Source organism: Triticum urartu, chromosome 2A (genome assembly GCF_056163025.1).
Source record: "Triticum urartu cultivar PI428250 chromosome 2A, HENAU_Tu73, whole genome shotgun sequence".
In the NCBI taxonomy this organism is placed as follows: Eukaryota; Viridiplantae; Streptophyta; class Magnoliopsida; order Poales; family Poaceae; genus Triticum; species Triticum urartu.
This window is the reverse complement of record NC_141874.1, coordinates 717,568,664-717,640,752: the sequence shown is the minus strand read 5'-3', so window position 1 is coordinate 717,640,752 and position 72,089 is coordinate 717,568,664. Positions and strand designations below refer to the sequence as shown.

General features: G+C 44.6%; 3 protein-coding genes and 1 long non-coding RNA gene across 4 annotated transcripts; 2 read left to right on the top strand and 2 right to left on the bottom strand.

Moving 5' to 3' along the window:
- Positions 1–13,381: 13,381 nt before the first annotated feature.
- LOC125540022 (putative isoaspartyl peptidase/L-asparaginase 2) lies at positions 13,382–16,055 on the top strand. The gene is made up of 2 exons (XM_048703592.2): positions 13,382–13,779; positions 15,238–16,055. Exons 1-2 carry the CDS (start codon positions 13,384–13,386, stop codon positions 15,841–15,843), a joined length of 1,002 nt encoding a protein of 333 aa, XP_048559549.1. The 5' UTR covers positions 13,382–13,383; the 3' UTR covers positions 15,844–16,055.
- Positions 16,056–24,339: 8,284 nt separating this feature from the next.
- Positions 24,340–28,163, bottom strand: LOC125540021 (uncharacterized). Its single transcript, XR_007297138.2, has 3 exons — positions 27,735–28,163; positions 24,904–24,999; positions 24,340–24,825 (listed from the first exon to the last, which is right to left on the bottom strand). It is a non-coding gene; the product is annotated as an uncharacterized LOC125540021 (long non-coding RNA).
- On the top strand, positions 24,570–33,564 carry LOC125540020 (uncharacterized). The gene is made up of 7 exons (XM_087545109.1): positions 24,570–24,686; positions 25,261–26,611; positions 26,707–26,950; positions 30,452–30,920; positions 31,300–31,313; positions 31,416–31,747; positions 31,841–33,564. The coding sequence occupies exons 1-7, from the start codon at positions 24,639–24,641 to the stop codon at positions 32,401–32,403; spliced, it is 3,021 nt and encodes a 1,006-aa protein (XP_087401235.1). The 5' UTR covers positions 24,570–24,638; the 3' UTR covers positions 32,404–33,564.
- Positions 33,565–35,542: 1,978 nt separating this feature from the next.
- Positions 35,543–47,596, bottom strand: LOC125540018 (wall-associated receptor kinase-like 8). The gene is made up of 3 exons (XM_087545118.1): positions 46,438–47,596; positions 38,962–39,093; positions 35,543–36,736 (listed from the first exon to the last, which is right to left on the bottom strand). The coding sequence occupies exons 1-3, from the start codon at positions 47,495–47,497 to the stop codon at positions 35,640–35,642; spliced, it is 2,289 nt and encodes a 762-aa protein (XP_087401244.1). The 5' UTR covers positions 47,498–47,596; the 3' UTR covers positions 35,543–35,639.
- Positions 47,597–72,089: the final 24,493 nt, after the last annotated feature.

Genomic DNA, 72,089 nt, shown 5'->3' with positions numbered 1-72,089 from the left:
AGTAAGGGTAGTAACCAAGCATTGGTCCACCCACATATCAAATTATAAAAATACCAAACGCGAATCATATGAACGTGATGAAAACTAGCTTGACGATATTCCCATGTGTCCTCGGGAGCGCTTTACTTCATATAAGAGTTTGTCCAGACTTGTCCTTTGCTACAAAAATGATTGGGCCATCTTGCTGCACCTTATTTACCTTTATTACTTGCTACCCGTTACAAATTACCTTATCACAAAACTATTTGTTACCGATAATTTTAGTGCTCGTAGAGAATACCTTGCTGAAAACCGCTTATCATTTCCTTCTGCTCCTCGTTGGGTTTGACACTCTTACTTATCGAAATGGCTACGATAAATTCCCTACACTTGTGGGTTATCAACGTCAGCGCCTTCTTTGGCTTGGGCGCGGCGGCAGTCTTGCGTGGGGCACGAGGCTTGCCTTTACCGGAGGGGGCGGTCATCTTGCCGGACGAGGCGAGGGAGGCGAGGCCGGCGGCGACGTCAAGGTCGAGATCGTCGTCCATAGCGGGTGTGGGACGGGAGCGCGCGCGCCGGCGGGAGGGGTTTTAGTGAGAAATGAGGGGAAATGGTGATGCCTCTCATCGACCGACGGACCGGGGAAAAGAGTAGGCGCGCACGCGTTCATCTTATCTTATGTTCGCGTCAACGCAAATCCGCCTCAAAATTAAGCCAGAAATGAGTCGTCATGCAGACGCCAAACAGACGTGTGTTTGTTTAGATCGACGCGTTGAGCCGCCTTTTTTATCTGCGCTGACCCAACGAACACCAATGGATGAAATGAGTTACCCCAATAAAGTTGCTCTGATAGCTCAGCGTCGATCGTCGAGGTTTCCCTGCTGTTCTCCACTGCCGCGCTTATGGGATGAGCTTTATTATTCCGGGGCCGGCCTGGATTAGCCGGGAAATTATTACGGCTCACCCACGTCCATTCACAGGTGCAACAAATATCGTATGCTCTCCAGGACAGGACGAGCGGCTGAGAGCCAAACATGAACGTACAGTACAAAGAAGCACCAGCGCCCAGCCACTTCTCTTGACGTTTTGATTGGGAATATGATACGATGCCTTTCACGGTGCACAATGGGTCACACCTCATACGGAATCTTAGCATGTCACTGTGCGAGATAACCCATCTATGTGAGAAACGACACAGAACTTTTAAATTTTTTACTGTTCGCCATGTTGATTTTTGATAAAGGATGAATTTTATTGACTCAAAATGAAGCATCAAAAGAATACAAACATAATGAACACACATCCGGCCTTTGCATAGCTAGAGTGCACATAGCCAACACTAACTCACACACACAAAACACGCCGACAAATAGCAAAGTCATGTAAGACCAAAGCTAAACGTAGGTGATAAAAAAAATCCAAAGTAACAGACACGCGATCGACAAACTACAACAATGATCATATCAGCACCAATCATCTCATGACACCACACTGACAATGGCGGAGCGTAGTGGGGACAATACCGGGCTTTGGCCACCCCTTGCTAGAATTTTTTTTACACAATAGGCTTATATTTCAACTAATCGCTCTACTAATTCTCCGGCATATCTGATCACCCTAGCTTTTTCTATGTCATACACTCGTTTTGGCCCCTCCTAACACTTGGTTCACGCTCCGCCACTGCACACGGACGAGGTTCTTCAACAGCAATGCCTTCAGAAAGGAAGCGACACCTCAAGCATCGCCGTCGCTGGATCTAACCACCCATGATCAAAATCTAAATTTTCACCCTGAATAATCGGTCTGGGCATATTCGAGCAATGCCTTCAACAAGGTAACGACATAACAACGTCATCATTGCTAGGTTTAGCAACATGTGTCAGACCTAGGCTTTCACCCCGGAACTCAAGACCAGGTGCTCGAGTAGCACCATCATCAACATCACTTATGTGTTGCCGCCACCACTTTTCCTCGATCCCAGCAGGTACATGCGTTGTGCACCGCCGCTACTGCACCACCATCTCTGTGCGTCATTCATCATCCAAAGTTTGCATCTCTCTTCGAAGTGAGCCATCGGGTGTGGAGAAAAGAGCCCTCACGAAGACCTTTCCGTGACCACCGTAATTCGCTGTCGTAGGCCGGATTAGTCGCCGTAAGGACCAAACACCGCTGGCGGAAAACACCACCGATCCGCTACCACCTCGCTGGAGAGAGTTCTGTCCAGAGCTGACATGGCCGGAGTGCCGGAGCTAGAGCGCGACCAGTAGATCAGAAGCGTACGGTCGCCGTCAGACTTAGCCTGGACGGAGCAGATCCACCTCCAAAGCCGCCGTCACAATGTCGGAACTGGGCCGGAGCAGATCACCGCGGCGAACATGTCCACCGTCACCACGTGCCAGATCTGGCTACCACACCCAAGATGGATGAATACTGAGCCTGTAGGTAGCACAAAGCCATCCATGAAGAGCACAACATCTACTACACCCAAGGCCAACCCGCTCTTCTGCCTGCCTGCATGTATTGCCGTCGCTTCAGATCAAGAAAAACGTCACGCTAGGCTGTAGCACCGCCCCCCCCCCCCCCCCCCCCCCCCCCCCCCGCCGTGGCGGCAGCGAGGAGGATGTGACGGGAGGTGGCGCCGGTTCTGGCGAACGAGGGATCGCCGCCCGAGTCGCCGTGGACGATGTGGGGGCAGCCATGTTGATGCCTCCCCGCCATAGAATTTGTGGACACCGCTTGCGCTTAATATTCTTTTGACAAAATTACCCAATCTTTGCCACATGTAAAACACACGTGGATGTCTGTCTCGTCTGTATAGATCTATTTATCTGGGTAAATTATTGATAAACACACTGCAATCATAGATGCTCACAATACGCATATGCACTCATCTCTATGAACTCACAATACGGATATGCACTCATCTTTATGAACGAACGCACAGACACCCTACTCCTTTGAGCACCTCTGAACCGGCACAACTTTTTGACATTGAGGAAGTCACCACACACACGTCTCTTAGTTGACTTGAATGTCTCCTCCCACTGAACGAACATTTGCGAAAAGTCTTAAATAAATCTGAAAAATGCGAGCACCAATGCTAAGTTTAGAACTTGAATCTTGGTGGGGCGATTCCACCACACGAAACCTAACCATCTGGCTACGCACTTGGAAAACCATACAAGTTAGAGGACAAAAACATAACAAAAGTGCTCAAAAAAGTAGATATGTTTGTTACATATCAATGTCCCATTTATATTGGTAAATTTATTTTGGTCCACTATACACACTTGCTGATAAAACCAGCCATGTAGCCTATCACTTCAGTACATGGTGAACAACCAAGTAGCCCGCTTAGTAAGCTACCAACAAAAAATGGAATCAATGTAAAAAGGGCATGCTGACAAGAGCGGTAGAACTACTCTAACTTTAAGCGGTGCCAAGAAAAAGTATCAGAGAACACAGGCAATTTAACAACCAAGAAAATCATATGGAATATGGAAACAAAAAAAATCATCATAGATATATGATATGTATCTACTTGCCATGAATTTAAAACCGAAAATATTGTTTCTATGAATTGTAGTCTACTTTACCATCCCCACCGAATTTCGAATCATGTACGCTGCACAATTGGATACCTTCTCATTTTTTTCTCTATGTGGATTGGATTTATATATCAAAACGTGTGGCATGGTTTATAGTTTATATATATTATTGATTCAAAATATTGTATAACCATCTGTGATTTTTTAGTCGAATTGTGCGACAGGAGCACAGTGGCATGTAAATGAATGCTACCATCAAAACATTGCTATCTATCATGGAGAACCTTACTGGATGCCATCCAAATAGACACGCTTTTCTGTCCACGAGTACATAGAAATAGAATCTACACAAGACTAACTAGTATGAATGACTCATAAACTAAGTGGATGAAGTGCTACATGATAGAAAGAAAGCGCTCTGATGACATGATCACCTAATCTCTACTCCTTCCTTTAGTAATTCGTAAATGTGTACGTGCAATGCACGTTGATATTAGGTAGTATAATTATTGTCGCATATATTAGATAGGATACTATTTACTAATTAATTATGTGATTACTGTTGAGTTAGATTTTTGGTATGATACTAATTGCACTCATTAGGTAGGATATTCTTTATAAATTAATTATATGATTACCACTAATGCTGATATTTGGTGTGATATTAGTTGCACATTAAACATGTTGAGCGCACACCATGAGTGACATGGTTTAATGGTCGAGATTAGTTGGATCTGCCCCTCTAGTATTTTTATATTGGTATAGATATAGATGTTGATGGTGACGGCGCATAGCTCGTTCTAGATGGTTTAACAATTTCATATGTCGATCGCATGAGCATGTGACAACTTAATGGGAATTAACAATTAAGGTATCTCCCCACAAGATGGTTTACTGTTATGTTTCATGAAACTTCATTCAGACATATGAAAGGGGCTCTATCGTGGTTGCCTTTGACATATAATTAGTTACTTCTTACATGGCAATGTAAAATGATAAGGATTTTTCACACAGAAAGGTGTAAAATGATCGCAATCAAAACTGGGTGAGACATGTTAACGTAAAATCTTAGCACCGTTTAGACAAATGAAAAAGCCTTCGAAAGCAACGGCTATCAAAGTGAACCCATCCTTCATGCACCTAACATTGACGTGAATTCTCTAAAAAAAACACTGATGTGAATGTGTGGCTATTTTAGCACACTCTTGATCTCCAGTTTCAAATGGGTCTTGATGACTTACTCCTCGACAATACTCTTTGCGTATTTCTAAGAAACTGCATATGCTGCAAATAAAAGGGAATATTCAAAGAATGTTTGAATTGTACTAAGTGCCATTGATTCTAAAAGATTCACTTGCTAAAAAGTATCATGCATGACATCAATCGTGGAAAGAAATGGGCATCAGCGTGCACCTCCCTGCTTTCGCCTTTGTTTCGCTGAAGGTGTGCGCATGCAATTTCGCCTCCGTGACTAACCTTGACTAGAACAGTATTCTATCTGCAAAGAAGAATTAAAACGTAGTAGAAATTAACATGGAGGATCAGCAAACACTAGCATATTGGATTCCATCGTGGCCTAACACTTGTTGGTTTTCTAGTGAGTAGTAGTACAGGCGGTAGGAAGCCCTCATTTGCTGGGTTAACTTTTGTTTGAGCCGATGCCGGGTTAACTTTGTTTGGCAGGTGCGTGCATCATCTCCTCTTTGCTCCGAGGAGTTGGGGAAAGCATGCATGCGCAGTTTGTGGTTCGTGACCGTGTCCGTCCGCGTCACCTCCTTGGTTGGGTCGAAAGTGATGCAAGTGCTTCACAGATTCCTCTGGTCTGATATTATCTCGGCTTCGGGTGACGAGTGGTAAAACCAGCGCCCAGGTGTCGAGTGATGACGGTGAAGGCACTCGATCGATCGGTACTCCAGGCCAAGCCGTCGGTAGTCTCTGCCCTGTGGATTGTAGCTGAGAGTGGCAGAAACAGCGATGTTTCCGCAAAAAAAAATGTACCGGCACATGAAATGCCTAACCTTTCTGTCCTCGTCACGGCAAAATAAGAACAAACGATCAATAATGCTACACGTACAGGCATATTCTACACGTTTTTACAGGCTGAGGACTATGCACTCTTCTAATTCCCCCTCCCCCCCCCCCTATATTTCCACCGGTGGGCCCATGCATCTTAATCAATCCTCGGCCAATCAATGTTAAGCAACCTGTAAATCCCCCGTAAAACTCCGTACGTCTAGCAAAGTCCAAATAATAAAGTTAAAAGTTACAAACACCAGAGAAAGTTTCGCAGTTTAGACCGATCAGCCTTTGCAATGTGGTCTATAAGGTTATCTCAAAAATGATTGCCACAAGACTAAAATTATTTTTGTCTGATATAATAAGTCCAACCCAAAGTGTCTTTGTCCCAGGGAGGTTAATTACGGACAATGTTCTTATTGCATATGAAAGCTTACATACAATTAAGCAGAAGAAAATAGGCAAGGAAGGGTGGTGTGCGGTTAAGTTTGGTATGCATAAAGCCTATGACCGGGTCGAGTGGGTGTTCCTGGAAGCTATTCTCCTCAAGCTTGGTTTTCATGCAAACTGGGTGAATATGGTTATGTTATGTGTATCTCCCGTTGAATATAGAGTCAGGTACAACTCGACAGAGACTGAAGCGTTCAAACCATCGAGAGGGCTTCGTCAGGGGGATCCTCTGCCGCCACATCTTTTTCTTCTCTGCACGGAGGGACTAACTGCCCTACTGTACACACTTTCTGATAAAACCATCCATGTAGATACGTTTGTTACATATCAATGTCTCATTTATATTGGTAAATTTAGTTTGGTCCACTGTACACACTTGCTGATAAAACCATCCATGTAGCATGCCACTTCAGTACATGGTGAACAACCAAGTGGCCTGCTTAGTAAGGCAGGTTTAGGTGGTGCCAACACAGTTTAACAACCAAGAATATCATGCTGAATATGGAAGCAAAATTTTTGTATCATAGATATATGATATGTATCTACTTGCCATGAATTTAAAATCAAAGTTGATCTTCACCTTTAAAACCAAAAATATTGTTTCTATGAATAGTAGTCTACTTTAACATTCCCACCGAATTTTGAATCGTGTAAACTACACAATTGGATATCTTTTCATTTTTTCCCTATGTGGTTTGGATTTACATATCAAAACGTGTGGCATGGTTTATAGTTCATATATACATACATACATACATACATACATACATACATACATATATATATATATATATATATATATATATAATTGTAAATATTGTATAATCATCTGTGATTTTAAGTTGAATTGTGCGACAGTGGCACGGTGGCATGTAAATGAAGGATACCATCAGATTATTCTTTTCTTACACATTTACCACACGATGTATCTTTTCAAAGCAGTATGAGTTCTACGTTCAAACTTGAAAACTCATCGAAAAACTTACGTTATGATTGGTGAATAGTACCTTTTCTATCTTTGTTTTAAGTTTTCAACTGAAAATTTGCAAAAGAATAATCATGATGTGTGCATTAGGGTAACGTAGCAAGTCGGATTATTATGATTGGAAATATGGAGGCAAGTTTTACCCAGGTTCAGGTCATCACGGTTGAGGCAAAAACTCTACTTCCTACTCCTTGTTTATTGATGATGGGGTGCACCTCAACATGGATGTCCGTAGATGTATCGAGGGGGTGAAACTATGCGATGTAAGGTACCTACGACTATCCAGATCTCAACTTATAAAGGAGGACCATGCCTACGATTATAGACATTCTAGTTCGCTACGGTGGTTTGAAGAGTCCTCTGAGATTTCTGGTGATTCCTTTATCTTTGGAGGGTCGTAGGCAGGACAATAGACCTGGGCCATTGCATGACTTGGTGGGCCCATACTTGTCCTGGTGGGCAGACTTACGGTAGCCTCGTATCTTTTTCTAACCCAAGTTTTAAGTAATTTCTGTTAGAAGTATAGTAGAATCTTATCACTAGCATTTGGCTCATCGAAATATGTGAGGTTAATCCAATTTGTGGTCTTATGCAATGTTTTTACTTGAGACATGATGGAAAGTCGAGATGTAAAGCTATAGATGATGTCTTTGAAGAACATTAATGCAAGTTTTAGTTTTATCACAAATATTTACCGTTGATTCCTATTTCAGCTTATTACATATATTGTGTTCAATAATAAACAAACGTTGGATCATTTCAGCAAAGAAACATTGTTATCTATCATGGAGAACCTTACTGGATGCCATCCAAATAGACACGCTTTTCTGTCCACGGGTACATAGAACTAGAATCTACACAAGACTAACTAATATGAATGACTCATGAACTAGGTAAAGGAAGTGCTACATGATAGATAGCAAGCGCTCTCATGACACGATCACCTAATCCCTACTCCTTCCTACAACTTCCTTTTAAAGTAACTACTAAATGTGTACGCGCAATAGACGTTGATATTAGGTAGTATATTAATTGTCGCATATATTAGGTATGATACTATTTACGTGTTAATTATGTGATTACTGTTGACTTAGATTCTTGGCATGATACTAATTTCACACATGGGGTTAGAGCTAGTTTGGGTTAGTTGGAGGCTCAAATAACCCAAAAGTATCCAAACAGGGAGGGTTAGAATGGGTTAGTTTCATCTAACACAACTATCCCGGTGAAGAGGTGCTTATTTGGGTTAGAGTGTGTTAGAAAATAACTCTAACTCTAACTGTGTTAGAGTATCCAAACAAGGCCTATGTAGGATATTCTTTATGAATTAATTACATGATTACCGCAAGTCTGATATTTGGTATGATATTAGTTGCACGTTAAATATGTTTAGCACACACCATGTGTGAACTGGTTTAATGATTTAGATTAGTTGGATCTACCCCTTGGGCATTTTTACATTGGTATATAGATACAGATGTTGATGATGACGGCCGACCATACCTCGTTCCAGCTGCATTATGTGTCGACCGCATGAGCATGCGACATTTTGATGGGAAATAAAAATTAAGTTACCTCCGCTGAAGATGGTTTAGTGTTATGTTTCTTGAAACTTCATCCGGACAGATGAAGGGGGGCTACAGTGGTAGTCTTTGACATATAATAATTAGTTATTTCTTCTTACATGGTGATGTAAAATGATAAGGATTTTTCACACAAAAATGTAAAATGATACTAGCAATCAAGTTTTGGGTGAGACATAATAATGTAAAATCTTAGCAACTTCTTTACACAAATGGAAAGCCTTCAAAAGCATGAACCCCTCCTGCATGTGTCTAACATTGATGTGAATATGCAGAGTGGCGATGTAGCGGACGGGCTCGCATGCTCCTGTTATGTGTACCAATGGGACAAGGTCACGTGGGGCTGCAGTTATTGCTGATGGAGGATACTGGCTGGTATACACGGACCGATCAGTGCACATACGGTCATGAGTCCGTAGAATCTGTGTGATGGAGTTAAGGAGAGCTCTGACGGCGTTTGTCAATTAGACGGAGAGCCCCCGGTTGGGATGGATTGGGACAGGTTCAAAATCTTTGGGTGCGTCGTCTGGTTTGGGACAGGTTCAAAATCTGTTGGATACAGTACTACTCAGTACAGGACGACTCCAACATTGCTTGACCTGAATGGCGTTTGCGAGGCCTGAGCCTGTCGACGGTGGACTGGGAACAGTCAACGGGCAAAGACGACCCTCACGCATCGGGATGGACAAAGAGTTAATTGGCTTCGTACTAGTGATGCGCTTGCGCCGATCTTGACGAGACTCCCAGTATTTTAATGGATTTGTAATTAATGGACTCCGATTTTGACAGTCAATTTTACTATCACACGGATTCAAAATTGGTCAAGAACGCTACACTTTTATTGCGTGCTGATTTAACTGACAAACAAGTGAACATACATATTTTTCAAGAAATCTGCAGGGGCACGCAGATCCCAAACCCTGCTCAGTCGTTCGATTGCCCCATGATCTGTGATGTAGTTGGATCCTACACGAGGGGACAATAAGTTTTTAAATTTTAATCATTGAAACTTACAATTTTGCATCTGAAATTTTTTATTTTCTCGGTCACGAGTATCAGATTGCAGAGTTGGAACTTGAAGTTACTTTTTTGGCCAGTCGCAGGTGCTAAAGTCACGATTTTATCGGTCACTCGTACTAAGTTTCAAGAATTAAAAATTAATATGTTTTTTCAAAATTCCTCAAGACTTACTTAAAATGGATCTTACTTGAAAGCCCCCATCACAAAAAACATGAATATGAAAACAAAACTTAATTTGAACTTTTTATTCAAGAGATATAAAAAGTTTAACAATTGAAAACAAAAGAAAAAACACGTGTGAGGGACTCGGTGCCCTCGCACCTGCGTGTCCCAAATCCTCTCACATTTTTTTTAGCAAGCTAACATATGCAATATTTTTTTAAATGCAATTGTTTAGAAGTTCCTTTTTCTTGCAAATAACTAAATGGAAGTTGCACCAGAATCACGTTCCTTCTGTTATAAGTTAGCAATTTTGGTTATGCAGAGCTAAAGTGAACACTACAACCCAAGCAATAATATAACATATTTACGGCTTAGCCACTTCTTGAAATAGGCCCGCACCCCACTTTATATATAAATCATAAATCACAATACACTTTCCATCATGTCTTCAAGAACTTTGTCGACACTCATGTTTGCAACTACCATCAACTTTCATGTACCCTCAAATTCTAGACATGTGGTTTAACAACAAAGGTGATCAGCTTGATAATACAACATCACTATAACTATATATGTCATTATTATTAATTTGGAAATCTATGGAACATTAGAACTTGCCCATCACCAATCACAACAATGCTAGGTGAGTTGGTGGATTAGCGCAAATGAATATCTCTCTGTTATGTTCGTCTCTGAACACCCCAAATGCCCCTGCCTCATTATTTTGGCTTTCGAATTTGAAACTTTTATATGTTTTAACAAAAATTTAATTTAAGTTTCATTTTCAGATTCATATTGCTTGTGACAAGGGCTTTCAAATAAGATCCATTATATATATATATATATATATATATATATATATATATATATATATATGTTTTGATGACTTTTTGTAAAAAAAATGTTAATTTTCAATTATTGAAACTTAGTGCGAGTGAACGATAAAATCGCAAGCTTAAAAACCGCGAACATTGAAATCTGAATGTTAGTGCGAGCGAACAATAAAATTGACTTTTCAGAAACTTTGAACGTCATAACTGTAAGTTTTAGATACTTAGAACTTTTTTGAGTTGAGATACTTGAAAATTCGTGTGCCAAAACTTGGGGTCCATAAAATCGCCAGCGTGGCCGTCTTGTGGTGTCAAAAAAAGCGTGACCATCTTGCTAAAAAAAATCAATGTGTGTGGTGGACGTCCGACCGACCACCATACCGACGAGGGGGTGCTGCCGTGCATGCGTCCAGCATTATGCACATGTGGGTACAGCTCGTAGACGCCTTCTCTGCTACGTAGATGTCCGTCGTTTCTTACGTCCGTTATTTGCATTAAACAAGCCACAGTACACGTCCTGAAATACACATGCGGCCTAACATCCGGAAGCGAAGGAACGACTCACGATTCCGTGAGTAGGCGAGCCCGTCCTCGCCCATGAATTTTCGGTGAATATGTAGCTATTTTAGCACGCACTTGATCCCCTGTTTTGAATGGATCTTGCGTATTGCAGAGAAACTGCATATCCTGCAGATAAAGGGAATATTCAAGCACACTTGACTTGCAGTATGTACGTTTGATTTCGAGAGATTCAATCGCCAATAAGTGTATCATGTATGATGCATGACATCACTCGCGGAAAGAAATGAACATCATCGTGGAGCTCCCTTTCGCCTTTGTTTCTCTAAAGGGCTGCGCATGCAATTTCGCCTCCCTAACTCGCCGTGACTACAACAGTATTCTATCTGCAAAAAGTACTTAATTAACATGGAGGATCAGCAAGCACTGGAGTAACTTGGATTCCATCGTGGCCTACAACTTGTTGGTTTTCTAGCGAGTAGTACTGCCATGGGAAGCCCTCACTGGTTGAGGTAACTTTTGTTTCTAGCCGAGGCAATGTTAACTTTGTATGGCAGTCGGCAGGTGCATGCATGCATCATCTCATGTGATTGCTCCGGGGAGCTGGGGAGTGCTGTTTGTGGTTTGTGACCATGTCTGTGCGCGTCGCCTTCCTCGGTTGGATCGAAAGTGATGCAAGTGCGTCACAGATTCTTCTGGTCTGAAATTATCTCGGCCTCGGGTGACGAATGGTAAACCGGCGCCCAGGTGTCGAGTGATGACGGCGAAGGTACTCTATCGAACGGTGCTCCCAAGCCAAGCCGTCGGTAATATATGCCCTGTGGCTGATGGTGGCCCCCGGAACAACGATGTTTGGCACAAAAAATGTACCGGCGCATGGAATGCCAAACCTTCCTTTCCTCGTCACGTCAAAATAAGAAAGGTGCAATGGAGCTGGTAATTTAGAAATGGCAACTGAAACTGACTCCACATATACAGTGCAATACACGTGAATTTGTAAAAAATATCCCGGTCCGACGACTGGTTTGGCACTGCACTTGATTTGAGGGCTGACGATCTTGCATAATTCGGCAATTCCTGCACATCTGATTTGTTGTGATCTCGACAGCAATTTCACCCGGGAAATGAATCGGGCTATCGAAGTTGGTTTACGGGATCGTCAATAATAGGAAAGTTAATCCTGGGTGTTAAAAAGGGTAGTAAGTAAGTAGAATCTTCACGGCGCCCCCACAAGATTAGGTGATAATTTCGGCGCAAAGATTCCATCGCCATCGTCGCGTGACCTGTGCGCATCTCGTGGTGGATTCTCCTGCAGTTTGTGCGCTCTAGCTTGTCTGGATTACAAAGGGGAATCGACCCACCGGGATCTTCTGCGCCGGCAGCCATCACAGCAGCAACGTAACGCTTGCTCGGTGGTTGGTCGCAGCCGGCGGCCGGCGGCCGAACTAACAGCTGCTTGGTCGATCTTTAGCATTGACCCGATGTTTGTTCTAGGACTAGTAGTACATGAATGCATATTTTGTGGGGCTTATTGGAGTAAATTCACCGGAACGACATATAGGTAGATAAATCGATCTGAGGTACTGAATCTTCCTCTTGACTTGTATTCACTTTTACCATGAACTTGCCTTGCTCGTTTTGTCCTAGGAGCAAACTCTGGTGCTAGGTAAGGTAATTGACCTGCACCAGTAGAAACCAACGAAATGCCCTGCCAATGCCGTACAAAGATTTCGCAGCCTCTGGCATTAAGCTGCCGAATCCATTTATTTACTGCTTCCATTTGCTGGCGAAACTCATTTGGTAGCTTTACAGGTGCACCTTTTCCACACGCATCTATTTCCTCCGTTCGGAATTACTTGTTTCCGATATAGATGTATCTAGAACTAAAATACGTTATAAATGTATGTAAAAACTAAAATACGTCTAGATATATGTATTTCTGCGACAAATAATTCTGAACGGAGGGAGTACGAGGAGCGACGGTCATCAAATCCCGCCCTGCATGCAGTACCGGATACCGTTCCGTTTCGGAGCCAAGAATGAATCCCGCTCCTTACCGGACCCAAGATTCTTTAAACGTCCGGAAGAGCCTCCCCTCCCACCCTCGCTCCCCCTATAAATACCCCGCCCTCCCACCTCCCATCCTTCATCTCCAACACACCCGAGCCAACAGAGGAACAAGAAAGAGCAGAGCATCACGTGGCCGTAGCGAGAGAGAGAGAGAGAGATCCAAGTGCCTACAAGGCTAGCACCTAGCACACCACCGCAGGTCCGCAGCACCAACAGCACGCATGGCGCGCTGGGCCATTGCCATCCACGGCGGCGCGGGCGTGGACCCCAACCTGCCGGAGCACAGGCAGGAGGAAGCCAAGCGGGTGCTGGCGCGGTGCCTGCAGGTCGGCGTCGACCTGCTGCGCGCCGGCGCCGCGGCGCTGGACGTCGTGGAGGCCGTGGTGCGCGAGCTGGAGACGGACCCCTGCTTCAACTCGGGCCGGGGTTCCGCGCTCACCCGCGCCGGCACCGTCGAGATGGAGGCCAGCATCATGGACGGCCACGGCCGCCGCTGCGGCGCCGTCTCGGGGGTCTCGACGGTCCGCAACCCCGTCTCCCTCGCCCGGCGCGTCATGGACAAGTCGCCCCACTCCTACCTCGCCTTCGACGGCGCCGAGGATTTCGCACGCGAGCAGGTAATTAATCCTAAGATTACCCTCGGTTAATTCTGGTTCCTACCAAAAAAATGCACCCCACTCAAGAAGGAATGCATAAACTGCCTGCATGGCGATCTAATCAACATATATCAGGACGGTAATTAACATTTTTAAATTGAAAGTTCACGTGACGGAACGGACGGAGTAGTATGGCATGCAGCCGCACTTTCTCGAGACACGTGTCGATGACGTGTGGGGCACTGTGGTGCGGTACACCATGAGTGCACATCTGCATGCAGCTAGCTTGCACGGGAAAGACCGTTCCTTCCAGACACGGATTTTCATTTGGGTAAACATGGCATACATACATGTAGCTTATCTGAGCTAGCTTTTCGTGCATGTATGTATGTATGTATGGGGCACTGGGGTTAAGATACAGCTTGCTCAGCACAGCAAGTTAAGAAAATGCACGTGCGTGTATCCCTTTCGTCCCCTGCTCTGTGGAGAAATGTGTGGACCAAGTAGCACTGCGAGTTGATTTCACATCCAGCTCAAAGCAACACCAACGTAACCTGTCTGTCTACGGCTTGCTATTGGTAGTCATGTGCACTTCCATTCCAAATTACTTGTCGCAATTATGCATGTATCTAGATGTATTTTACTTTTATATACATCCATTTCTGCGACGAGTAATTTGGAACGTAGGGGCTACTATAGAGGAAGTACATGATATCATGATGCAAATAGATGAACTTTTCATTTTGAGTAAGAATCAAAGGGATAAGAAAACATGTGAAAAGCGAAGGGAAAAAACATGGGTCTCGTGGTGGCACCAGCCGCCTCGCACCTACCAAAACCATGCATCTACGCACCTTCACGATATCTCCATGCCTCTCCAACTTAAATGTGTCCTCTGCTATTAAAATTCTACTAAGCCTTAAAGTTTTCAGTCAAGATCGTGCATAGCAGCCGCACAAAGGAATCCATCTTGTCGCATGCAGGAAAGAAAATGGGCCGATGCATGTGCATGATTTTCTTTGTCGTGGCCGGCACATTTTTTAGTTAAATTATTCAAAACGAACAGTTAGCTAATCAAATCAAGCAGTGGCGGCCAATAGGAATCTCGTGACAGATCCATGAACCTAGGATGGCTACTGTAAGCCTCTGTTTCTGCCGCCAAAACTTGTGCACGGCATCGCCTACTCCCTGTGCACCACTCGTGCCGTGTGGTGGGCAGCCGTGGCATGGATTCCTTGCCGGATCTCGTGCCGACCCGCCGGGACCAGGCCACTTGCTCCCCGTCCGACGAATCCGTCGTCCGTACATGGTCCACCACCCCCGACCATCATGTGACAGCAACTGGATCTGATTCCGTGATTCTCGTGGCCCCAATTTAAACGAATCTGCGATCTTTATATGCATCCAGAGTTAATCGGGATTAAACACAGATTAATTGTTGAATGCGAAAAAATTGATCTGATTTTGATGTGTTTGCAGGGCCTAGAGGTTGTGGACAACAGCTACTTCATCACGGAGGAGAACGTGGGCATGCTCAAGCTCGCCAAGGACGCCAACACCATCCTCTTCGACTACCGCATCCCGCTCGCCGGCGCCGACACGTGCAGCGCGCTGGCGGCGGCGTCGGAGAACCGCAATAACAACGGCATGGTGATGAACGGGCTGCCCATCAGCATCTACGCGCCGGAGACGGTGGGCTGCGCGGTGGTGGACTCCAACGGCTTCACGGCGGCCGCCACCTCCACGGGAGGGCTGATGAACAAGATGACGGGCCGCATCGGCGACTCGCCGCTCATCGGCGCCGGCACCTACGCGTGTGGGCACTGCGCCGTGTCGTGCACCGGCGAGGGCGAGGCCATCATCCGCTCCACGCTGGCGCGGGACGTGGCCGCCGTCATGGAGTACAAGGGGCTGCCTCTGCAGGAGGCCGTAGACTTCTGCGTCAAGGAGCGGCTCGATGAGGGGTTTGCGGGGCTCATCGCCGTGTCCGGCACCGGCGAGGTCGCCTACGGGTTCAACTGTACCGGCATGTTCCGGGGCTGCGCCACCGAGGACGGCTTCATGGAGGTCGGCATCTGGGAGTGAGCAAGCAAGTGCGTGGAGTCGCGGTGGCCGCTCTGAACGTTCGTGTGTCTGCATCTGGCCATCCTGCGATTGCCATGTGGTTCTAGTCTGGGATCCTGATTTAGTAGCAGTAGTAGTGGATCGAGGATTGGGGATTGGAGGAATAATGATGATGATGACGATTGTGGCAGCCGTGGAAAATAAAAATGTGAAAAGTTCTATGGCTTCTGAAATTACCTGTCTTGTTCAGCTCTCACTCTTCCTGAATCCTTCTTCAGTCTAGAACGTGTGTTACACGCAGTCTGGAGTAGTGGCATGATATTCTTCTTTTGCTCTGTAGCAAACGAACGAGAGTGAGACTACTTCTTTTCAGTGAGAGCTTGGCCGAACTTTATGTGCTAGCAAATTAACTTTCCGGCCTGTGTAGTCCCGCAAAAAAAAAAACTTTCCGGCCTGAGTACTACTCTTCATATGAAGAAACAAGGCTTAGTAGGCCCACCGTTTGCCCATCACCCAAGAAAATGATACTCCCTCGGTATCATAATGTAGTGTATATATTATTTATTTTTGCGGATGTGGTGTATATAGATTTTTTTTTAAATTCAAACTTAGCGAACTTTAGCCAAGTTTATGAAAAAATTTATCTATATCTGCAATATTAAACATATACAGTATGAACATTCAACTCACGATATCTGGTGATATGCATTTGGTTTTGTAGGTGTAAATATTTTTCTCTCTAAACCTGGTCAAAATTTGACTTTAAGAAAGAAAAAAACTATAAGCACTACATTATGAAACGGAGGGGTAAGACATCGGTTTCCTCTCTATTTTTTGGCGATAAAAGATTATGGTTTTCTCGTTTTAAAAAAAGTGCAACAAAAACTGTCCATGTATTTTATTTTATGGATTAATTAAACAAAACATCAATCTTGATGCAGGAACAATACAAGGATTAACTTTGGATGGGTACTTAAAACCCTTCAATGACAAGCTTAGTGTCCATCGATGACTAAACGTTAGTGAGATGGGAAAAAATACACCGACAGACAACATGTGCATTAGTGATAGTGGCATCTAACAGGAAAAACAGTATCGACCATACCGGCATCAATGTGGGATCTTGCCGAACATGATGTTAGTCGTCGGAGACAAATGATGACAACACTACCCATAGTGAGCTAGACCATTCCGGGGGTTTTCCCATATGTTTATCGTTCTTTTGTTATTTCTTCCGTGTTTTTTTTTTCTCATTTTCGTTTTTTTGGGTATTCTCTTTCCTTTTATGTTTACTTTTTTCTTTCTGTTTTATTTTTCAAATACAAAAAAATCATGAAAGAAATTTTGAATTCAAGCACATTTTGAAAATCGCAAAACATTTCAAATTTGTGAACAATTCAAAAAAGTTATGATCATTTCCCGAAATTCCTAAACATTATTTTTAAACTCGTGAGCATTGTTTCGAATGTCATGGACATTTTTTAAACTGGTGAACTTTTTTTTTGAAGTCATGATTTTTTTCCAGCTCAGGGACATTTTTTTATAATTAGTAAAACCTTTCGAAACTCGTGAACAATATTTGAACTCATGAAGATTTATAAGTTCATGAACATTTTTTCTATTCACGAACCTTTGTGGAAATTCATGAAAATTTAATGAGGTCACGGGATTTTTGAATCAACAAATATTTTTTGAATGGACGAATATGTTTTGAATTTATGAACTTTTTTAAGATCATATATATTTTTAAACCATGCACGTTTTTCAATTTGAAACATTTTTTGAATTCATGAATATATTTAGAATTCGCGGGATTTTTTTAAATTAGTGATAGATTTTGAATTTTTCGACCTTTTCTGAATGGATGATCTTTTTTTGAATTTGTAATCACTTTTCAAAAATTTGAACATTATTTGAAATTCATGAACCTTTTTATTTAATTCTTGAACATTCTATGAATTTAATTTGAAAAGAAAAGGAACAGTAGACAAAAAAAGAATACGTGCAGTGCTAGCTCCTGCATTGGCGGGCCCACTTAGCTGCAGCGCTGGCGTGTGCGGTTGCTTCATTTCCACCGCATAGGTCGCCAAATAGGAGGTCCCCAACTTTTTAGGTATTCAATCACCCTATAAAAACAGCCTAACTGAACAATGATCCGGTGCTTCCTATACCCATTAAGTGTCAAAATACTGGAGATTCACATGGAGGAAGCGAAGCAAGGTGCTCGATTGGCCGGCCCATTTTAGTTAGTGCATGCACTTATGTTTCCGGTTTTAAGAATAATTATTTACTGCTTTTTACCGGTATTGGAAAGCTTCCAGATGGTTATGGCATGCTTTAAATTTTTTGTTTGTATTTTACTGGTTTTTTTGTTTTGTTCAGTATTTAAAAAATCTAAAAAATATTCAGTTTTTCTAAAAAAATATATGCTTTTTTAGGCTTGTAAAAAAATCATGTTTTTATACGAACTTGTGAATTTAAAAAAATGTTTGGAATTCCAAAACATTCATGCTTATGTACACATTTCATAAAAATGTTTGGCTTTTCAAAGAATGTTGACAATTATAAAAAATGTTCGTGTTTTCAAAATTGCTCATGTTTTTAAAACAATTATAATTTTCAAAATAATATTATCATCTTATGTGATCACAATTTAAAAAAATTATTGCATTTTGAGGAAAAGTTGGAATTTCAAAAAGTGTTCAAAATACAAAAAACCATATTTTCCAAAATTGTTTGAAATTTCAAAAGAAATCATGTTTTCATAGAATATTCATTTTTTTAAAAAGAAGTCCACTTCTTTCAAAAAATGTTATAAAAAATTATTCCTTTTTAAATAAGTTTTTCGTGGTTTTTTCAGTAAAATGGAATGGAAACATAAAGGCGCTAGAACCGTCCTCCCAACAGTAGGCATGCTCGATAGATGGGCCGACTGGGTGAGTTGGGGCACTCTACGCAAAACTGCGCTAATTCGACATAGAGAGCGTCGCATTATAATGCCCACTGATCCAGTCGTAGAAATAACACTTTGCAAGACGAAAACTAATACATGAAGGGATTAACCAAAGTCCACTGCCAACACATGTGTTCATTACTCACTTTATATCATAACTACGTGAAGTTCACTCGTCGAGTGGAAACGAGGTGAGACCGACAGCCCAAACATCGCAGATAAAGAGATGGATTCAGCCTCCAGCGGGGCAAGCCAATATCAATGTTGATGCATCGATATCTCATGGAGTAGGCACAACAACAGTTTGCAGAGACCATCTGGGTGTCTACCTGGGTTCTTCGGCTTTTATCATCAGAGGTATGGTGGATCCGACAAGTTTAGAGGCGATTGCATGTCGTGAGGCATTGTCTTTGGCCGAGGACTTGGGGCTTCAAAATCTCTCTATTACGTCCGACTGTGAGATGATAGTGAAGCACATAAGAGAAGATAGTGAAGCACATAAGAGAATCATCAGGAGGAAACTACGGTAGTGTGATCAAAGAGATTAGCTCTTGGAGAAACATCTTTAATTCTTATACTCCCTCCAGTCCTTTTTTACTTAGCATATAAGAATTATCTGAAGTCAAACTTTGTAAAGTTTGACCATATCTTTCCTACTTATAAAGGTTGGAGTTGGCGATAAGTTCACATGTGGGATCATCAACCTTAAACAAGAAACAAATGCACCAATACCCAGATGTGAGACCAACTACCTTCATCAATAAAGAAAAGCACCTCTACCATGTGTGAGACAGACAACATTTACCAATAAACAAATGCAGTGCTACCCACATGGGGCCAACAACCTTCCAAAACATAAATAAATATACCCTACTCATATGATGGTCCTACCACAAATAAACAACTACATTATTACTTTTATGTGAGATCAACACTTAAAAAAAGAACACATAATAAATGTAGAAATGCAACTTCAACTCAAAATAATGCTTTAGTTTTTAGTTTCTTCCTAACCAATTTCTCTCAGTTCTAGTATATCATAGAATTACGGGAGTGAACAAATTGCAATTCCAAAGTGAAGATAGCCATTGTCCTATGTTTCAACATTCAAAATATTGTGATCACTTAAGATTCGCCAATAGCCGCCATATGAGTTTTCCTAGTATTTTTGTTCTTTTTTAATAAACTGCGTACAAAGGCGACATGAGACAATATTTTGATGACTTCCTAAGCGAGTGACTGAACTTCTCGTATCGTAGCAACCCACGGACATTGTGCTAGTTTATATGAAAATATCAACATCTACACTACTAAAGTTATATAATATGAAAATTAAATTCATGACACATCTAATGATATTGATTTCGTATTGTGAATGTTAATATTTTTTAACAAAGTTGGTCAACATTTGTGAAGTTTGACTTCAGACAAGTCTTATGTGCAGAGTAAAAAGGGTCGGAGGGAGTGTTTTTAATTACGAGTCCACGAGCTCGAACTATGAGTCTCATAACCTAGCTAAGCATGCACTTTATTTGAATCAGGGATGCCATCTTTGGATGGATCATCCACATGATCCCAATGTAATACCTATATCTATTCCACTTGATGAATAAAACTTGGTAGGTTTTCCTAAAAAAAGGAAAAAGAATTTGCACTCTGCATTAAATTTTGATGGGCGTTTAAACACCTCCACCGTCATGTCCATCCGTCGGTGACTAAACCGTAGTGAAGACAAATAACACCACCAAGCATCGTGCTCTTTCGTGATAGCAACATCAAGCAAAGGCGGAGACAAACAATGTCAACACTACCTGTCGTGAGGCGAAACCGCTAGAGTAGCCCCGCAGGCCGACAAGCACAGCAACACCGTCGCACTGAAAGATGCATAGGCAGAGTTTCTCGATGGAGTCGGTAGATGAAGCAGATCAGATGTGTCCCTCAATGGAGAACCAGGCCAGAAGACGTTATTTGTCGCGGTCATAACGAAAATGCGCTTTGGTGGCCGAGCTACCTGGAGGCCGTTATCACATCCGTTGGTACTTGTCGTGATCAGCGTTGAGCGGGTATGCAGCTACCGTATTTTCAGTCGAGTCTGTTGCACAATGCCCGTATTTGCGGGCAAATAAACAGCGCCAGCTCACGTACACAGTCGGCGCAGCAGTGCGGGCACACATGTACTTTCATGATATAGACCCACGCGTACAACTGCGGCGTGTGTCAAAGCAGATGCTTGAGTTGCTGAGCGCGATAACAAGGAAAGGTTTCGCGCCGCTGATGACATGCATGCTGGACTGCTGGTGCTAGTAGCGACGTGATGCTCTTGGACAGCTAGTGTGATGATACGAAGCACACAAACGGGTTTTGGTGCAAATCTCTGAACAACATAACACGGTGCTTCATAAAAACAAAATAAAATAAATTCAATGAGTTAGCTGATGCATGTAATTGATTTATAAAAAGTATATAATTGGATAGCATTCGGTAGGGCAGTATTCCTTATACTAGAGTGCATCTTATTTGCGCTGATTAAGAAACACTCGGTATTAAGTGTGGCTGGCTTTTTTTCTGATAAAGGGTGGTTTTTACTAATTCATAATGCAACATTAAGGGAATACCTGCACAATGGACACGAACACACACACACACACACGCACACGCACACGCGCACGCACACGCACACGCACACGCAATCCTGCTGGCAGATAGCAAAGTTATACAAGACCAAAGCTATGCTTGGGATGAAGAAAAAAAATGAAGCGATCAAAACACAAGGAAGTGTGGCTGGCTTAAGAACTGAAGCGTACTGATAGTCATACGGACTGCAACCTTTGGTAAACAAAAGAGGTAAAAAACATCATTCCGTATGCGTGATTTATCTTGTGTCTCGCTAGTATCCGGTAATTAGTTTTTTTTTTTTTGCTATGATAGTTCCTTGGTGTTTTAATCTTTGGAAAACACCGATTAGTACACTCAAAATGGCATGGTGTTGACATGGGAGGCAGTGATGCTAAAGAACATAACGAGGATGCATGGTTCAATTGCTAAGGGAATTCTTACTAGGGGACGACTATTTTTCAAATAAATCGCTGATATAAAAGTCAAACAATTTGAAGGCATTTTTTAACCGATCAAACAAACAAAAAAGGTGATCCAAAAATAATGGGGGAAAGTGTATACATGATGATTGCGAAAAAAATGAGGGCAAAGGTTATTCATGACGAGAACAATTTGAATTATCCATAATTCAGCTAGTTTTTTTAACCCATCAAACCAAAAAAATGATGATCTGAAGAGGTTCATGAATCTAGTATCTTTTGATCCAGAATATCAAATAGGACGAACGAACGGACCTCCACAAACATATTTGCATCAATGGCATCAAACAACAGTGTGCATGAAGAAAGTTCCATCGATGGTGCAGGTTTGTTTATTCGCCGGAGAGGGGGGGAGGGTAGTAATGATGCCTAGATGCTGTTCGTGTGCCTGGCACGGCACCTTTGAACATGACATGCATGTATAACGCTGTGTACCCGTGGCCCATGTACAATCGCAGCACCGCAGCCCATGGCACCATTGTATTGGAATTGAATACTCGGCGTATATCCACGAGAAAACAAATCAGCACACATCACAACACTATCCTAGATGGCACAGATTTCGGCCTCCAGATAGCTCGGCCACCAAAACGCCACACTCCAGTCATAATCATTATATTGGTTTGTTTATATAGTAAGTACATTGTACATGTTCAGTTACAAGTCACACTTTGATCTTCCAAAATCTTGTTTGAACAGCCGATTGTTTACTGCGCCGAGGTTGGCTAAACTGCAATTTATACCCTCTCTGCAAGCAAGTGCAAGATCTGTGGCTCACCTCCTATTCCAATGTACGTTCACTGTCCGGATTTGGACCAAAATTTGCACTTGGCTTGGCATCCTTGACTCCTCGCCAATGATTTGGCGTCATGAAGACTCAGTTAGAGATTGATGGATTAAGGCGGTTAATGGAGGTGACCGCAGGAAGGCTATCGCCTCCCTGATGTTGCTTGTCTCATGGAAAATTTGAAAGGAGCGCAAAACAAGAATTTTTCAAAAATGTCCTCGCCCGACCTCCATTGTTATCGCAAAAATCAAAGAGGAGGCCCATCTTTGAACTTGGCGGGAGCCATGCAGCTTAGTATTGTTATGTCACGAGAATACTTTTTTTTGCCACCTTGCGGCTTATGTCTAAACCTTTTTCTTAATCAATGAAAATTGTCAAGTCTTTTACCTTGTTTTTTAAAAAAGAACGTGAATAATCAAGAGTGAGGTCTCTCGACCGTCTACATTCTAGCACCAAGCTATAATTGCTAAGCGCTACAACTCATGATGCTAGACAACACTAACTCATCAAAGTTAACTAGCCATGAGCCAATGAAGCCGCTCGCATAATGGTGTCCTCATCGCACGAAGCTGACATGCGCGCCATTGTCGCATACACAAGGGCTGAAATATGGTAGCGGAGTGCTGCGTATCGAGCTGGCGGGGGTGGTGGATGTTGGCAGCGGCAAAGCCATCTTGCCCACCTGGTTACCAATGCGCGAGCAAAGGAAGGGATACGATGCTATGACTTGGGCATGGTGAGCTATAGGCGAAAGCTTTGCACCGAATCTTGATCGATGCCGACGACCACGATGGCCTCGACCGTCGTTCACCTTCTTGGAGGCGTCCTTGCGGAGCCCCTTCACCTCCTCTGCTATTTGAATGTCGAGCTCTGCGGGTGAAAACCTAGGTTCCGGCCAAATAGGACTGGTGATATATTTGTGTGCGTCTATACCTCGCTCTTAGAAGTGTTGGGCCAACATTCGGGTGCGGCCCATTATTAGGTATTTTTATGTTTCTTAAATATATAAAATAAATATTTATCCCACTAGTTTATATATAACTAATTTAATAGTAAAATAAGTATAAAAATTAAGTGTTATTAAACAATATGCTCATATAAAAAGAATAAAATCATGTACTTCTAAGAGAACATTTCCTGTATTTTAAAGTTTTCATGTATTTAAGAAAATATTCATATATTTTAAAAAGTTATTTACAATTTTTTAAATGTTCATAATTTTTTTAAAAGTGTTCACATATTAAAAAATATATCCATGTCGTTAAAGAAGAAGTTATGTGTTTTTTAATTGCCCACTTAATTTTAAAATATTTCATGTACTTTTGTAGAATGTTAAATAATTTTACAAGTATTATTATTTTTAAATGTTCACATAATTTTAAAGTGTTTTCACATTCTAAAAAAATGTGAATATTCATGTTACTTAAAATAGTGTTCTCACATTTAAAAAGTAATTTATAGAAAGGCTTCCACCCATTTAAATATATTCATGCATTTTTCAAAAAATAGTTGTATTTTGGTTAAAAGGAAAATAAAAACAGGATAGTGAAAAAAGATATAGACAAAAAAAGGAAAAAGAAAAAAGAAAAAAAAACAAGGTAATGGACAAAGATACTAAAACCAGGAAAAATCCAACTCCCGGAGTAAAACCATGCAACACCACACACAATATCACGAGTGAAAAAGAAAAACACTAGGGAAACCCAGCCCAGACCCTGCAGACGACCAGGTCTTATATTTCACACGAGGAGATAGAGACATAGCGCATGTTGGTACTATCTAATGTTATGTTTTTGTACGTTTGCAATCATGGGATCGGGACGCTCTTACATAATAAGTAGAAAGTTTGGCATGATAATCTTTATCTAATTCGGCAGCAGTTGTTAAGTAACCCCAACAACCACGGATAGGGCTACCTCATTCATGTTTCGAAAGTTGACCATCAACGATGGCGATCTCTTCTTTCTTCTAGTCCCATCCCATGGCGGCTCAGCTGATTGTGTCATGTTACGGCGTCAACTCTAAAGTGGTATGTTTGGCTCTACCACACCCATCTCTGTCTTGTTTTTTTCCCGAGATATTATCAATTTGGATTTAAACTCTTCACTTTGTTTAGTTGATCCCAACCTTTTTCTTCATGCTCAATCCAAAAAATTGCTTCATTTTCTCTGCAAGGAAGCAATTATGTAGAGTTAGTGAATTACCCAGATATGAAGCTGTTATTCAAAATTCACAGCAAAACTTACAATAAATATTAATTCAGTGTTGCACACCTACGTTGTACTTCCTCTAGCGATGCAGTCCATGAACACAAATGATTCTCTGCAGTGTTGTGAAAACATCTGAAACAGTAAAATAGATAAATAGATTGGTCATCTTCAGCTAGGGCCTCTATAAACAACATCCATATATGTTTCCCAATGGGCATCTGAAATCCCTACTAATTAATTGATGATTAATCCAATGAAATTAAGCACTCTTACGTACTTTATTTATTTGTTTCCTCATTTATATGATGGGTTAAATTTGACGAACACTAGCAGAATTTTTTTCTAGGTCAAACTGTCTTCCAACATTGAATAAGTTCCCTGCTACTTTCAAAGATGGCAGAAAATATAGTAACACAACGCATCCGGGAAGAGCATAGATCGAAATGGACTGCACGTAGCAATCATAATATAAAATATTTTACAGAAGATGAGATACGAAGATTTACCAACAACTATGAAACTGTACTCGGTAAAGGTGGCTTTGGAGAAGTTTATAAAGGAGTCCTTGAGGACAAAAGTATGGTTGCAGTCAAGAAGTTTATCTACAATGCAAAAGAAATTTTTGACAAAGAGTTGATCGTCCACCGTGAGATCAATCACAAGAATGTAGTCAGATTAGTCGGCTACTGTGTTGATGAAAATGCCCTTATGGTGGTCACGGAGTATATTTCCAAAGGAAATCTAAGTGACTTCCTTCACAAGGATAGCATTCCCATCACTTTGGATACACGGCTAAGAATTGCCATTGATTGTGCAGAAGCATTGGCCTATATGCATTCACAAATGTATACTCAGGTCATTCATGGTGATATCAAGCCTGATAATATACTTCTGGATGATGGACTCAGAGCAAAAATATCAGACTTTGGAATATCAAGACTAGTCAACACTGAAAATACTCTATATACTCTAAATAATATAGGAAGTATCGGCTACATGGACCCTCTGTTTGCTCAGAATGGTCGCCTCACAGCAAAGAGTGATGTTTATAGTTTTGGAATTGTACTCCTGGAACTGATCACTAGAAAGAAAGCAAGACCAGAGGATGGGGAGATTGGCTTGGTTGAAAGTTTTAAGTCTCTTTCAAAAGGCTTTAGGATGGTGAGGGGGATATTTGATCCTGAAATCACAACATCAAGTGATATGAAGACTATCGAAGGGATTGCTAAGTTGGCAGGTAAATGCTTGAAGCTGGAGCTTGACAAACGTCCTGAGATGTTAGAAGTTGCAGAGCTTCTTCGCAAACTTAGAAAAGCTCCTCGTCAGGTACAAGGAAGACTAGCTCTGTTTTCTCGGGGAAAGAAAAATAAATTAGCTCCAGCCGAAACACCACCAATTGAAAGCAGCAGCAGTACCCGAAACGTGGGAACTTATATTGATAGGTTGACACTGAGAGGCCAATTGTTCGAGCTGGATGACCTGCTTCGACGATCGGCTGAAGTTCTGGGCGAGGGTACAGTTGGGACAACATACAAAACGACGCTTGATGGTGGTTATGAGATGGTATTCAAGAGGCTGAGGGATGTGGACTTGCCGAAGGTGGAGTTTGAGCAGCATGTGAGGATGATTGGCGCCATCCAGAACAAGCACATTGTGCCACTGCGCTGGTATTACTACAACACGGATGAGAAGATGCTAGTGTATGATATGATCCCCATGGGTAGCCTAGCAAAAGTACTCCATGGTAATGTATATACTTTACAGTGCTATCGTATGTTTGCCTTTACAATTTCCAAAGTGTTTGATGCATCGCTAACTCATGATGTGTGAACCTACTAGGTTATCGAATCCCCGGCACGACTCCGCTGGACTGGGAGCAGCGGTCGGCCATCTCACTCGCTGCTGCACGTGGTGTGGCGGCTATCCACTTAGCTGGACCATCGAGCTGCCATGGCAACATCAAGTCTTCCAATATCCTGCTCACCGGCACCCACAATGCATGTGTGTCGGAGCACGGCCTGATGCCACTTGGCGTGTATTCCAATGTCTCCGGCTACAGCGCGCCTGAGATCTCCGGCAATAGGTCAGTCTCCCAGAAAGCTGACGTGTACAGCTTTGGCATCCTACTGCTGGAGCTTCTCACTCGCAAGGATCCAGCAAAGAGCACACAAAATGAGGAGGGGTTAGATTTGGCACAATGGGCATGGTCTGTTGTACGCGAGGAGTGGACGATGGAGGTCTTCGACGTGAAGCTCCAGCCCCTAGGACGGGAGCAGAAGGCCGGGGAAGAGGAGAGCATGGTGCAACTTCTGCAGCTCGCCATAAACTGTTGCAGTCAATTTGCTGACTCGAGGCCTACGATGTCCGATGTTGTGCAGAAGATTGAGGCAATCCACAAAGTCCTGACTCCTGACCAAGAAACTTGCACATCATAGTGAGTGAAAGTTTTGCATTCACATGTCATATATTTTCGGGACCCCCCTTTCAGCTGGTTCTGGCCGAGAACTGCTATCTTGAAAAAGAATGTTTTCATTGCAAGTTTGTAACGGATCACCCGCCCTACATGTTATTGGAATATAAACTCTGCAAGTCTAAGCTGCAATGTTTAGATATACGATCCCCCCCCCCCCCCCCCCCCCTAAGTTATCGCCAGGGAAGAAACAGTAATGAAGAAGATGCAATCATGTTTGGTTTAGACTCATGTAATATGTTTCAGGAGAAGGGACTGTCCCGTTCCTCTTCATGTTCAATTCTGCAATTACGACGGAAATACGCATCGATTTGTTTCATTCAACAGAAATAAGCATCAATTCTACAGATTACAGATGAATAGAGCACATCAAGCCAAGAATTAGAATGTTCAGTACCTTGCTCGAGCTGTCGAGCAGGAGCAGCGTCAACCGGCCACCTCACCGAACGAAGTCCACGCACTCTCTGCCAGCCCTCTCTCCTCCGCCTCCGTGCCTCGTTATCAGCTCCACCGAGGCCGGCATGGAAGAGGTTGCCAGGCGCTGCCGCGCTGGAGCAGAAGGTGCAGGTGGTGCGGGGACGGAGTCAGGGAGACGCCGCATCGGCGCCAGTCGCTGGAGGTGGGGGAGCTTGCTGGCAAGGTGGGCGCGGCAGGTCCGAAGTGGAGCCGGGAGCAGTCGGAGCTCGGAAGGAGGGATCGGGATTCAGGTATTCAGCGGCGGCGTGCGGCGGCTTCGAGCTCGAGACAGGGCGACCTGGACGACGAGAGAGGCAGACGTGGGCAATGGGCTCGAATGTCTGGGCTTTGTCATGAGTGGGCTTTTGCCAACATATTATATGAAGTACTGCCAACGGAGTTTCCCTAAAAACAAAAAACTCGTCCAACGGAGCTGCAAGTTTGGCCGCAAAACAGCTCGATGAGAAAATCATTAAGCCAACACAATACTGCACCGCCAAAAAAAAAATACAGGTACTAATAAACAATGAACTACCTTCTCGGGCCAAAAACAGAGGCGCGCCACGGTGGCCGGCCGTCGCCGCTGCGTCCCGACGAGCTGCCGACGTGCGCCCGTGTCGTGGTTCCGACTTCAACTGAAAAGCCAAAAGTGCATACTGAACAAACAGAACAGCCCTCGCGCGTCTAAGTTGCTGGTTCAGACATTCTACTGAAACTGAAGAAACAAGGAAGGCAACTAGGCAAGGCACCCTGATTTTTCTGCAGCACCAGCCATGAGCTATCAAGACCTACGTACTTCTCAGCGACAAAAGGGAGTGCTAACATCCCGCCGAGCGCAGCTGCATCTCGATCGATCGAGCACGCAGTCATGGAGGAACGACCAAACTGTACAAGGCCATGGTACTTGGCAGCCGCGTCTCGTAATGCATCTATGCCAGATTGCTATGTCCGTGTGTTGATCTACGTAGAAGCGTCCTTTGCATGATTATGTGTGCAGTGTGGAACTTATGTCTCTGCTTTGGCTGATTGCTTTTCAAAAGAAGATAGGGAGGTCAGCAGGAGCGCACTGTCAGCAAGAGCCAGCGAGATAAAATGATCATCGACAACCCGTCTTACTTGACAACAAGAGCAACAAGGACGTTGATTATAGTCACATATTGTATGAATTTTGATTTGATGCATATAGAACAAGGCATTATGCAATTCCATAGTATGTCATCCAAACAAGATTTGGTATTGAAACCTCACTGGGAGTCCATGGGCCAATTCCATGACATCCAAACAAGTGAAATCGTATGCATGCCCATTACAGTTTTCTCACTGAATTGGTATTGAAACCAATTCAATACGGAGTCCTTCAATACAGACATCCAAACGCAGCTTAAGGCATATCAAGATGTATCTGTGAAATGCAGAAAATAGGGTCTGTCAGGTCACCCCAGCCGGTGTGCCAGACACGTCGGGCGTATAGTGGCTCAAATTAGATGACCACGGTTATAGATGCCCCAAGTATAGTTTTACACAACTTGCTTTTTGCTTGAGCGGAAGCGGGGGATAATAATGTGGAAATCGCGCCTGCGCATGTGACGGCTGGAACGATGTCGGCGCAGCCCGGAAGGAGCTGACAAAGGTCAACATTGGCTTGAGCAGGCGATGGATGAGTACTGCACGAGGCGGGTGGAGACGCGAAGGAGACAGGAACATGGGCGCCCGACGACGAAAGACTGAAATGGGCAACCCGTGGTGACGGCGACGGCGCCCGCGCGAGATGGGAAAAAAGAAGGAGCCGGCCGAGAGAGCGTTGGGCACAGCGTGTCATTTTTCTCACCAACAGAAAGTCACCCGTCTACGATACGGTCGCAGTTTCAGGTATGGCCCAGTGGCAGCCAAAGTATGGACTTAGCTTGAGCAGAGTCGAACAAAACCCAAACCACCAGTCAAAATAAACGGTCCATATGACTCAGATCCGACGGTCAAGATAATCTCAAGAGGGAGTGGCCTGAGAGTGTTCCGTATCCTGCGGGTTGAAGGGTTAGCCATGAGAGAAAAAGTCCATATGAAACTAGGTCCGTCCCATGTGTATATATGACGATCGGTTACTAAAAAAAAGTCCATATGGCGATCGATGATATGCAATAATTTTCAGTGTGAAGCATGAAACTAGCAAGAACTTTCAGCGCACCTTCTTTTTCCGACGTAATTTAAGTGGATCTCAACAGCTGCACATGATTACATGAAGCATGTTGCTGCACCTTGTAACATATCCCCAGCTAACATTGATTCTTTCCACATCATGGAAACGGAGTAAAAGTATGCCACATGTTCTTTCTTCTAGACTAGATCAATTCCATGGCGATCTGGGTGACCACTAACGAAAGAAGGCTCCCTTGATTGCGCATCTCCATGGGTAGCCTAGCAAAAGCACTTCATGGTAAAGGTTCTGGCCCAGCTCCACTGGACTGGGAGCAGCGGTGCTGCGCGCGGTGTGCAGGCTATCCATTTAACTGGACCATCGAGCTGCCATGGCAACATCAAATCTTCCAACATCCTGCGCACCGGAACCCACGATGCATGTGTGTCGGAGCACGGCCTGATAACACTACTTGACAAGTATTCCAATGCCTCGGGCTACCGCGCGCCTGAGGTCACTAGCAATAGGCGGGTTTCTCAGAAAGCCGACGTGTACAGCTTTGGCATCCTACTGCTAGAGCTTCTAACCTGCAAGGCTCCGGTAAATAGCACAAGGGATATGGAGGGAGCTCGTTTGGCACAGTGGGTGCGTTCCATTGTTCATACTGAGTGGACTGCGTTGGTGTTCGACGTGGAGCTCCGAGGACGGGAGAAGGACGGGAAAGAAGAGTGCATGGTGCGACTTCTGTGGCTTGCCTTAAACTGTTGCAGTGAATATCCCAACAAGAGGCCTACAATGCCTAAAGTTGTGCAGCAGATCGAAGAGATCAGAAGAGAAAGTAAACTAGCTCCAGCCAAAACACCATCTCTGGAAAGCAGTAGCAGTTGCCAAAACATGAGAACTGTAGCTCCAGCTGAAAAGATGCCATCACAAGAAAGCAGTGACAGTACCCCCAAAACGGGAATTGTGGCTGCACTCAAAGCGGCACTATCACAGGTAAGCCGTGATAGTCTATACTACTATATAGTGTAGCAGTTTTGAAAGTGTGAATCCAAACAACAGAACGCAATTTTTACCGTTGATTGGACTCATCCAATGGCCAAGGATGCAAGGATTCGCAGCTACAGTAGAAACACCCGACATCACATTTCTCTACATCGTTCTACAAACATCCATGAATTACCAGTAGCACTGTGCCCTTTCCATGCCTAGAAAAGGCACTAGACCCTTCCACACACCCCTTCTTGCCATTAGCCCATGGACACGAATAGCCATGTGTGGCAAACAGTTCGATGGAACCGTGTCCACGGCCAGTGCCGTTGCCTTGCGTGAGGCTGCCATTAATGGATTGGAAGCGAAATGTAGTAGAGAAGAGGAGAGTTTTTGCAGGTTGGCCTAGAATAATTCAACCAAGCGCACATACTACACGGTAAGTCTCACAGTTTACTGTTTACATGTGTGGGAACATGTGAAGCATGTGAAGCTAACTAGTACACAAAATGTGGGAACTTCTATCATTGGGTCGACAATGACACGCCAATTGTTCGACCTGAAAGACCTGCTTGGGGCATCGACTGAAGTTCTGGGCAAGGGTACAGTCAGGACAACATACAGAGCAACACTAGATAGTGGGTATAAGCTGGTGGTCAAGAGGCTGAAAGATGTGGACTTGGAGGAGGCGGTCTTTAAGCGGCTTGTTACGCTGTTTGGTGCCATCCAGAACAAACACATAGTGCCACTTCTATGGTATTACTGCAGCAAGGATGAGAAGTTGCTAGTGTGTAATGTAGTCCCCACGGGTAGCCTAGCAAAAGTACTCCACGGTAATGTATACACTGTACAATGATATCATATGCCTGCCTTTACATTTCCTGAAGTGTTTGATGCATCACTAATTTCATGATGTGTGAATCTAGGCGACCAAGGTTCTGGCCCAGGTCCACTGGACTGGGAGCAGCGGTTGGCTATCTCACTAGCTGCTGCGCGTGGTATGCAGGCTATCCACTTAGCTGGGCCATCGAGCTGCCATGGCAACATCAAATCTTCCAACATCCTGCTCACCGGAACCCACGACGCATGTGTGTCGGAGCATGGCCTGATAACACTTGGCATTTATTCCAATGCCTCCGGCTACTGTGCACCTGAGGTCACCCGCAATAGGTGGGTCTCCCAGAAATCTGACATGTACAGCTTCGGCATCCTACTGCTGGAGCTTCTCACCCGCAAGTCTCCACTGGAGAAGAGATTTCAGGATGACGGGGGAGTACATTTGCCACGGTGGGTGTGTTCCATTATACCTGAGGAGTGGACGGCGAAGGTATTTGACGTGGAGCTCCTAGCACGGGGGCAGAAGGACGGGAAAGAGGAGTGCATGGTGCGACTTATGCAGCTTGGGCTAAAGTGTTGCAGTCAAGATGCTGACTCGAGGCCTACAATGTCTGATGTCGTGCAGCGGATTGAGGAGATCGGACAGTCCTAATTGCTGACAAAGAACCTCACACATCATAGTGAGTGAAAGTTGCTGGGCCACAGTTGCATTCAAATGTCATATATTTTCAGTACCCCCTTTCAACTGGTTATCCCAGAGAACGATAAATAAATTTTGACGATAAATTTATCTCAGAGAACTACTATCCTGAAAAAGACTTTCACTGCAAGTTAGTAAATTGTAATAGATCACCTGTCCTACATGTTATTGGCATATATACCCTGCACTTTTCCAAATAAAAATAAAAATTGGCATATATACTCTGCACTTTTCCACAGTGGCGGAGCTTTGTGGAGAGCAACCTGGGCCATTGCCCCCCCAGTCCATAAGAAAGTTAGCAAATATCCTCTAGTATTCAGCCCATATGTCCAATTAAAATCAGCCTAAAAGCATGTTTCTTGCCCCTCCAGCCCATTTGCCCCTCCACAAATTCAGCCCAAGCTCCGCCACTGCTTTTCCAAATTAAACGTTGGGTTCATGATTCTACCAGCTAAGCTGGGATGCTTAGATATATGTGAAAACTAAAATACCTGTTATATGTTTCTTTACAAAATTATAACCAACGAAGAAAAACTAATGAAAAGATGCAATCATGTTTGCTTTTAGACTCATATTTCCGGAAAAGAGACTATCCTATTCTTCTTCGTGTCCAATTACAATTACAATAAAAATTAATAAACTTCGATTTTTTTCAGTCATTCAACATAAATAAAGCATAAATTCTACTTACAGATTACGGATGAAACAGAACACATCAAGCCAAGAATTACAGTGTTCAGTACCTTGCTCGAGCAGGAGTAGCGTGAACCGACCACCTCTCCGAACGAAGTCGACGCACGCTTTCCCAGTACTTTCGCTTATGCATCCGTGCCTCGTGTAGCAGCTCCACCGGCGCCGGCGCAGGCGCTGCCTCGCTGGAGCAGACGGTGCACTGCAGGGTGCGGGGAGGGAGTCAGGGAGATGCCGCATCGGGCGCCAGTCGCTTGAGGTGGAGGCGCTCTCCGGAAAGGTGGGCTCGGCTGCGCCAGAGTGGAGCCGGGAGCAGTCGGACGACCTGGACTGGACGGCGGCGGCGGCGGCGGCGGCTTCGAGCTCGAGTGGGCTGGACGACCTGGACGAAGAGAGAGAGGCAGACGTGGGCAATGGGCTGGAATGAATGTCTGGGCTTAGTCATGAGTGGGCTTTTGCCTAGCTTATTAAACGAGATTCCCTTTCTCAAAAAAAAAAAATTCCAACGGAGATCTCTCGAAAAAAAAAACTCGTCCAACGGAGCTGCAGGTTTGGCCGCAAAACAGCTCGATGAGAAAATCATTAAGCCAACCACAATACTGCACCGCCAAAATAAATAAATACAGGTACTAAGGCCCTGTTTGGTTCATAAGTCCCATGATTTTTTTTTAGTTCTTATACTTATAAGTCCCAAATCCCTAAAAAAGTCCGTATCTGTTTGGTTCCTGAGACTTATAAGTCTCTATAAGACCATATTACAACTACAAGTCTTTATAAGACTCTCCTTAAGAATCTTATTTCGTAAGTCTCAAATGCCCACTTTAAGTCTTTATAAGTCCCCTCTGTTTGATTTAGATGAGACTTATAGAGACTTTTTTTAAGTCCGTAGACCAATAAATCTTTGGAAACAAACACCCTCTGAACAACTAACTACCTTTTCGAGCCAAAAACGGAGGCACGCCGGGCGAAACGTGGCCGGCTGCTGCCGTTGCGTTACCGTCGAGCTGCCGACGTGCACCTGTGTCGCGGTTCGGACGTTTATAACTGAAAAGGCGAAAGTGCATACTTAACAAACAGAACAGGGAAGGCAAGGCACATTGTGCGCCTATGTTCAGACAAACAGAAAAGGCGAAAGTTGCTGGTTCAGACATTGAACAAACAAAACAGGGAATGCAAGGCACACTGGTTTTTCTGCAGTACTTCTCAGCGACAAAACAGGGAAGCCATGGTGAGGCTATCCAGACCTAGAGTACTTCTCAGCGACAAAAGGGAGTGCCAACATCTTTGCCGAGCGCCGCTGCATCGATAGATCGAGCACCCAGTCATGGAGGAACGACCAAACTGTACAAGGCCATGGTACCTGGCACTGGCAGCTGCGTCTCGTAATGCATCTGCTCCTTCAGGCCAGCCTCATTCACCCACCTGAAGAATATTGCTTTCATAAAAGGGGCCAAGAATGTGTATACTGATTCCTGGTCAATCAGGACACGTTTCCGTCTTTCCGATCAAAAGAATGAACGGACGCTCTCCGAATACTATCAGTACAACTCTAGAACTCAAAAGGCTGCCCAAACACTGAAGCCACATGACACAAGTGTATTTCAAAGAACCACAGCTATTATATGGACTTCACCACCCCGTCTAAATCATGAACACTTCATTTGATAATGATCAACAAAAATCTTCGGAGCAGAGGGGCTTCAGTGTCTTTAAGCGTAGAAGTCTGCATTACAACACATAAAAATCACAATGCACAACTGCATTGCTGAACATACTAGCAGAACCCAATTTTAGATGAAGCTTACCACCAAGAATTATACTGAACCTAGTTTTACTGAAATGTTGATTAGCGACCGATTATGGCAGTTCTGCCGTCTGTCAGACGAGCCGACTCCGCTTGGAGATGGACGGCACAGGTACTTGCGGCACGCTTAGCGCCACCTCTACCTTCCCTTGACTCCAATGGAGTGTCCTGAATACCCTACTCATTTTGGGAATGCCGAGGAAATTGACTTTGATTATTCATACACAGTGCGAAAGTTCAGTTATAGCCTTATAGTAGAAGCTTGTGTAACAGTACATGTATCTTGTCCCGTTGGAACATGTAGTAGCAGCAGTAGTGCTCTGTAGTTATGCAAAAGTCTCAACCGTGGAGATTCACACTCAAAATCATCATATTGCTTCTCTTTTTCACATTGCATGATTATCCTGATACATATCTAGTTTTTGTATGTGTACGTGTATGGGTTCAACTTGGGTTGCTAGATGATACAAAAGAGTATATAGTTGCAGTTTTATGTATCCAGTACAGTAAACACGCATACATGCACCAAGATGAAGTCCATGTATCTTGTCTCTATGTACTCAATTATTTTTATAAGTTTTTAAAAAATATTGCTCACCTCTGGGTTACCTCTAAATACATGTTACAATTCATAGCTCCAAATTGGCACCCAAACTAATAAAAGCAAATGTAACACTTCACCATGTAAGTAAAATCATCTTGGAATTTCAGACGACTCTATGAACTCTTTTTCCAAGCTGTACAGTCTAGTTTCTTCTCCGCCTTTACTTCCCTTGTATGGCTGATCAATTATAGCATTTCGGTTCACTCTTGTGATCCGAGAACTAAGATTGACTCTTGAGTTCTGAACATCTTCAAGTACTGTCTCCACTTGTCTCATTGTAGGCCTTTCTTCACCTTTTAAACTTAAGCATGCTTCTGCGAGTCTTGCAACCACCTCAGCATCTTCAGCCCCTCCCTCCTCAACAATTTGTGCATCTAGAATATCTGAGAATCGATTGTCTCTTATATGTGATACAAAATGTGATGCTAGGCTTGTCCCTTCTGATGAATGAGAAGAAAAAACTGGTGTCACCCTTGTCAGTAGCTCTGCTAGGATGACACCAAAGCTGTAAACATCGCTTTTCTCCGTGAGTCGGCTTGAAGCTCCAAAATCTGATACTTTTGATGTTAAGGTATCGGTAAGCAGTATATTTGCACATTTGTTATCTCTGTGGTATACTGAAATTGAAGCAGCAGAGTGTAGATATGCAATGGCCCTTGCAGTTTCCAGTGCAATCCTCAACCTATCTTTCCACGATAATGGGTTCTCACTTTGGCCATGGAGATGAAATGAAAGAGCTCCATTTGATATGAATTCGTAAACAAGTAGAGGAACTTCCGTCTCAAGGCAACAACCAAAAAGCTTCACCACATTCCTATGGTTTGTCTTTGAAAGTATGACAACCTCGTTGATGAACTGGTTGATTTCCCTTTGTACAATAAGTTTGGCCTTCTTGATGGCCACAATACGTTGATCAGATAAGATGCCTTTGTAGACCGTGCCATGGCCACCGCCACCAACGATGCGATTATGGTCAAATTTGTTGGTCGCTTGCTCCAATTCTTCCAAGCTAAAAATCCTTGTTCTTTCAGCTATATCGTTGTTTGAAGAGATTAACTGTTGTAGAAGTAATCCATGATTTTTCTTGAAGAATTTTTGTCTCAACTTTTTGGCTCTTCGTTGCTTGAGTTTATTAGTGATTTTGGCAGCACCCATAAGTGAAAACAGTAACCCAAAACCAGCAGTTACTGAATTACGGTAATTAAACCTGCAGAGAATGACAGTGAGGTTTGATAGTACATAATATGCCACACACACATTTAAATTTTGAACTGAAAGTTTGAAACTGCTCGACAATACCACGTCAATGAATTTTTTGGAATATTTATCAGAGCAAACATATTGGAAGTAACAAAAATATATTTCAGGAGTGATCACATGGTTTACTAGTTTAAGAAGCACATAATATTCATTATTTCATTTGTTTATTTGTTGTTGTAGTGAAAAGAAAGTGTGATTAGGGGTGCCTTTAGCAAACTGGTTGTAATCAAGTTATCGTGGATGTCGTTGGTAAGGCAAGCAGAATGAATATTTAATTAGGGGGGGTGTACAACACCCTTATGGCAAAGGTCATCATACACCGACAAGATTAACACGTCGATGTTTTTTGAATATGTTTGTCGCCTCAAGGAAGCACAACTAGTCCTATGTTAGGAAGGGGTCGAGAGAGGTTTGGTCACAAGCCCAAATCGGACAGGCTCCTCGGTGCCCTTTCCAAGCTTCTCTTCCTTAACATCAGTCTGTGTGAACGAGATTCCACGAACATGACTCTAGAGCTCCCACGGCGAGGCACGGCCGTCCAAGGCCATGTGCGAGCGATGCGACCGCACAGGGCCCCCAAATCCAAGGGCCCCCAATTTTGGGCAATATATATTTCTCGTTAGGCTATTTCGTTTCTTTGCACTCTTTTGGGCCTGCCGGCCTGGTCTGATCGCCCGAGCTTCTTCCCGATCGATCGATCGCACCGAGCCTCTCCCAAACTCCATGTAGGTCAGCAAAATCACACCACACGATTGGTTTCTAGCCTTCCCAGGTATGACGGCTTGATTGAATCTGCTTGGTGGTGGCGCAACCGCAAGGAGCAGGATGGCATAATTCGTTTAACAAATTCAAACGGAAACAAGCGGCGGCAAGGGCCAACGTGGCCAAAAAAAGCAGCGGGGGTTCAGCAGTCGAGCACACAAGCTTAGGCCAGATCGATTTGGAGATTTAATTTTAGGCATCACAGATCAGTCCATGTCAATCAGGTGCGCCCAAGCAAACCAGATTTATTTAGGTCATTTTTCCAGTTCAATAATTGAATGACTAGTGAATATAGTGTACATGTGCATCAATTCTTGAGTTAATTAACAAATTGCTAAATGTTTATCGCTCCATGGATGAATTCTTTAGGGAAGATAGTTGGTGTATTAGATCTATTTCATAATATTGTACGAAATACCACACATTTAAAGTTAATATAATTTAACTGTGAATATGCTTTAGTTGTATTAATTTTTCAATTATAAGAATTTTTAGATTGTGGGGCATCATTTGCATTTTGCACCGGGGCCCCGAATTTCTGGAGACGGCCCCGCGGCGAGGCGTGAAGCTCTCTAGTGCCCTCCCCTTGAGTTTATTCAAGTGAGAGTTAATGAGCTACATGTCCATGGGAGTTTATATAGGCTAGGGGTACTTGAGAAATTATCAAGACTGCCCTTGAAATGGTAGGTAGGGAGAACAAAAAAGATAACCTTTGGTTCATAGGTCCATGGTGGACAAAGGGAGAGAAAGGAAGGGAGGGACAGAGAGGAGGCAAGTCCATAACCCTACACTGGACCAATCACTCTCGTACCTCTGCCATGGTGGGCTTGAATCTTTACTTGGGCTTCTTTGCTCTCCTTTATCCATTTGACTTTGCATTCTTATATTTTTCTATTTGTTGTCTTCTTAATCATGACAAGGGACTGGCTTGTGTTCACTTGGTTGTTCCTTGATAATCGACTTAGTGTGTGCCTTCTCCGGCTAAGTAGGAACCCGGGGTGTTATTGATTATTCCTACATCATTGTTATTTATTTATATTTATTCCATTTTCTCTTTCTTTTTGAATGGTCAACCAACTGATGATTTCAATGTTCAAGTAGCAGGAAAACTGATTTTAAAATCAAAAATGCAGTAGAAGTATTTCTGCAGCCGTTCTACTGGTATACTATATAACAAATTAACAGCTACTCCTCCGTTCAAAATTAATTGAAGATTTATGTTTGTCCGAAGCCAAACTTAAGTTTGACCATGCATACGCAAACGTGTACTGAGATCTACAACATAAAAATATTGGTGCATTTTTCTGTAGACTCGGTCAACTTAAACAAGTTTGACTTAATAAGACAAGCTAAAACTTAAATTAATTTGGACCTGAGAAACTCCTTATACCAAGCAAATGAGTTGTATTTGTATCTGGGAGGCTGATGATACGTTTCTTTGTTGCACATCGGTATGTCCCCGGCATATTAATGCAGGTCCCATGCACGCATGGATAAACTGGCTGTTGGCACTCATCGATATCTAGAAGGGAGAGGAAAAGGGAGTAAACAAAAAAGGAAAGCTCAAAACCAGGGTGACGTTGTAAATAAAAAATGTAATGATGTTTATCAAGTAAGTTTCAACAGTGCAGTTGAAGCCTCAATAAGATTAACACAAAGGCTATAATTCATGGTACATTACAAAATCAATAAAATAAAAGGGGTGAGAAAAAGAAACTCTCCCTCCAGGAAGCAATGGAAGCACTGTACTAACCCACGTCACTTATTTTGGGATGGAGTACTGGTATTTAGTATTCCCTCCGTCAGGAAATACTTGTCCTCAAAACTGTTGTTTCTAGACTTATTTTAGTTATAGATATATCCATATTTTTCATTTTTAGGACAAGTATTTCTGGACGGAGGGAGTAGAACTCAGGTATCAGTCATCAACCGCTAGTTGAATTCAAAGTTGATTCTAAGATACTACTATAAGAAATCAATGGAACCCTGTTAGTCGATATCGACGTGACTAAGGGCCTGATCGGAAGCCCTCCAACTCCGCTCTGTGCCAACAGTGCACGTAGAGCCAGGCTGAATGACTCAGCTTCACGGAGCCAGCTCTGAGAAGTAGTGTTTGGCCGTAGTGTATTTCCGAGAAGTTGGAGAAGCTGGCAATTTCCTGCGCCCCGGAATCCTCAGAAATGCGGAGTTGGCAAAAATTGCTCCCCACTGCCACCGATAAATGGAAAATGAACGGCTCGATAGGATTTAGACTAAATTACAATGCAATGCCACCCTCTCCCTCATGTTGTTCCTCTCGTCATCCTGCGTTACCCTAGCGCAGCCGGCGCCACCACCCCACCCCCACGCCCGCTCAACCGAGGCCACCCAGTGTTCGCTGAGCCGCCACCTGAATGATACCCAACCCCACACAGTCACCCTGGTTCGCCCACCGTCCCAACTGGAGCACGCCAACGACATAGGGGGCCTAGTTGCTGCCATGGCACAGCTCGGGGCGACGCGGGGACCGCGATGCCTCGCTGCCTGGCAACCATCGTCCGCCCCCGCTGCGTGCTGCAGGAACTGTAGGTAGGAATCGCCGTAGGGAGGTGAAGGGAGAAGTACCAGGCACCGGATGAGGCGACATGAAGGAATCTCGGCCGCCCATAGTTTCCCTTCAAACTGGGCGAGGTGCCGAGGCCTGACCTCTCTTATCCTCTCTCCAACTAGGCATAAGACCTCTCTCCAGGCAGGCTAGCCAGCCTGTTAGCACAAAGGATCGGCTGGATTTGTGCTAACCGGACGGGTGGAACTCCTCGACAGAAGCCGGTGCACGGCACGCGGCGCTGGATTTGAGGGTTTCGTGAAGATGTTTGACATCTGAACAGGCTCTAAAGCAGCATAGATCAAGTTACACATGGCGTAACCCTAAAAAAAGTTACACATGGAGTACATTTGCAGAGGTGATTGCGTATTAACGACGTCATGCCCTTTGCCACATGGGGCCTTTTTTTATTAGTGTCTGTTTTTAGAGGTGTTGGTGATATATCGTGCCAAAGAGCGCAAGGCAGGCGGCGCAACGGACCCCTACCTTCGGCAAGGAAGCAGCTTGGTACCTCCCCACTCCCCCGCCCCACACCCATAGTGGCAACAAAAACCAAAAGCCATCGGTGCTGCCTCCTTTCACACATGCGTCGACCACAAAGGCAACTAACCATGCCCATTGCATAGTACCAGTGCAGACACGTGTTAGGAACTAGGGTTCTGCCCGGTCTTGGCCGTAGGCAGTAGGGGAAGGAGGGGGCTGGGCGTGGCGATGAGTGGCCGCGCCGGCGGCTGGGCGCCGTCGCGGGAGAGGAGGATGGCGGCGGCAGCGCAAGAGGCAGGGGGCGGCTAGGGTTCCGGCTCCTCTGGGAGCCGGGCAATAGAGATAATCTTCTTATTGCTTAATTCCAAAAAGAGTCTTACATCCTATATTTATAACCTAGATAACTTGCAGAAGAATTAACCTACGATAACTTGCATAAGAATTAACCTAAGATAACTTGTGGGCTAAGATTGCCCGGTGGGCCTAGCTAAACCGGCCATAACACTTCTCCCCGCCTGCACGAACAGCTCGTCCTCGAGCTGTAAGGTGGGGAAGCGCCTGCGGAACTCCTAGAGGCGATCAACTAGCGTCAAACACCTTCTCGACAGCTGGGGCGGCCAGGTCGGCGGCGACGGTGTCCTCCGGAATGTAGTCTGCAACCTCCATGTAGAAGAGTCGCGGGCAGGCATGGCCGGGCGTGTAGAGCTCGTTGCAGTTGAAGCATAACCCTTGGCGACGACGCTCGAGCAGTTCGGCTGATGTGAGCCGACGGAACTGCCGCGCCGCGGTCGCGACGAGGGGTGTCGCAGAAGTCTGCGCAGGCCGACCCTGCGCGGAATCCGGCCCGGGTAGCAACCCGGCGGTCCGGGACGGTGATTCCTGCTGGATGGCCACCGCGCGGCGCTCGAACGCGCGGCCGTAGTACATGGCCGTCTGAAGGTCTTGTGGCCCCTTCATCTCGACGTCCACGCGGATGTGGTCGGTAAGGCCGCCGACGAAGAGCTCCGCCCGCTGTAAGGCCGTCACACCAGGCGTGTGGCATGCTAGTGCCTGGAAGCGGTCGGCGAAATCCTGCACCGTGGAGGTGAACGGTAGGCGGTCCAACTCGGCCAAGTGGCTCCCGCGTACCGGTGGTCTGAATCGAAGAAGACATAGCTCGCGGAAGCGATCCCACGGTGGCATGCCGCCCTCGTCCTGCTCGAGGGCGTAGTACCATGTCTGGACGGCCCCACAGAGATGGTAGGAAGCCAGCCAAGTGCGCTCCGACGCGGGCGTGCGCTGTCCACGGAAGAACTGGTCACACTGGTTGAGCCAGTTAAGCGGGTCGTCCGAACCGTCGTACGTGGCGAAGTCGATCTTTGCGAACTGGGGCGGCTGCTGGTGTGGCGCGCCCTGGCCCACTGCCTCGGCGGTACGGAGGGCCGATGACGGAGCTCGGTCCAGGGTGGAAGGGCCGGCGTAGTCCCCTGTGGCTCCCGACGCCTCCGTGGAAGCTGACGGCGACCCGTGGAGCCAGCCAGGAAGTGGCGACGGTGACGAAGGGAAACGGACCTCCTGGATCGGAAGGCCGCTCGGCGAGGACCGACCCAGGCTAGGGTTGGGCGGGGGCGGTGGTGGAACCTACACCGTTGCCGTCGGGAGGGATGGCGCGGTGAGGGACGGCGCGGGCGGCGGGGCCCAGGTCGGCCACTGCGGTCCCTGGGTGGTGGCGGGCGGCGCGGTTGGCGTCGCGAACGGCGTCGGCCACTGCGGCCAAGGCGGTGTCGAAGCCGCCGGTGGGGAAAGCGCCGGTTAGCCGCCGGTGGTGGCCGCCCGTACTGAGTACCATGGCAGCGCCTGCTGGTCCGCGGACGCGGCCGGATGAAGCAGTGGAGGCGGCCCGTACGGGCCCGCCAAGTAGAGGCGGATGCCTGGACCGCGACGACCGGGTCGTTGAGCACGCCGTCCATGGCCTCCGGTGTGAACTGCGGCGGCGCTGGGGGAGGCAACGGCGGTGGTTGCTGGAGGGGGGTTTGTGGCTGGCCCTGGCCCGACGTGGTGCCGGGTGCGGGGGAGATTGGTGCCGATAGGGAGGCCGTGGTGCCCGGCGACGCAGCGGCGGCGTTGGTGGAATTGGTGGCAGCGGCGGTGGGGGAGGCGTTGGGCAGCGGCGGCTGCGGTGGTGGCGGGTTTGGAGGCGGTGAAGACATGGTCGAAATCCGGGTACCTGATACCAAGGTGTTAGGAACTAGGGTTCTGCCGGTCTTGGCCGTAGGCAGTAGGGGAAGGAGGGGGCTGGGCGTGGCGATGAGTGGCCGCGCCGGCGGCTGGGCGCCGTCGCGGGAGAGGAGGATGGCGGCGGCAGCGCAAGAGGCAGGAGGCGGCTAGGGTTCCGGCTCCTCTAGAAGCCGGGCAATAGAGATAATCTTCTTATTGCTTAATTCCAAAAAGAGTCTTACATCCTATATTTATAACCTAGATAACTTGCAGAAGAATTAACCTAAGATAATTGCATAAGAATTAACCTAAGATAATTTGTAGGCTAAGATTGCACTAAACTGGCCATAACAACACGTGAGACACAAAGAGCCACACACACATGCAACGCATACATGCAAGTGGGCCTAACAACACCTACATAACCAGATCACTCACTTATAGTCGGGTCCTAAGTGGTGCCCCAGCCTAAATGCATGACAAGGCTTCCTTTCTATTCCCTCCATTCGAAAAAACTTGTCCCTCAAATGAATGTATATAACATTGAGTTAGTGTTAGATACACCTATTTGAGAAACAAGTTTAGGACAAGCTTTTCCGGAGGAAGAGAGTATCCATCAAGTGCCTGGTCCGGCGACAGGCATCTGGCAGTGGCAGCACAAATGACAGAGTATGACACTAGCGATGATGTTGCATTCCATATCTCACGGCTAGCTAGAAACCAGGTGTGCTTCGGGGAGACTATCAGGGGCCTTGTGGCCAGCAGACGGGAATAAACACTTGTGCCATCGGCCAGGCATATGTTAACCACTTCCACACCAGCAATAGCTTCCATGGATCATCTCATCGCCCGTGTGGTTTAAGCCCCAGGCTTAGGCACCCTTGCTGGAAGCCGAAAGCTAGGAACCAGAGCTGCTAATGTGGCCACTATAAGCCGAAGCATCAGCCCTGCAACTGCAACAACTACGCTTTTCTGGACGGGGTAATGGAAAACAACATCATCTTGCAAACGTAAGTACTAGCTAGTACGGAGTATATCTTTGGCACAAGGAAAATATGTCTAGTCATTGACCATTTTACTTATTCTTGTTTAATGGAAGGAAGGTGGCATGGTTAGCCAGTGAAGATGTGAAGATCTAGTTGCCTAACTTGTCTATGCCTATAGGCTATAATAATAATCCGGGAGGGCCCATTGTTTCAAAGAAAATAGAATGAAGTCTATTTTAAATCCTGAATTTGTACGGTTAGTCGGAAATGAGCCTCAACCTCTCAATCCCTGAAGTTCATGTCCTGTAATTATACATCCCGGTCTAATCTCGACCCCAGCTTAGTATTAGACTAATTTGGTACACACCAGAAAAGGGACAAATCCCACCAGGATAACTCTCTACTCTCACTGACTAATGGGACCCACGTGTCATGTCTATCTTCTCACCTTACCTCGTCCCCAAATCCCCTTCGTCCTCCCCGCCTCATCTGCTCGCAGGCAGCCGCTGCCGCGCCTCCGCTGGCTCGCCCCACGTGGTCGCCCCACCTATCTCGCCGTCAAGAAGCGGGGTCATCGACTAGCAGCACCAAGCAGTAGCACCTGAGCTACCCGAGGGCCATGCAGCAGAGCACGGTGCCCTACCTTTGGAAGAGCAGCGTTAGGATCACGCATCGACCACCGGGTACGCGCGCAGACGATGTGTACCACTCGCTGCGGCCGCCGGGGACCCCGTCCTACCTGGACCGTTTCGTCATCGACCTCCTCCTCCGCCGTGGACGCATTCCCATCTACACCCGCACTGGTCGTACTCAGTTTCACATGACCGGAGGTGGCCGGAAATTTGTCGGCGGCCCGTAGTACAGCCATCACATTGCAGATTGATTCCTAAGCTAGCGACTGAATTTAGTGCTTTCAATCTAGCTGGCCTAAGCAAGCAAGCAGGTGGATTGATTCTACTGGATTACTAGTAGAATCCATCGCGCTGCTCTACTACTAGCATTATTAGCATGGATGTGCCGTCAGAGGTGAGGCCGCGGACACAGGAGGAACTGGAGCGAGGCAGACATGGGCGCGAGCAAGCTAGCCAGTAGCGCAAGCTACATGGCGCAGAATAAGCATTGCGTGGAGAGAGAGCAGGAGCACAACGCCGTACTTGCTGGAGCAGCAGCAGGGAGGATTTCCAGTGACGACATGATAGAAAGAGCGAACCTAGCAAAATAAAAAGAAAGAAAGAGCGAACCTAGCAAGAAGAGGATGCAAAGGTTGGGAAAGGAAGATGGCATGTGGGCCCTGTAGTCTGTGAGTAGTGTGGTGAACCCAGCCGGGATCGACTTTTCCCGGTGTGCCAAACAACTTCAGGGTCAGAATTGACCGGGATTGGTGAATACAGGGCATGGACTTCAGGGATTACGAGTTTGGGGTTCATTTTCGACGAGCCGTATGATTTCGAGGTTTAAAATAGACTATAGTGATGTTTGTCAGTTTTTGGATTGAAGGCATCGGTCACTTGGTCGTACCGTGCCATCCTAGGCATAATCAGTGGCCTGACAATCTTGTGTTTTATTTGGAAACTCATGTCCAACTTGTCTATGCCTATAGTGACCTTCTCGGACTGGAGGCGTCGGTCGATCGCTGTGTTGGTCAATTGGTCGTACCGTGCCATCCCGGGCAAGGAGATGGCCACAAACTGCTTCGGTGGTTCAAGTCCAGCCAGGCAATCAGAGTTTCGATGACCAGAGAAAGAGACATGATTTTCAGCACCCGGTGCCCCTACACCCTTTATGAACAGTAAATTAGAAAAAAAAAATCAAAACGTCGGGACATCAAACATAATCAAACTTTTGATGATCTTGCAAAGTTTTAGCTAAAAATAACATTCGAGGAGCCCTCAACTAAAAAAGCAAAATCATTGTTCAAAGTTTATGTACATTTTTTAGTAGTGATTTTGTTTTTTTGTGAGGGCTCCACGAAGGTTATTTTTTGCTGAAACTTTGCAAGAACATCGAGTCTTTGATCCCTGAAAGTTTCAGATTTGTTATGTATATTTTTATTTATTTTTACCATTTTACTGTTCATGAGGGTGTAGGGGCATCCGGGAAGGAGACCTCAATGCTGCTCAGCCCCGCCCTATCTAAACGGTACTCCCTCCGTTTTTATTTACTCTGCATATTAGGTTTGACTGAAGTTAAACTTTATAAACTTTGACCAACTTTATAGAAAAAAGTATGAACATTTACAATAGCAAATCTATACGATGTGAAAGTGTATTCAACAATGAATCTAATGTGATTGATTTGTTATTGTACATGTTAATATTTTTTTCTAAAAACTTTGTCAAAGTTTATAAAGTTTGACTTTGACCAAAGCTAATATGCGGAGTAAATAAAAACGGAGGGTGTATCAATAGTTTCGGTACCCACCCAACTTACCCCATGGACTCAATTCAAAGCACAAGGGCCACTAATCTTCGATCCCTTTCGAAATTTGTAAGGTGGACCGAACTGTGGTATGTGAAACTATTTTGTTGCAAATCTCTTGAACAGCGTAGGTGCAAAAAAAAAAAAAATGGGAAGGGGGAGAACAAAGGAGAGTCAGCACACGGAAAAGTGGTGTTACCTTGGCATCCGTGAATGATGTAAGGGTTGCCTTCATATCCATCCGAGCAGTTGCACCTTACTTTGTTCACTGCACCGTCGATGTTTGCAGCGAAGCTGTTCAATCTCATGCATCTCCAACCTGATACAGAATGGGGATCCAACGCGACCAAGTCACGGTCGCTTTTTACATCCAGCCACCATTCCAGCACGGTGGGTACCCTGGTCACCTTGGGACTGCTCCGACGAGATCGATACGAGCTTCCGAAATCACCGAAAGTGCTATTCTGCATGGCGCCTACGTTAATCCCGGTGAACCACTCGCGATCGACAATGAACGCTGCCCCGGACAAAAGGCGTGAACTGATGGGTTTGCCTTTGCCTGCGTACGCGGCTTCAGTCTGGTTCAAATCCTTGAGCTGCACCCCGTACGCGGGCAAACCCTGCGAGATGGTCGTCCGGCAGCAGCCGACGCCCGAGCACGAGGTGTCCCAGGGTGGCGGATAATCTGTGTCACACAGCGTGGCGCATGCGCTGACGTACAAGGAACCCCGGTCACTGCCTGCAGCGAGGTAGCCGATGAAGTTGCATCCGATGGCCACGAAGACGTTGTGCTCGGCCGACACCGTTAGGCCGCCAGACCACGAGCCGTCGTAGCCAATATAGGGCTTCCCAGACAGAACGCTCCTGTTTCGGTTAAGCGCTTGGTATGGCGCGTTCCTGTAGTCCCACTCGCCGTTCACGATCTTGCTCTGGACACGCACCGTGCCGCCCACCAGTGAGATGGCGTCCACTTCCACGTCGTCATGCAGGAACAGCTTCGGCTGATGGCCCGTCTCGTTGCAGGTGAGGCTGAAGCCCTTGTGAAAGCAGCCTTGCCGGAAGCCAAAAGGGTAGGGGACGGTGACGCCGCCACAGGCCTCTGGGCAGCCAGGCAAGGCTAACGGGGCAGCGGCGACTGTTGCCATGAGGAGCTCAAGGGCCATCAGTACTATTAACATCGGCATGAGGAGATTTGCCTGTGGCTGTGGGGAAGGAACGGAGGGGAGGAGAAGGGTCATCTTCTCCTGCAACTTGAGCATGCTGTAAGGAATTAGCTAGCCGTAGCCTTGGTGATACTCATACTGGTAAATGGCAATTAACCTCCTCCTATATAGAAGAAACAACCTCACTAGTTGCCTTTGGTCTTCTCAGTAGACTTCGAGGCCGGCTAGGTACACGGATATATACTAATCAATATAAGCATGTCGCATGCCTGGTAGCTGAGTTAGAACAATCCTCGTGCTACAGATTCTTTGGTAAGGCAAAGTCTATGCCGTAGTAAGAAAGGTAGGGGAAACGAGTGTGGCATAATCTGTGATGTGACAAGCTTCTGTTTTGTGTGGAAACTCAAACTCGTGTCCAATTCGGGTACTGTTGGTCAGTGGTCACACCGTGCCATCCGGGTTCGGTGGATGGGGTGTGTTGGGCAGGTTGAAGCCCTCGTGGAAGCAGCCTCGCCCAAGGTTTCCACTCAACCAGGCAATGGCAATTTCGAATACAGAGAAGGAAGCAAATTACCTCAACGCTGCCCGGCCCCACCATCGACCCCCGCTCGGCCGGAACTCGCTTGAGCACGGTGGGGGGCTCAAAATCGAACCAAAGGAACTCGTGACTGCAATCTCCAATTCACGCGAAATATCAAGCCTTTAACGAGTTGCTCAGCGTGGAGCGTTGATTCCGATCCCCGCCGACTCAAATAGCAGCGAGCACCAAGCCACCAATCACCTCGAGAAGCATTTAGAAGAGGTGGACTGCCCTGTGACTGCGAGAGTGCACGTGCACTGCCGGTCTCCTGCGTTCCACATCGCCGCGCCGGCCGCCAGGCGCCGTGCTGCCAAGCTAGCAGAGACCCCCCTGCCGACGACCAGCGGAACCGGCCAACGGCCGCGCTAGCGTATGCAGTGCCGGAGCCAGGATTGGCTGACGCCCCAGGCGAGAAAAAAATCTAGTTTCAAGCATAGTTTTAAATAGCCTGCTATAGCCCCGCTATAGCTCCGCTAAGTTGTTTGAGCATGTTGCCGCTAAATGATTTCAAGTACAATTTGCCGCTATAGCCTCGCTATAACCCAGCTATAGCTGTTTTTAAGGGTCGCCGCTATATGTCATAGCCCGCTATTTAAAACATTGGTTTCAAGGCATATAAAGTCAAGTTATAACTAATAAAAATCCAAACACAATGTTCAATGGCGGTATTTGTTCATTCACAGTTTAACTAATAGAGTAAGATATATTAAAAGACAATATCTAGCATATATAAATGATACAAAAGATGGTACCAAATCAAAGGATTGATTGATATGAGCCTCCTATGACTGCATGTTCAATAAAGAAAGACATATGATGTCTCTCCTCCAAGGGCGACTAGGGTTCCTGCCGCTCGACAGCAGCGGCGGCGCCATTCTGCCTCGTCCCCTGTGGCTTTAGGTCCATGGGGCGTGGTGGATCCCGGCCCTTGCCGGCAGGAGGACTCTATTTTTAGACATTTATTTGAGTTTTTTGGGCTTATGTCCTACTCAGGAAGACGGGATGGTGGCGTCTCCCTGAAGATGGAATCAGGTTCTCCCTGCCTAGCCCCCATCCTGATGGTGCGTCTAGCATTGTCGGACAGGGTGTGGAGGTGTTTCTTCAGCGGATCTCACACAATTCAGTCGGTGGTTGTATTTGATGCCCTTGTCTTATAAGGCCTTAGTACGACGACTTCTGACTATCTACTACATGCCAGCTCCGGCGAGGGAGGGCGATGACGACGGCATGATTTTGGCTCGCTTCAGTGCTTGTAGTCGTCGTTAGATGGTCTACGAACTCGAATGTAAGTTTTATTATTTTTAGTGTTCATTGTACTGCTATAATTGAAGATGAATAGATTAAAAGTTTTCTGGCAAAAAAATTATAAATTTTGAAATACAAATCAATGCATTCAAGTAATTTTTTTAAAAAAACTTAGCAGGTTTAATAACAAATGCAAAATGTGAATTACTAAATCGGAAACCACATATCTTCTCTGCAAAACAACAAAAGTAAGTAAAACAATATAAAAAGGAAAAGAATTAAAGATCATGTTTGAATCAAGCCTCAAATAGTGACAACTAGCAAGATAAATTCCCTGCAAAAAAAACTAGCACGAGAAAATGGGATTTGAAAATAGTGGCAACTAGCAAGAGAAATCTCTTCATCAACTAGCCTAAGATGGGTCATCTTCCTTTTCTAGACAAAAAGACTTCCGTGCGCAACGCACTAGCAGCTCAGGCTTTTGTGTCTTTCTTGTTCTCATTCACTTTTTTATTAATTGAAGTGGGCTGCACCCCAGGCCAGTGTTTTGTTCAATGGCCTAGCAAGAGGGGTAGGAAGTGGGCTGCGCCCTAGGCCAGTTTTTTTTCTCTAGATATATAGGCTGAGAAATTTCTCACGCCCCAGGCCATTGCTTGGGCTGCCTGGGGCCCAGATCCGCCCATGAGCGTATGGATGTTCTGCTAACCGCCACTCAATTTTTCTCTGCAAGGCGCGGTTCTTTCTTTCATTTTTTAGGTGACTTTTCTTTTTTTAGAATAACTCTCAGGTGGTACTCCCTCCTTTTCGGTTTATAAGGCTCAATTCAAAAATCTCACCAACCAAGATACTCTGCAAAAGCACCCAATTAATTCTCTTGTTTTCCTCAAAAAGTTATATTTACGAATGCATTAATTGCAATGCTCTCTTAATACTTGCATGCAATGATTTAATGCACCTTGAAGTCTGAACATGTGTTGGGGAACAACCAAATTGAGCCTGTAGCGACCAGACCTCAAACAGTCTGATCTCTGTGCTTCGGTGTCATCCCTGGATCAGTAATGCTGACACCACACAGTACTCGGAGGATTTATAGCAGAGTAGCAATCACACACTTATTACATCGAGTGTCTCAAAAGAGAACTTATTACAATAAATATGGCTTAAGGCCATCTAATAACGATAACAGCGGAAGGCTTGGAAGATAAGTGAGTCCATCAACTCCAACGGCATCACTGAGTATAGAACCACGACCTAAAAACTCCTTAATCGTCGTCTGAAAAGTCTGCAACATTAACATTGCAGCCCGAAAACGGGTTAGCACATGGAATATACTGGCAAGGTAACACATAGAGAGTAATGGAATGAAACAGCTATACTATATGCATATTTGGCTGGTGGAAAGCTCTATGGTTACAGTTTTGCGTAAAGCCAAATTTTCCCTACTTAAAAGGAATAAAATTTAATTACTATCATGGTGGTTGTTAAACATTGAGAATGGTTGACAGCATTCTCAATCCCAATTAAGCATCATCATTTTTAAACATAACCCAACAAAATTAATTTAGAGTAACATGTTGAGATTCACATGATAATCCAAGTACTAGATATCAAAACGTCTATAACCGGGGACACGGCTAATCATGATTAGTTTATTTCACTCTGCAGAGGTTTGCGCACTTTTCCCCACAAGACTCGATCGCCTCCGTTTGGTTTCTCGCACTACAGGGTGTTTGAGAAGACGGATGACCGAGACATAGTTTTTCAGAAGCGCTAGCACCTTACGATGGGTAGACCGTACCACCTACATCCCCTACATCTGCTAGTCTACCACTGTAAGAGCTCGCACGACTTAGTCAACTATGCTAGAGCCCATAATAGCTTGTGGCTGCACACGGAAGTTTCTAGTATGAATAGTCTCATGATCCCTTTGAGCCTGGGTGGCGGTCCAAAAGAAAACAGGCAAGTCCTGGAATACCCAGGTGCCTCAATCCACCCAGATGTGTGTTTAAGTTGCCACCTTAGATAAACCATTAATTAACAATCTCACATCTGTCATGGATTTCACTCACCCAATCCACGTCTACTAGCATAGCATGACATAATAAGCAAACATAGAAGTAACTCCCAAAGGTTTGATAATAAACAGGTAATAGGTACTACCTCATCTACTTCCCATCCCACAATTTAATTAGATCCTAATCATGCAATGTGTGAGGATTGATCTAATGCAATAAAACTGGATAGTAGAAAAGGTATGATCAAAGTGTTACTTGCCTTGCTGATGATCCGCGAAACCTAACAATACGAAGTAACAGGCGGCGCACTCCGGGTACTCTATCGCAGACAAACAAACAAGCATACAATATGTACTCATCTAATGCACAGGTAAAACTCAAATAAGAGATCAAACCAGAAGGTTCAACTTAAGAACTCCGGTTGGCAAAAAGAATCAAATCGAACGAAGCAACGAAAGTCAAACGGCGAAAGAAAACAACTTCGTTCTAGTAATCTGGATCTAGGGCAAATTTTACAATAGCAAAATCTTGTTTAAGTTGGTTAAACGATAGAGGGTTTCGAGACGAAACTCTAGGCGCTTGAATCGCCTGATTCCGATAAACGAGCGAAAAGTTAAACTAAAACGAAAATCGGATCAGGAATCGCGATCAGAGAAATCGCGGATTTAATCCGAGAAAAAGAAAAACGACGAACGCCGATTTTTTTTCGGCACGGAAAACGAGGCGCGACGAACCTCGGGCGGCGGGATCGTCGGCGGCGGCTCCGGCGGCGCGCGTGGATCGAGGCGGGGCTGATGGGCTGGGGCGGCTCGGGGCGGCGCTATTTAAAAGCTGCCCCCGGGCGGTGTCCCGCTCGGGTACGGCCCGAAGTCGGTTCGTTTTTTTATTCCGCTCGGAAGAAAAATAAAAAGAAATACTAAACAGACTCCAAAAATTCCGAAATAAATTTTCACGGGCTTCTAAAATCAAGCTGCACAAGGTAAACATTTATTTGGGCCCTAAATGCAATTTTGAAAAACGCACTTTTTTCCTAAATTCAAATAAAACACCGAAAAACTCCGAAATAAAATCTTATTTAATTTTATTATTAAATCCTCAATATTTCTTTATTTTGGGAAAGTCATTTTATTCCCTCTCTCATATTTTTGTAATAGAAATTATTGATGATAAAATAAATAAAATCAAATGATCCTATTCTCAAAATTTGAGAAAAACTCAAATATGAAAATAACGAAATCCCCAACTCTCTTCGTGGGTCATTGAGTTGCATATAATTTCTAGGATCAACCACAATGCAAAATAAAATATGATATGCAATGATGATCTAATGTATAACATTCCAAATCGAAAATTTGGGATGTTACAAATCTACCCCCCTTAAGATGAATCTCGCCCTCGAGATTCGGGTTGGCTAGAAAATAGGTGAGGGTGGTCTTTGAGCAAATCTTCCTCTCGCTCCCAGGTGGCTTCATCCTCCGTGTGGTGGCTCCACTGAACTTTGCAAAACTTAATAACTTTGCTGCGAGTAACTCGGCTGGCAAACTCGAGAATCTTGACTGGCTTCTCCTCGTAGGTCAAATCGTTATCCAACTGAATAGTTTCCAAAGGCACTGTGTCTCTCAATGGTATGTCAGCCATCTCCGTGTGACATTTCTTTAACCGAGAAACGTGGAACACATCATGTACTCCTGACAATCCTTCGGGCAATTCCAACTTGTAGGCCACTTCTCCCATACGCTCCAAAACTCGATATGGTCCTACAAATCGTGGTGCTAACTTCCCTTTAACTCCAAAACGCTTTGTTCCTCGAAGTGGAGATACTCGAAGATAAGCTCTGTCTCCGACTTCGTAAACTGTCTCCTTGCGTTTAGAATCTGCATAAGTTTTCTGTCTGGACCGGGCTACCTTGAGCCTATCGCGAATCAACTTCACCTTCTGTTCAGACTCTTTAATCAAGTCAGGACCAAACAACTGGCGGTCTCCAACTTCGTCCCATGACAACGGTGTCCTGCACCTCCTTCCGTACAAAGCTTCGAAAGGGGCCATCTTTAAACTGGTTTGGTAACTATTGTTGTAAGAGAACTCTGCATATGGCAAATTATCGTCCCAACTAGATCCATAATCTAGTGCACAAGCTCTCAGCATATCTTCCAAAATCTGATTGACTCTCTCGGTCTGTCCATCTGTCTGTGGATAAAAAGCTGTACTGAATTCTAGCCTGATTCCCAAAGTTTTGTGCAACTGCTTCCAGAACTTTGAGGTAAACTGGGTTCCTCTATCTGGTACGATACTCCTCGGAACTCCATGCAGACATACGATCCTGGTCATGTATATCTTTGCCAACTTAGCACTCGTGTAAGTGGTCTTTACTGGGATGAAATGAGCTACTTTCGTCAATCGATCGACTACAACCCAAATCGAGTCATAGCCTGAACGAGTCCTGGGCAATCCCGTGATAAAATCCATGCCTAACTTATCCCACTTCCATTTGGGTATCGGCAATGATTGTAACAATCCTGCTGGCTTCTGATACTCTGCCTTTACTCTCTGGCATACATCACAAACTGCTACGTACTCCGCAATATCCTTCTTCATTCCGGTCCACCAGAAGATATCCTTCAAATCCAAATACATCTTGGTATTTCCTGGGTGAATCGAATATGGTGAATCGTGTGCCTCTTGCAGTATCAACTTCCTGATCTCCGGGTCATTGAGCACGTAAACACGGTCTTCAAACCATAGGGTGTCGTGCTCATCCTCACGAAATCCTTTAGCTTTTCCTTTGCTCAGTTTCTCCCTTATAGCGGCAATCTCTTTGTCAGTTTTCTGAGCTTCCCTGATTCTATCCATCAAAGTTGACTGAATCTCCAATGCTGCTACATAGCCTCTCGGAACTATTTCCAAACATAGTTCACGAAGATTTTCTGCTAACTCCCTTGGTATTTCTCCCGTCATTAACGTATTAACATGGCTCTTACGGCTTAATGCGTCAGCTACTACATTAGCCTTTACGGGGTGATAATGCAATTTCATATCATAATCCTTGATAAGCTCCAACCATCTCCGTTGTCTGAGATTCAACTCCTTCTGTGTGAAAATGTACTTCAAACTCTTATGATCCGTGTACACCTCACAATGATTTCCAATGAGAAAATGTCTCCATGTCTTCAATGCATGCACTACGGCTGCTAACTCCAAATCATGCGTGGCATAATTCAACTCATGAGGCTTCAGTTGTCTTGAGACATATGAAACAACTCTCCCTTCCTGCATAAGCACTGCTCCAAGTCCTCGACGTGAAGCGTCGCAGTACACCTCATAATCCTTGGTCTGGTCTGGCAAAATCAACACTGGTGAGGTAACCAAACGTTTCTTCAACTCTTGGAAACTAGCCTCACATTCCTCCGTCCATATGAACTTGGTATCTTTCTTCAACAGCTCTGTCATAGGCTTCGCAATCTTTGAGAAATTCTCAATGAATCTCCGGTAGTATCCTGCGAGTCCAAGAAAACTCCGGATCTCTCCAACGGTAGTTGGTGCTTCCCACTTGGTCACGGTATCTACTTTGGTGGGATCAACTGCTATACCTTCTGCAGATATAACGTGTCCGAGGAATCCTACTTCCTTCAACCAAAACTCACATTTCCTGAACTTGGCATATAATTGATGTTCTCTGAGCTTTCCAAGTACCAAACGCAAATGCTCCTTATGTTCCTCTTCATTCTTCGAATAAACCAGGATATCATCAATGAACACTACGACGAACTTATCCAAAAACTCCATAAACACTTTGTTCATCATGTTCATAAAATAGGCAGGTGCGTTAGTCAGACCAAATGACATAACGGTATACTCATACAGCCCATACCTGGTGGTAAAAGCTGTCTTAGGAATATCCTGTTCTCGAATCTTCAACTGGTGGTATCCTGTTCGCAGATCGACCTTGGAAAATACCTTAGCTCCTTGCAATCGATCAAATAGATCATTGGTCATTGGCAGTGGGTACTTGTTCTTGATCGTTACTTCATTCAATCCTCGATAATCAACAACCATCCTTAACGATCCATCCTTCTTCTCCACTAGAAGTACTGGCGATCCCCAAGGTGAAGAACTGGGGCGAATAAATCCCTTATCCAGTAACTCCTTAATCTGCTTCTTAATTTCCACCAAATCCTTTGCTGGCATCCTGTATGGTCTCTTTGATATTGGCCCTGTGCCTGGCAATAGCTCAATCAAAAACTTAATATCTCTATCCAGTGGCATGCCTGGCAACTCCTTTGGAAATACATCAGGAAAATTCCTTACCACTGGTACTTCCTCCTACACAACTCCTGTTAAGTAATTTACTTTGGTCCTCTTTGGCACATGTCGGGATACATACTTGATCCTTCTCCCTTCTGGTGTGGTAAGCAAAATTGACTTACTAGCACATTCAGTATTCCCTTCATACTTTGATAACCAATCTATGCCTAATATCACATCCAATCCTTGAGATTCCAATACTATTAGGTCTGAGGGAAAAACATAGTTACCAATCCTTAATGGTAACCGATCACACCATAAACTAGCCACATACTCTGCTCCGGGCGAGGTTACTAACATGGGTGACCTAAGGGCTTGGGTTGGTAGGTTATACTTATCCACAAATCCCCTTGAGATGTATGAATGCGATGCACCAGTATCAAAAAGAACGAGTGCAGTAAATGACTTAACCAAAAACTTACCTATCACTGCATCAGGCTGAGCTTCAACCTCCTCCACGCTAACGTGGTTCACCTGTCCCCTATTAAGAGGGTTCGCCTTCTTCCCAGAACTTCCATTGCTATTTCCATTTTGTAATTCAGGACATTCATTTGCATAATGTCCTGTCTTCGAACACTTAAAGCAAGTGATTTGGCTTAGGTCCTTCTTGGCTGGGGTTGAGGGGTTGGTGCGGTTCTGGCCGTTGCTTCCTCCATTGCCATTACCATTTTTGGTGCCATTGTGATTGTGCGAGCTACCTCCTCCATGGGTATGCTGAAAATGTCCTCCCGGTCTAAGGGTAAAACGTGGCTTCTGCTGAGCTCCTGAATTGTACTTTCCTTGTCCATACTTCCTCTTGCGATTCTCAATTTGCTGCTACTTCCCTTCAATCATAAGAGCACGATCTACCAACTCCTGGTAGTTGTTGAAGGTTGCTACCATCAACTGCATGCTCAACTCATCATTCAGTCCTTCCAGAAACTTCTCCTGCTTAGCTGCATCCGTAGCGACGTCATCTGGGGCATAACGTGCTAGCTTACTAAATTCCTCCACATACTGGCCAACTGTCCGTCCTCCTTGGCGCAAGTTGCGAAACTCACGCTTCTTCATGGCCATAGCTCCTGCTGAAACGTGTGCAGTACGAAAAGCCTACTGAAACTGGTCCCGTGTGACAGTGTCGACTGGGAAAGTGGTGGTGAAATTCTCCCACCATGATGCTGCAGGTCCTTCTAGCTGATGTGCGGCAAACTTCACCTTCTCCGCATCTGTGCATCTTGCTGTGGTCAACTCCCTAGCTGTCTTGCGGAGCCAATCATCTGCTACTATCGGCTCGGTGCTACTGGAAAACACTGGCGGATTCAGCCTAAGAAAACGGGTTAAGTGGTCAACAGGTGGTGGTGGTGGTGGGTTGTTGTTGTTGTTCCCCTGATTCTGATTCTGGACTAGCAACTGCATCAATGTGTTCTGTTGCTAGATCAACTGGGTGAGCTCCGGTGGAAAGGTAAATCTGGGGTCACGTCTCGGAGGCATCTGAGGGTTTAGAAAATATGAGATATAAGAATAGAGGGGGTCTAAAGAGAAAACACTACCCATATGCACATGAGGCAAAAGCAAACAATTCACTTCAATCAGTCAAACAAGGGCATACAATCGATCTATCTATCGCAAAAGTGCTCGAACTACTATATTTACATGGTGGACTACTACTACTGATGAGGTGGTCTACTAGAAATATTCTTCGGTCGTTGACTCCATAATATCTGCTCCAGCTTCATCAACATAGTCATCATCGCTACTATCTGCTTCCGAGTCGGTGCCGTCGATGATGATGTAGTCTTCCGGGCTAATTTCCTGGGGTTCTTCATCTTCATCTACTGGCATAGGGCCTCCCATAAATATTCCAATCTTCTTGATCAGGTCGTCATTCTTCTCCACCAATACTTCAATTTCCTCTTCATAATCTTCACGTGTAGCCTTGAGTTCTTCCTCCAGTTCCTTGATTCTAGTCTTTGCCTTCTTCAGGTCTATCATGTCGGCGCACATCTAGTTCTCCTGTCGTCGAATGTGCTGGTTTAGCTCCTGGATAAAAGCTGCGATTGATCTATCCTTCTTGGTGCTAACTATCTCCCATTGTTCATCTCGGTGCCCACAAATCTGGTAGATAGTATCCTTGAGATCCTTGCGGCAGACTTCTCCAATGCGTCCCATGGCGATGGGAGCTGCCATGCTCTTTCCTAGACTCCAAGTTGGTGCATCAAAAGAAAATTCTATGAGCTCAGTGACAGGCATGAACGTCCTTCCTGGTACTTGAACTTGAATCATCCAGCGCTCTTCTTCAGGTAAAGTGGCGTTGTAGGTTCCCGTGAAGCTTGATACTCCTATGTTCAGGTATCTAGTGACTTCCTTCAAGTGACGTCCAAAGGGTGTATCTTCATCCGGTTGCATGAACTTGTTCATTGCATCCGCCATCCTAAAGAGTAGAAAAGATGAGAGATCAGAAGAGAAGAGAGTGAATAGTGATCTAGGTCTTGTGCTTAGTGGTCGTGTCCTACAGTCAGCGTGTGCTCTGATACCATCTATGTAGCGACCAGACCTCAAACAGTATGATCTCTATGCTCCGGTGTCATCCCTGGATCAGTAATGCTGACACCACACAGTACTCGGAGGATTTATAGCAGAGTAGCAATCACACACTTATTACATCGAGTGTCTCAAAAGAGAACTTATTACAATAAATATGGCTTAAGGCCATCTAATAACGATAACAGCGGAAGGCTTGGAAGATAAGTGAGTCCATCAACTCCAACGGCATCACTGAATATAGAACCACGACCTAAAAACTCCTTAATCGTCGTCTGAAAAGTCTGCAACATTAACATTGCAGCCCGAAAACGGGTCAGCACATGGAATATACTGGCAAGGTAACACATAGAGAGTAATGGAATGAAACAGCTATACTATATGCATATTTGGCTGGTGGAAAGCTCTATGGTTACAGTTTTGCGTAAAGCCAATTTTTCCCTACTTAAAAGGAATAAAATTTAATTACTATCATGGTGATTGTTAAACATTGAGAATGGTTGACAGCATTCTCAATCCCAATTAAGCATCATCGTTTTTAAACATAACCCAACAAAATTAATTTAGAGTAACATGTTGAGATTCACATGATAATCCAAGTACTAGATATCAAAACGTCTATAACCGGGGACACGGCTAATCATGATTGGTTTATTTCACTCTGCAGAGGTTTGCGCACTTTTCCCCACAAGACTCGATCGCCTCCGTTTGGTTTCTCGCACTACAGGGTGTTTGAGAAGACGGATGACCGAGACATAGTTTTTCAGAAGCGCTAGCACCTTACGATGGGTAGACCGTACCACCTACATCCCCTACATCTGCTAGTCTACCACTGTAAGAGCTCGCACGACTTAGTCAACTATGCTAGAGCCCATAATAGCTTGTGGCTGCACACGGAAGTTTCTAGTATGAATAGTCTCATGATCCCTTTGAGCCTGGGTGGCGGTCCAAAAGAAAACAGGCAAGTCCTGGAATACCCAGGTGCCTCAATCCATCCAGATGTGTGTTTAAGTTGCCACCTTAGATAAACCATTAATTAACAATCTCACATCTGTCATGGATTTCACTCACCCAATCCACGTCTACTAGCATAGCATGGCATAATAAGCAAACGTAGAAGTAACTCCCAAAGGTTTGATAATAAACAGGTAATAGGTACTACCTCATCTACTTCCCATCCCACAATTTAATTAGATCCTAATCATGCAATGTGTGAGGATTGATCTAATGCAATAAAACTGGATAGTAGAAAAGGTATGATCAAAGTGTTACTTGCCTTGCTGATGATCCGCGAAACCTAACAATACGAAGTAACAGGCGGCGCACTCCGGGTACTCTATCGCAGACAAACAAACAAGCATACAATAAGTACTCATCTAATGCACAGGTAAAACTCAAATAAGAGATCAAACCAGAAGGTTCAACTTAATAACTCCGGTTGGCAAAAAGAATCAAATCGAACGAAGCAACAAAAGTCAAACGGCGAAAGAAAACAACTTCGTTCTAGTAATCTGGATCTAGGGTAAATTTTACAGTAGCAAAATCTTGTTTAAGTTGGTTAAACGGATAGAGGGTTTCGAGACGAAACTCTAGGCGCTTGAATCGCTTGATTCCGATAAACGAGCGAAAAGTTAAACTAAAACGAAAATTGGATCAGGAATCGCGATCAGAGAAATCGCGGATTTAATCCGAGAAAAAGAAAAACGACGAACGCCGATTTTTTTCGGCACGGAAAACGAGGCGCGACGAACCTCGGGCGGCGGGATCGTCGTCGTCGTCGGCGGCGGCTCCGACGGCGCGCGCGGATCGAGGCAGGGCTGATGGGCTGGGGCGGCTCGGGGCGGCGCAATTTAAAGGCTGCCCCCGGGCGGTGTCCCGCTCGGGTACGGCCCGAAGTCGGTTCGTTTTTTTTATTCTGCTCGGAAGAAAAATAAAAAGAAATACCAAACGGACTCCAAAAATTCCGAAATAAATTTTCGTGGGCTTCTAAAATCAAGCCGCACAAGGTGAACATTTATTTGGGCCCTAAATGCAAATTTTAAAAAACTCACTTTTTTCCTAAATTCAAATAAAACACCGAAAAACTCCAAAATAAAATTTTATTTGATTTTATTATTAAATCCTCAATATTTCTTTATTTTGGGAAAGTCATTTTATTCCCTCTCTCATATTTTTGTAATAGAAATAATTGATGATAAAATAAATAAAATCAAATGATCCTATTCTCAAAATTTGAGAAAAACTTAAATATGAAAATAACGAAATCCCCAACTCTCTCCGTGGGTCATTGAGTTGCATAGAATCTCTAGGATCAACCAAAATGCAAAATAATATATGATATGCATGATGATCTAATGTATAACATTCCAAATCGAAAATTTGGGATGTTACAGAGCCTTATAAAATGGAAAAACTAAAATTTTGAGATAAGCCCTATAAACCGGAAATGAGAGAGTATTTTGCGGCTGCTAGAAGCCCACGGCCCACTTAGAGCATGTAAATCAATCTTTCCTTTACAAATTGCTAAGCTGACTAGATTTCTCAATTAATATGCTAAGTTTTGCTAAAAAAATAAAATGAAATGCTAAGTTTTTCTCAAAAAATAAATAAAATGCTAAGATGGCAAGTTAAACTGAAAAAGGTTGTTCGTAAATTCCAGGTAACATGCACATATCGATAGCAAAGACCCCATCATGTTTAAGAAGAAAATAAATTTTAAGCATGGAAAACGACAGTTTCCATGTATAAATATTGGATTTTATGTTGTAATTAAGAGAGATTAAATATGATCACAAATGGTTTGCATTTATATTGATATTTTTCAGGGGGTGGAGCATACTTTAAATTTTTTCACATGGAAGACATTTTTATCTATTCGAATAATTTATAGAAGATAGATGAACACTTCATTTGACATACTTGAACATTTGCACAGACTATGGAACTTATTTTAAAAAATATTGTGAAGAACATGTTTCGAAAATTCTATTTTGTGTACAAAAATATTTTATTTTCAAAGTAAATATAAAATTAGAACGGTATAGCTACTTAATATTGTAAATGTACCTTAAAATATTAATCGGGCCCATCTAGAGCTTGGACCAGCATGTACCTGGTGCACTTGTCTCAAAAAAATGAACCTGGTGCACAATGTTTTGTAAAGGAAACACAAAAAAGATAAAAATAAAAATAAAATAAAGAACTTGAATAAAAATATTGAAACTTGATACAAAACCAAATCGAGAAAATGACCACACTAGAACGGATATTGAGAAAATCATGCAAACCTAGCAAAAATGTTTTATTCCTCCAGGCCACGTGGGAACGACCGAAACTGCAGGCGAGCGCTCCTTATCGCTCGCAATAGGCAAGATATATCGTTTGCGTGCTAGGCGCACCCAAAAAATAAAGTTCAAACGAGTAGGTTGGTTGTTGCGCGACTGTTTTGTTTAATTTTCTTAGAACAACAACTTTGCTTTATTGATTTGGTAAAGAAAGTTCATATATGAAATGGCCAAAACAACTACCATCAAGAGTGAAGAGAGTTCCCTAGTAAAACCGATCTTTCCATGTCGTTGTTGCCAAAACTACAGAAGAGTCGCCCACTGAAAAAGCGAGAATCTCAAATCGTTGGACTTACCATGATCGGAAACACACTTCTTGCAAGGCATGTCGTTAGGCTGATACTTTGTAGCTGGACTGACAACAAAAAAGACAGAGACTATGAAAGACAAACACTAAGAACCACTAGTTCCATGGAGTGGATCATGGGCACACCATGATGCGATGATGGTTCCATGTAATTTTATTCCCTATGACGATGCTTCTACCACCGGGATGCTGCCCACACAAACACAAATCGCACAAAAGAGGGGTTTAACTATATGTCACACATTGATATGTGGCTCCCCTCACCTCCCAGAGCCAAAATGGCTAACAGAGGCAATAGGAATCATCGCTAAAGATTGGAACACTATCGCCTGATTTGAACATGATGGGTCCATTTACACCAATGCCAAAAAGAAATCAAATATATGGGCATGGCTAAACGAGGTCGGCGCGGTGGCCGGATGGGGAGCCGTTGTAAAAGAGGGTAATGAATAGGGTCTTCGAATGGTAGAATCATAAGGTGGTCCGGTGCCAATATCATGGAGGAGGAGACGGTCCGGTACTTGAACCAAGAAGAAAGAAGAGCGTATGATAACGACAGCAAGGAGAACAAGAGAAAGAGTGTTGTTTGTACCTTGTGTGCAGGGGCGGACACAGGATTTGGCTAAGCCCCAGGTCCTAGGCTAGCTACAGTATGGCTACAGTGCTACTACAGTGTTCATGATGATGTACTCAATGCAGTTTTGCTTCTTCACGCCCAGGGCCCAGGCTCCCCTGGCCTGGGTCCTGGATCCGCCACTGCTTGTGTGATACATGCGCGTGCATGCATGGTGCTCGGGTGTGTATATTTTTCGAGGCGTGGTAGATTATCTGCACATTAGTGGAGACATGCATTGCACGTGCATGCATGGTGCTTGGGTGTGCATATGTACCACGACTGATAGATTATCATGCATTAGTCGAGACATGCATTGTGCGCACTCGACTATTAGAAATATAATAATCATTGTATTTTCAAAATTCTAATATATGTTCTCTAGGTTTCATAATCTACCGTGCACATATTTCTTTTTTCAAAAGGTAAAGCTCACTAAACTTTGATCAAATTTATAGAAAAAATATCTATGCCTATAATGCCAAACATCTCTATAAAAAGATGTCTCGTGGTATGCATAATGATATGCAATTACTCCTGCAGTTGAAGATGTTTTTCTCTCTAAACCTAGCTAGTCAAAGTTTAGGAAGCTCAACATCCAGAAAGATCAATACGCACTATATATACGGTAATTGGCTTTGGCTCAGGTGTATATGCACCCATTGTCCAAATACATATTTTGAAAATTTTAAAAATTACGATGAAAAATCCCGCATGTAAATCCGGATATTATGTGTGCGTGCATAAAGTTTCGGTGGAAAAGGACATTTTTGTGGCTTGTGTAAAAAAGGCAAATTTCGATGCTTGATTATAGCTATTCACGAGGCATTTTTTTGTCTTTTTTGTACATGCCATAAAAAATGATTTTTTTTTCACCGAAACGTTGTGCACGCACATATAATGTTCAAATGTGCACGCGGGGTTTTTCCTTGAATTTTTTTTTACATTTTGAAATGTGTATTTTACATGTATTTCATAATAGGTGTATATGCACCTATGAGCCAAAACGCTACTATGGAATAAAGTACTCTCTCGGTATAAAAATATGTTGCATGTTAGGTTTTGTAAGTACCTTGGCATCCATCGGTGATGTAGGGATTGCCATCGTATCCTTTGGAGCAGTTGCACCGTGTCCGCTGGTAATCGTCCTCGTTGTAGACCACGATGTTGTTGGCGCTTCACTAGTAGAAAACAGGGCTTTGTTCATAGAGCAATATTCACATCAGTTCCGGTTCAGTCACGAACCGGGACTAATGTGAGCACTGGTCCCGGTTCGTGCGGCTAAGGCATTAGCCCCGGTTCATCTGAGCACTTTAGTCCCGGTTTAAGACACGAACCGAGACCAAAGGGTGTGATGCCCTTTAGTCCCGATTTGTGTCTCAAACCGTGACTAAAGATTAGACCTTTAGTCCCGGTTTGAGACACAAACCGGGACTAAAGGGCGCCCTTTAGTCCCGGTTTGTGTCTCAAACCGGGACTAAAGTGATGGGTTTCGTAGTAATTTCAAAAAATTTCCTACGCACACGCAAGATCATGTGGTGCATAGCAACGAGAGGGGAGAGTGTTGTCTACGTACCCACGCAGACCGACTGCGGAAGCGTTGACGCAACGTAGAGGAAGTAGTCGTACGTCTTCACGATCCAACCGATCAAGCACCGAAACTATGGCACCTCCGAGTTCGAGCACACGTTCAGCTCGATGACAATCCCCGGACTCCGATCCAGCAAAGTGTCGGGGAAGAGTTCCGTCAGCACAACGGCGTGGTGACGATCTTGATGTACTACAGCAGCAGGGCTTCGCCTAAACTCCGCTACAGTATTATCGAGGACTATGGTGGCTGGGGGCACCGCACACGGCTAAGGAATAGATCACGTGGATCAATTTGTGTGTTCTAGGGTGCCTCTACCTCAGTATATAAAGGACCAAAGGGGGGAGGCTGGCCGGCCACAAGGGGCGCGCCAAGAGAGTCCTACTCCCTCCGGGAGTAGGATTCCCCCCCATCCTAGTTGGAATAGGATTCCTCGGGGGGGGGGGGGGGAAGAGAGAGAGGGGGCCGGCCACCTCTCCTAGTCTTAATAGGACTAGGGGAGGGGGGAGGTGCGCAACCCACCTTGGGCTGCCCCTTTCTCCTTTCCACTAAAGCCCACTAAGGCCCATATGGTTCCTGGGGGGTTCCGGTAACCTCCCGGTACTCCGGTAAAATCCCGATTTCACCCGAAACACTTCCGATATCCAAACATAGGCTTCCAATATATCAATCTTTATGTCTCGACCATTTCGAGACTCCTCGTCATGTCCGTGATCACATCCAGGACTCCGAACAACCTTCGGTACATCAAAATGCATAAACTCATAATATAACTGTCATCGTAACCTTAAGCGTGCGGACCCTACGGGTTCGAGAACAATGTAGACATGACCGAGACACGTCTCCGGTCAATAACCAATAGCGGGACCTGGATGTTGGGGAACGTAGTAATTTCAAAAAAAATTCCTACGCACACGCAAGATCATGGTGATGCATAGCAACGAGGGGGAGAGTCGGATCTACATACCCTTGTAGATCGCAACGGAAGCGTTGACACAACGTAGAGGAAGTAGTCGTACGTCTTCTTCCCGATCCGACCGATCCAAGCACCGTTACTCCGGCACCTCCGAGTTCTTAGCACACGTACAGCTCGATGACGATCCCTGGGCTCCGATCCAGCAAAGCTTCGGGGAGGAGTTCCGTCAGCACGACGGCATGGTGACGATCTTGATGTTCTACCGACGCAGGGCTTCGCCTAAGCACTACAACGATATGATCGAGGTGGAATATGGTGGCAAGGGGCACCGCACACGGCTAAGGAACGATCTCAATGATCAACTTGTGTGTCTAGAGGTGCCCCCTGCCTCCGTATATAAAGGAGCCAAGGAGGAGAGGTGCGCCGGCCAGGAGGAGGGCGCAGGAGGAGTCCTACTCCTACCGGGAGTAGGACTCCCCCCCCCCAATCCTATTCCAACTAGGATTCCCAAGGGGGAAAGAGGGAGAGGGGTGGCCGGCCACCTCTCCTAGTCCTAATAGGACTAGGGGAGGGGGGGAGGCGCGCAGCCCTTATGGGCAGCCCTTTCACCTTTCCACTAAGACCCACTAAGGCCCATATGATTCTCGGGGGGTTCCGGTAACCTCCCGGTACTCCGGTAAAATCCCGATTTCACCCGGAACACTTCCGATATCCAAACATAGGCTTCCAATATATCAATCTTTATGTCTCGACCATTTCGAGACTCCTCGTCATGTCCGTGATCACATCTGGGACTCCGAACAACCTTCGGTACATCAAAATGCATAAACTCATAATAACTGTCATCGCAACGTTAAGCGTGCGGACCCTACGGTTCGAGAACAATGTAGACATGACCGAGACACGTCTCCGGTCAATAACCAATAGCGGGACCTGGATGCCCATATTGGCTCCTACATATTCTACGAAGATCTTTATCGGTCAGACCGCATAACAACATACGTTGTTCCCTTTGTCATTGGTATGTTACTTGCCCGAGATTCGATCGTCGGTATCCAATACCTAGTTCAATCTCGTTACCGGCAAGTCTCTTTACTCGTTCCGTAATTCATCATCCCGCAACTAACTCATTAGTTGCAATGCTTGCAAGGCTTTAAGTGATGTGCATTACCGAGAGGGCCCAGAGATACCTCTTCGACAATTGGAGTGACAAATCCTAATCTCGAAATATGCCAACCCAACATCTATCTTTGGAGACACCTGTAGTACTCCTTTATAGTCACCCAGTTACGTGGTGACGTTTGGTAGCACCCAAAGTGTTCCTCCGGTAAACAGGAGTTGCATAATCTCATAGTCATAGGAACATGTATAAGTCATGAAGAAAGCAATAGCAACATACTAAATGATCGGGTGCTAAGCTAATGGAATGGGTCATGTCAATCAGATCATTCAACTAATGATGTGACCTCGTTAATCAAATAACAACTCTTTGTTCATGGTTAGGAAACATAACCATCTTTGATTAACGAGCTAGTCTAGTAGAGGCATACTAGTGACACTCTGTTTGTCTATGTATTCACACATGTATTATGTTTCCGGTTAATACAATTCTAGCATGAATAATAAACATTTATCATGATATAAGGAAACAAATAATAACTTTATTATTGCCTCTAGGGCATATTTCCTTCAGTCTCCCACTTGCACTAGAGTCAATAATCTAGATTACACAGTAATGATCCTTACACCCATGGAGTCTTGGTGCTGATCATGTTTGGCTCGTGGAAGAGGCTTAGTCAACGGGTCTGCAACATTCAGATCCGTATGTATCTTGCAAATCTCTATGTCTCCCACCTGGACTAGATCCCGGATGGAATTGAAGCGTCTCTTGATGTGCTTGGTCCTTTTGTGAAATCTGGATTCCTTTGCCAAGGCAATTGCACCAGTATTGTCACAAAAGATTTTCATTGGACCCGATGCACTAGGTATGACACCTAGATCGGATATGAACTCCTTCATCCAGACTCCTTCGTTTGCTGCTTCCGAAGCAGCTATGTACTCCGCTTCACATGTAGATCCCGCTACGACGCTTTGTTTAGAACTGCACCAACTGACAGCTCCACCGTTTAATGTAAACACGTATCCGGTTTGCGATTTAGAATCGTCCGGATCAGTGTCAAAGCTTGCATCAACGTAACCTCTTACGGTGAGCTCTTTGTCACCTCCATATACGAGAAACATATCCTTAGTCCTTTTCAGGTATTTCAGGATGTTCTTGACCGCTGTCCAGTGATCCACTCCTGGATTACTTTGGTACCTCCCTGCTAAACTTATAGCAAGGCACACATCAGGTCTGGTACACAGCATTGCATACATGATAGAGCCTATGGCTAAAGCATAGGGAACATCTTTCATTTTCTCTCTATCTTCTGCAGTGGTCGGACATTGAGTCTGACTCAACTTCACACCTTGTAACACAGGCAAGAACCCTTTCTTTGCTTGATCCATTTTGAACTTCTTCAAAATCTTGTCAAGGTATGTGCTTTGTGAAAGTCCAATTAAGCGTCTTGATCTATCTCTATAGATCTTTATGCCTAATATGTAAGCAGCTTCACCGAGGTCTTTCATCGAAAAACTTTTATTCAAGTATCCCTTTATGCTATCCAAAAATTCTATATCATTTCCAATCAGCAATATGTCATCCACATATAATATCAGAAATGCTACAGAGCTCCCACTCACTTTCTTGTAGATACAGGCTTCACCAAAAGTCTGTATAAAACCAAATGCTTTGATCACACCATCAAAGAGTTTATTCCAACTCCGAGAGGCTTGCACTAGTCCATAAATGGATCGCTGGAGCTTGCACACTTTGTTAGCTCCCTTTGGATCGACAAAACCTTCCGGTTGCATCATATACAACTCTTCTTCCAGAAATCCATTCAGGAATGCAGTTTTGACATCCATCTGCCAAATTTCATAATCATAAAATGCGGCAACTGCTAACATGATTCTGACAGACTTAAGCATCGCTACGGGTGAGAAGGTCTCATCGTAGTCAACCCCTTGAACTTGTCGAAAACTTTTTGCGACAAGTCGAGCTTTATAGACAGTAACATTACCGTCAGCGTCAGTCTTTTTCTTGAAGATCCATTTATTCTCAATTGCTTGCCGATCATCGGGCAAGTCAACCAAAGTCCACACTTTGTTCTCATACATGGATCCCATCTCAGATTTCATGGCTTCAAGCCATTTTGCGGAATCTGGGCTCACCATCGCTTCTTCATAGTTCGTAGGTTCATCATGATCTAGTAGCATGACTTCCAGAACAGGATTACCGTACCACTCTGGTGCGGATCTCACTCTGGTTGATCTACGAGGTTCAGTAGTATCTTGATCTAAAGTTTCATGATCATCATCATTAGCTTCCTCACTTATTAGTGTAGGTGTCACAGAAACAGTTTTCTGTGATGTACTATTTTCCAATAAGGGAGCAGGTACAGTTACCTCGTCAAGCTCTACTTTCCTCCCACTCACTTCTTTCGAGAGAAACTCCTTCTCCAGAAAGTTTCCGAATTTAGCAACAAAAGTCTTGCCTTCGGATCTGTGATAGAAGGTGTATCCAATAGTTTCCTTTGGATATCCTATGAAGACACATTTCTCCGATTTGGGTTCGAGCTTATCAGGTTGAAGCTTTTTCACATAAGCATCGCAGCCTCAAACTTTCAGAAACGACAACTTTGGTTTCTTGCTAAACCACAGTTCATATGGCGTCGTCTCAACGGATTTTGATGGTGCCCTATTTAACATGAATGCGGCCGTCTCTAGAGCGTATCCCCAAAACGATAGCGGTAAATCAGTAAGAGACATCATAGATCGTACCATATCTAGTAAAGTACGATTACGACGTTCGGACACACCATTACGCTGTGGTGTTCCGGGTGGCGTGAGTTGCAAAACTATTCCACAATTTTTCAAATGTACACCAAACTCGTAACTCAAATATTCTCCTCCACGATCAGATCGTAGAAACTTTATTTTCTTGTTACGATGATTTTCCACTTCACTCTGAAATTCTTTGAACTTTTCAAATGTTTCAGACTTATGTTTCATTAAGTAGATATACCCATATCTGCTTAAATCATCTGTGAAGGTGAGAAAATAACGATATCCGCCACGAGCCTCAATATTCATCGGACCGCATACATCTGTATGTATGATTTCCAACAAATCTGTTGCTCTCTCCATAGTACCGGAGAACGGTGTTTTAGTCATCTTGCCCATGAGGCACGGTTCGCAAGTACCAAGTGATTCATAATCAAGTGGTTCCAAAAGTCCATCAGTATGGAGTTTCTTCATGCGCTTTACACCGATATGACCTAAACGGCAGTGCCACAAATAAGTTGCACTATCATTATCAACTCTGCATCTTTTGGCTTCTACATTATGAATATGTGTATCACTACTATCGAGATTCATCAAAAATAGACCGCTCTTCAAAGGTGCATGACCATAAAAGATATTACTCATATAAATAGAACAACCATTATTCTCTGATTTAAATGAATAACCGTTTCGCATCAAACAAGATCCAGATATAATGTTCATGCTCAACGCTGGCACCAAATAACAATTATTTAGGTCTAATATTAATCCCGAAGGTAGATATAGAGGTAGCGTGTCACATCGACTTTGGAACCGTTTCCCACGCGCATCGTCACCTCGTCCTTAGCCAATCTTCGCTTAATCCGTAGTCCCTGTTTCGAGTTGCAAATATTAGCAACAGAACCAGTATCAAATACCCAGGTGCTACTGCGAGCATTAGTAAGGTACACATCAATAACATGTATATCACATATACCTTTGTTCACCTTGCCATCCTTCTTATCCGCCAAATACTTGGGGCAGTTCCGCTTCCAGTGACCAGTCTGCTTGCAGTAGAAGCACTCAGTTTCAGGCTTAGGTCCAGACTTGGGTTTCTTCTCCTGAACAGCAACTTGCTTGCCGTTCTTCTTGAAGTTCCCCTTCTTCTTCCCTTTGCCCTTTTTCTTGAAACTAGTGGTCTTGTTGACCATCAACACTTGATGCTCCTTTTTAATTTCTACCTCCGCGGCTTTCAGCATTGCGAAGAGCTCGGGAATAGTCTTGTTCATCCCTTGCATATTATAGTTCATCACGAAGCTCTTGTAGCTTGGTGGCAGTGATTGGAGAATTCTGTCAATGACGCAATCATCTGGAAGATTAACTCCCAATTGAATCAAGTGATTATTATACCCAGACATTTTGAGTATATGCTCACTGACAGAACTGTTCTCTTCCATCTTGTAGCTATAGAACTTATTGGAGACTTCATATCTCTCAATCCGGGCATTTGCTTGAAATATTAACTTCAACTCCTGGAACATCTCATATGCTCCATGACGTTCAAAACGTCGTTGAAGTCCCGATTCTAAGCCGTAAAGCATGGCACACTGAACTATTGAGTAGTCATCAGCTTTGCTCTGCCAGACGTTCATAACATCTGGTGTTGCTCCAGCAGCAGGCCTGGCACCCAGCGGTGCTTCCAGGACGTAATTCTTCTGTGCAGCAATGAGGATAATCCTCAAGTTACGGACCCAGTCCGTGTAATTGCTACCATCATCTTTCAACTTTGCTTTCTCAAGGAACGGATTAAAATTCAACGGAACAACAGCACGAGCCATCTATCTACAATCAACATAAACAAGCAAGATACTATCAGGTACTAAGTTCATGATAAATTTAAGTTCAATTAATCATATTACTTAAAAACTCCCACTTAGATAGACATCCCTCTAATATTCTAAGTGATTACGTGATCGAACTCAACTAAACCATGTCCGATCATCACGTGAGATGGAGTAGTTTCATCGGTGAACATCATTATGTTGATCATATCTACTATATGATTCACATTCGACCTTTCGGTCTCCGTGTTCCGAGGCCATATCTGCATATGCTAGGCTCGTCAAGTTTAACCTGAGTATTCTGCATGTGCAAAACTGGCTTGCACCCGTTGTAGATGGACGTAGAGCTTATCACACCCGATCATCACGTGGTGTCTGGGCACGACGAACTTTGGCAATGGTGCATACTCAGGGAGAACACTTCTTGATAATTTAGTGAGAGATCATCTTATAATGCTACCGTCAATCAAAGCAAGATAAGATGCATAAAAGGATAAACATCACATGCAATCAATATAAGTGATATGATATGGCCATCATCATCTTGTGTTTGTGATCTCCATCTTCGAAGCACCGTCATGATCACCATCGTCACCGGCGCGACACCTTGATCTCCATCGCAGCATCATTGTCGTCTCGCCAATCTTATGCTTCCACGACTATCACTACCGCTTAGTAATAAAGTAAAGCATTACATCGCGATTTCATTGCATACAATAAAGCGACAACCATATGGCTCCTGCCAGTTGCTGATAACTCGGTTACAAAACATGATCATCTCATACAATAAAATTCAGTATCATGCCTTGACCATATCACATCACAACATGCCCTGCAAAAACAAGTTAGACGTCCTCTACTTTGTTGTTGCAAGTTTTACGTGGCTGCTACGGGCTTAAGCAAGAACCAATCTCACCTACGCATCAAAACCACAACGATAGTTTGTCAAATAGACTCCGTTTTAACCTTCGCAAGGACTGGGCGTAGCCACACTTGGTTCAACTAAAGTTGGAGAGACAGTCGCCCGCAAGCCACCTGTGTGCAAAGCACGTCGGGGGAACCGGTCTCGCGTAAGCGTACGCGTAAGGTTGGTCCGGGTCGTCTCGTCCAACAATACCGCCGAACCAAAGTATGACATGCTGGTAGGCAGTATGACTTATATCGCCCACAACTCACTTGTGTTCTACTCGTGCATATAACATCAACATAAATAACCTAGGCTCTGATACCACTGATGGGTTTCGTAGTAATTTCAAAAAATTTCCTACGCACACGCAAGATCATGTGATGCGTAGCAACGAGAGGGGAGAGTGTTGTCTACGTACCCACGCAGACCGACTGCGGAAGCGTTGACGCAACGTAGAGGAAGTAGTCGTACGTCTTCACGATCCAACCGATCAAGCACCGAAACTACGGCACCTCCGAGTTCGAGCACACGTTCAGCTCGATGACGATCCCCGGACTCCGATCCAACAAAGTGTCGGGGAAGAGTTCCGTCAGCACGACGGCGTGGTGACGATCTTGATGTACTACAGCAGCAGGGCTTCGCCTAA

Bases quoted from the DNA above. Each gene is read 5' to 3' on its own strand.
- LOC125540018 (XM_087545118.1), bottom strand. From the start codon at position 47,497: ATGCTCAAGTTGCAGGAGAAGATGACCCTTCTCCTCCCCTCCGTTCCT. The intron at 39,094-46,437 runs GTAACACCACTT...TCTCCCTTCTAG, and splicing joins CATCATTCACGGATGCCAAG to ATATCGATGAGTGCCAACAG. The intron at 36,737-38,961 runs GTATAAGGAGTT...ACCGTAATTCAG, and splicing joins AAATACAACTCATTTGCTTG to TAACTGCTGGTTTTGGGTTA.
- LOC125540022 (XM_048703592.2), top strand. From the start codon at position 13,384: ATGGCGCGCTGGGCCATTGCCATCCACGGCGGCGCGGGCGTGGACCCC. The intron at 13,780-15,237 runs GTAATTAATCCT...ATGTGTTTGCAG, and splicing joins AGGATTTCGCACGCGAGCAG to GGCCTAGAGGTTGTGGACAA.
- LOC125540020 (XM_087545109.1), top strand. From the start codon at position 24,639: ATGGCGGCTCAGCTGATTGTGTCATGTTACGGCGTCAACTCTAAAGTG. The intron at 24,687-25,260 runs GTATGTTTGGCT...CTACTTTCAAAG, and splicing joins ACGGCGTCAACTCTAAAGTG to ATGGCAGAAAATATAGTAAC. The intron at 31,748-31,840 runs GTAATGTATACA...GTGTGAATCTAG, and splicing joins CCTAGCAAAAGTACTCCACG to GCGACCAAGGTTCTGGCCCA.